General features: G+C 33.4%; 8 protein-coding genes across 10 annotated transcripts; 6 read left to right on the top strand and 2 right to left on the bottom strand.

The window, feature by feature from the left end:
* Positions 1-12640: 12640 nt before the first annotated feature.
* Positions 12641-21769, bottom strand: LOC148197954 (1-acyl-sn-glycerol-3-phosphate acyltransferase 2-like). The gene is made up of 11 exons (XM_088116265.1): positions 21481-21769; positions 20734-20856; positions 19131-19170; positions 18895-18968; positions 18552-18611; positions 16677-16754; positions 16318-16476; positions 15028-15153; positions 13544-13636; positions 13223-13309; positions 12641-13072 (listed from the first exon to the last, which is right to left on the bottom strand). The coding sequence occupies exons 1-11, from the start codon at positions 21559-21561 to the stop codon at positions 12830-12832; spliced, it is 1164 nt and encodes a 387-aa protein (XP_087972391.1). The 5' UTR covers positions 21562-21769; the 3' UTR covers positions 12641-12829.
* Positions 21770-30031: 8262 nt separating this feature from the next.
* On the top strand, positions 30032-31665 carry LOC148197953 (uncharacterized). The gene is made up of 4 exons (XM_088091799.1): positions 30032-30431; positions 30517-30566; positions 30687-30748; positions 31015-31665. Exons 1-4 carry the CDS (start codon positions 30284-30286, stop codon positions 31481-31483), a joined length of 729 nt encoding a protein of 242 aa, XP_087947925.1. The 5' UTR covers positions 30032-30283; the 3' UTR covers positions 31484-31665.
* A 9676-nt stretch (positions 31666-41341) lies between these two features.
* Positions 41342-43381, top strand: LOC148197952 (uncharacterized). The gene is made up of 4 exons (XM_088115446.1): positions 41342-41884; positions 41968-42191; positions 42291-42548; positions 42600-43381. Exons 1-4 carry the CDS (start codon positions 41357-41359, stop codon positions 43171-43173), a joined length of 1584 nt encoding a protein of 527 aa, XP_087971572.1. The 5' UTR covers positions 41342-41356; the 3' UTR covers positions 43174-43381.
* A 116-nt stretch (positions 43382-43497) lies between these two features.
* LOC148197951 (uncharacterized) lies at positions 43498-44534 on the bottom strand. The gene is made up of 2 exons (XM_088114874.1): positions 44025-44534; positions 43498-43948 (listed from the first exon to the last, which is right to left on the bottom strand). Exons 1-2 carry the CDS (start codon positions 44199-44201, stop codon positions 43646-43648), a joined length of 480 nt encoding a protein of 159 aa, XP_087971000.1. The 5' UTR covers positions 44202-44534; the 3' UTR covers positions 43498-43645.
* Positions 44535-46554: 2020 nt separating this feature from the next.
* ADSS (adenylosuccinate synthase) lies at positions 46555-49674 on the top strand. Its single transcript, XM_047316709.2, has 4 exons — positions 46555-46990; positions 47740-48432; positions 48644-48955; positions 49138-49674. The coding sequence occupies exons 1-4, from the start codon at positions 46709-46711 to the stop codon at positions 49306-49308; spliced, it is 1458 nt and encodes a 485-aa protein (XP_047172665.1). The 5' UTR covers positions 46555-46708; the 3' UTR covers positions 49309-49674.
* Positions 49675-51983: 2309 nt separating this feature from the next.
* On the top strand, positions 51984-54654 carry LOC124840680 (oligopeptide transporter 5-like). The gene is made up of 2 exons (XM_047316816.2): positions 51984-52078; positions 52231-54654. The coding sequence occupies exons 1-2, from the start codon at positions 51989-51991 to the stop codon at positions 54475-54477; spliced, it is 2337 nt and encodes a 778-aa protein (XP_047172772.1). The 5' UTR covers positions 51984-51988; the 3' UTR covers positions 54478-54654.
* A 4067-nt stretch (positions 54655-58721) lies between these two features.
* LOC124840776 (DNA-binding protein) lies at positions 58722-71015 on the top strand. 3 transcript variants are annotated; one of them, XR_007029073.2, is made up of 15 exons: positions 58722-58884; positions 58986-59090; positions 59365-59433; positions 59689-59778; positions 59884-59967; positions 60530-60694; positions 61528-61715; positions 67316-67388; positions 67938-67991; positions 68205-68462; positions 69095-69301; positions 69468-69571; positions 69897-70041; positions 70350-70492; positions 70599-70737. XR_007029073.2 is itself a non-coding variant. In XM_047316927.2 (15 exons), the coding sequence occupies exons 1-15, from the start codon at positions 58804-58806 to the stop codon at positions 70773-70775; spliced, it is 1935 nt and encodes a 644-aa protein (XP_047172883.2). In that variant the 5' UTR covers positions 58727-58803; the 3' UTR covers positions 70776-71015. The 3 variants fall into 3 exon arrangements, 2 of the variants coding, with proteins under 2 accessions (XP_047172883.2, XP_087972357.1); XM_047316927.2 differs by having other exon boundaries at positions 58727-58884; positions 70358-70492; positions 70599-71015; XM_088116231.1 differs by having other exon boundaries at positions 58774-58884; positions 59017-59090; positions 70358-70492; positions 70599-71015.
* Positions 61726-67299, top strand: LOC148197950 (uncharacterized). The gene is made up of 2 exons (XM_088116232.1): positions 61726-63460; positions 63814-67299. The coding sequence occupies exon 1, from the start codon at positions 62470-62472 to the stop codon at positions 63421-63423; it is 954 nt and encodes a 317-aa protein (XP_087972358.1). The 5' UTR covers positions 61726-62469; the 3' UTR covers positions 63424-63460; positions 63814-67299.
* Positions 71016-71284: the final 269 nt, after the last annotated feature.

Here is a 71284-nt window from a genome sequence, read left to right as displayed (position 1 = left end):
GGAAGAAGATATATTGATAAAGGAAATGGGTGTTATAAAGGAGATAGGTGTGAATGAAGGAGATGAGTCTAGATGAAGAAGATGGGTGTAAGATGTGTGTAAACGAAGGAGATAAGAATGAATGAAGGAGATGGACGTGGGTAAAGGACATGAGTATGAATGAAGGAGATGTATAATGATATTTATGTAGAAAAGTGTGTTGTTAGGCACAATCTTGATTGGGTTTCTAAGATCAATCCTAAGTAGACCATTAGGCCCAACGTTGAAGACATGCATTGATTGGGGAAATGAATCTAATGGTATTGAAGGTTAGGATAATTTGTAATTGTTTGTTATTAAATATAACTGCGAGATTAATAGAGGTAATAAAGTGGGAGAATATCTTAAAAAGGGCTTGAATGAAAAAAGAACATGTGAGAAGCTAAGGGGTCAGAAGGTCTGCTTTATAATGGTGATCGAGAATAGGAAGAACAATTTTAATGTTCTAGCTGTTGCATCTAAGGATTTTCACTTAGAACATTTTGACTCCCATCATAGGACATGTAAATCTATCATGCGTCATATAATACGAGGGAGAAACACTAAGTGAGGAAGAGGATAGGAAAATGATAGAAGAAACATCCAACACGCTAACATAATTGAGGGCTATGATCGAGGACTTAAGGAGACATAATGGGGATATTAAGGAAAGGGTGGAGGCTTTACAACAGCAATAAAAGGAGTTGAGGAGTGAGAATGAAGAGTTGAGACACCTACTAGAAGAATCATTGAGAAACCAAGAGTTAAGGATTTATTACTCCATTCATTCAATGCCTTTAAAATTATCAACCTTAACATTGTTGATAATCGCCTAAAGTTAGTTGCACTAAGATATAACGAAGTCTCTACATCAATAGACATATTTTCATGCACTGCTTCAGCAAAGGACTATACTCCAACATCATGAATCATGTCTTCTAATCTATCGTTCATTGTCCAAACAACATATTCATGTGTTTCAAACACATTCGACATGTCTAACAATTCACCATATGCCACATTCGTGAGTATAATTTTTCAAAAATTCATCCCAGAAAAGATTTTCTCTAGTTTCGACAACATTAATTCAATCTTCTCTCATTCAAACAACTCACACAAGAACATTTCATCATTACTATGTTTTCTACACTACCGGCATTGCATTGAGCACACCTTATAAACTCTTCAACCCCTCTCTCGTAATCATCATTTATATGTGATAAATTAATTCAACTTCAATTCATATCTATATTCTATAGATACTTGATCGAAATTAGTTTTTATCCATGCCAACAAATGCTCAATGAAATAGTGTAACAGATAAAAAATAAATAAATAATATTTGTTGGGGGTCAGACACTCCAAACTCAATACTTACATGTTTGAATAATATATATCACATGTAGTACCAACAAAGTTTCTCTAAACATAATATACATCAACAAAATAAAATACAATTTAAATTCATCCAAACACAATTTCACACATTTTATCATAACTCAATATCAACACTAACACGTTTAATTATACATATTCAAAAATTTTAATTTATAAAATATAGAAAAATGTAATATCTATCCTAGAATGGTGAAGACTCGCAGTAAACCCACCAAAAAAATTACCCACTGCGAAGAACATAAGAGGAGACCTACCAGCACTCGCAAAATGCGACCCCAAACCCAGCATAAGACAAGGAAACTCGTGGTAGCCCAAAAGATTAAAGAAAGATGGCGGAAGAAAGGCAAAATGCCTCTAAATGCTAAAAGGTAGAGTTGAAGACGCATGCAGCGACGATAGTGAAGAAAAAGAGAACGACAGTGCCTTAGAGGTTCGAAGAAGGTGACGGTGACTTGGTGGGACAAAAAGGGAAACCACATTTGGTTGTGGCAATGAGGAGCACAACAAATGGAGTGACCAATGTCAATGTGAAGTTCAACCGCGGCCAAGTGCTCCAAAAACAATCTTAAATAATGACAAGTAATGATAAACAGTGGTGGATTTGTATGCTTCGACAACAATGGGAGAAGAATTGTTTGCAGGGAGAAGTTAAAATGTGAAACTATTTTAACACTTATAAGTTTTACAACAAAGATTAAGTCACTTAATCATCATCATTTTGAACATTTTCAATGATGAATGAGAGAAAGATTGTCATCATTTACCCTTATAATGTCTAATGGATGACTAGTTACAAAAAAAGTTACGATATTTACAAGTATGACACTGCATTTTGATGCAAAAAATCATTATTATTCATTATCATGCTATGCTCTTTTTTCACTAATGTAGATATTAAAAATGTATTATGTTAATATCAACCTAATCAACATTAGCTTATAAGAAAATTAGTGTCAATTAATTTAAATAAATATAAATACTAAAAATATTTAATTTTAACATATATAGTAGACTAAGAATAATTTTATTTATTTTTAATAATTACGTCTATTATCAACAAATCGATTCTAATATCACAAATAATTTTATTTATTAAAAGAATTTAAAATAGATACTTTCAATTTAAAATTGATTAAGTTTATTAGCCGACGTTAATCCGATACATTATAAGGATTTTTATTTATTAAAAAGTTAGTGTGAATTCAAAGTTGACTTAATGGAGCTTATTCTTATATTGAGCATAAGCATTAATGACATACACGTACATAATATAAAATAATTTTAAACCTTTTAATCTTTGAAAACAAAATTTAACTATTCACATTGCATTAATCGACTCTAATAATATCGCACTTTGTCATACGCATTGTTCAGAAGCTAATTTGATATTTTATTATAGTATATTAGACAGTGAAAAACATCTAAAATTATTTTTATATTACCTTATCCTCTTCGTGGCTAGTTTCATAATCAATTTCACTGCTTGAAACAGGTTGTTTGATTTAAAAGGATGAAACAAGTGGGACACAATAGCTATAGCTTAATAATTATAGTAATGAGTAATGACAAGATAGTTCTAACCATAGAAAATTGACAAGGTTGTTTACCTAATCTCCACACGATTGAACAAATATAAATGCTTCTATACTTCAATTAACTCGATTTTCCTTCTTCACTGCCACCTTCTTAAATTTATCCCATCCTTTATATTCTGTCAATAATCAATTCATGTATATATCATGATGTTGTATTAAAGTATGTTAGTTTCTTTCTGAAACAGAATGAAATTAACTGAAAAAACCTGCAGAATTCGTGAAAATATAACTATATGTTTAAACTGAAAAATCAACCTTAATTATAGTGCATTAGATCTCATTGAAAAAAAAAGTGTTATTTATAGGTAACAATAAACCTGGATGCAGCAGAAAAAACACAAACAAAAGAAATTACAGATTAGTTATTCTCTTTGTGTGTGTTTTTGTCTCTGATTATGCATTTAAGAATTGAGAGATAGTAATAGTGAGAATTGTTATATTCTGACCCTTAAGCTTTCCTTTTCCCAGTGATGCAATTTGTTAGTGGCAAACAGTTTCTTCATCCCTTTCAATTATGCATGTTAATTGCAGCTATTGGCCCACTCCTAAATGCAGTCGTTGGAGATTTAAAAGCAAGAGTTAGTTAAATTTTGGAACCAAATCATAAAAATAGACACATGAAAGGCTTTTCTTTTCACTTGTCCCTTTTCTTTTGGTATCCAAACACTAGTACAAAATAGACCTTTAACGTCACCTTTTAGACGTCTAACCCTCGAATATCAAACGTAAAAAATGACCGGTGGCATTTTTTGTAAATAAAACAACTATTTAGACGTCGGTTATGGAAGGGTCCGACGTCTAAATACCCATATACGTCGGCTCCCCCGAATAGACGTCAAAACTAAACGAAAAAGTTAAAAAAAAAATAATTTTTTATTCTATTTAGACGTCTGTTATGGAGGAAACCGACTCCTGAAGTACTTTAGACGTCTGTTAATTGGGGAACTGACGTCTAAATCCTAAATCCAGAAATTTAAAAAGTCACTTTTTGACTCCATTTAGACGTCTGATCCCGCTACTCCGACTTCTGAAGCACTTTAGACGTCTGTTAATTGGGGGAACCGACGTCTAAACCCTATATCCAGAAATTTTAAAAGTCAATTTTTGACTTCATTTAGACGTCTGATCCCGCCACTCCGACTTCTGATGCACTTTAGACGTCTGTTAATTGGGGAACCGACGTCTAAATTTTGACATTAAAACGCCGTGAACGCGAGACAGCCGTTACGCGCGCTCATTGTTCATCATCTTCGTCGCGTTTTCTCTCTACGGGTTACGCTTTTCAAGTTCGTTTTCTCACTTTTGCACCGTTTTAAATTAATTTTACTCCGATTACATCACTCTTTGATGCATTGTCTTTCATTTGAACCGATTAAAATGCGTTTTCATTGGGTTTTGGTGCAGTTATTCTCGTGTCTTTAGGCGGCATTCTATGGCCAAAATAACAGACGTCTAAAGTCCTTTTTGCACTAGTGAAAGATATTTTTGGATCCATAATCAAATCACTAATCCCTCAAAACACCAAAATCTATTTTAAGGATTCCATATTCAAAAGGTTGACCATATGCTCAAAACATAGACAAGGATTCCTTGCTGTTAAAAAAAAATTGTATTACAGGACCCTACCTTATCAAAATAGAATTATTATCTTATATTTGATGGAAAAAAATTATCATCAAGAATAACTACGTCAAATATAACATGAAAATTCTAAATTTGGAGAAAAAACATAGTTATTGTCTAATGACACCTAATATTATGCAAAAAATTTACAATATATAAACAACTATTCCTTCTCAAATGCTCGATAGCAAGAATTCAACCACATCTACTCTATTATAAGAATATAAAAAAAGTTAAACACAAACTCAAAATGTCTTAGACTTAGGATAACTAAAATCATGAACTTAGAGTCTATTATATAGTTATTAACGTTCACTCTCTTGATTATCCTAAGTGATGTGAAACTTTCCAAAATGTATTATTATCATCAACTCAAGCATCTCTACTGTGTTTAAAATAAGCACATCTCCATTGTTGTATCAACAATCGTACTCCACCATAAAGGAGTATACTTATTTGAAATTAAATTATCGCAAGAATTTCTTTTCACTACACATTTGCATCAAAGCTACTCAATACCCATGTATAATCACCACACACCTTGCATCAATATTAGTCAATGTCCTTGCACAATTATCACACACCCTACATCAATAGCAATGCTTGCGAATAATTACCACACTCTGCATAAATGTTAACCAATGTTTGTGTATAATACCACACACCTTGCATCCATATTAGTCAATACTTGTGCATAAAATTACCACTAGGAAAGACTCATCCTCACTTAAAACCAACATTAGTCCTCCATGAAACTCGTCAGAAAGGTTGCAACCATCGAAGTAGCATTGGACTTTCCTACACCTCGCTGGAAGTACACTAGTTCCCACAGCTCCATCGTTAGCCTTCACTGAACACCACGTTAATCAGTGCAAGCTCTTCTATGAAAAGCTCCCCAGATCCACACTCGCACCTCGCGAACCTCCACAAATTCATTGTGCTAGCATGATGTTGATAGTGTTCCTTTTATCAAATTTCTCTATCTCACATTTGATCACACTTGCAAATGTTATTGTAACTTCATCATCAAGGATAATTTTCCAACGACAAAGAATTCATCTTTTGATGTGGAACATCAAACTAAACTACAACCACTGAACATACCAAGAATATTATATGAAACTATAAGCTCTTGATACCACTCATGAGAAAAAACACATCATCAAGAAAAACATCAAATAACACTATGTGAAAAATTGTACCAACACATAAACAACTCTCTTCCTTTGACCCCAAATACTTTCACACTCTTTGAACAAAAATTAAATTACATCCTACGATACTCTACTGCAAGACTATAATAAAAATCAAATACTCAAAATGTCTTACACTTAGAGCCAACTAAAATCTTAAACTTGAATTATTATATAGCCACTTACACCTATTCTTTTGCTTATTTTAAGTGACGTGAGATCTTTCAACATATATATTTATCTATTGAGAATACAACTGTGAATATAAGTCCTACGGTTAAACAAAAATAAAAAAATTAACGTCGTATAAAGATAAAAATCTCGTAAACTTCCTATTATTTTTTAATCTTTCCTCAAAATACCTACAATATTAAGATAAATGAGAATATAACATAAGTAAAAGATTAATAAATTGAATACTATACTCTTCCTCGTAAATCTTCGAAAGACCCATCATTATTGTACATATATAATGGGAAGAATGTGATACGAACACTTTTGTGGTCACCGTTAACTATATGCTACATTTGTTTTTGTCCTTGAGAACAGAATATTGCCACACAAATTTAGTTAGATATAATGAAAATATTGCCACACAAATTTAATGAAAATACCACCATTTCGACCACCACCATTGGTATTTAAGTGTTTTCACCGACCAAACGTATAGAATGTGAAATAATATTGATATGGTGGATCTTTATTATATTATATGTGTAATATATATAAGGTCACTTACTATATGAGAAGCAGGTAGATGAGTGAAATGGAATTTGAAGTTTAAAGAAAATGAAAGAAGATGGTTGGTGAGTAATTAAATTTAGAGAATGCACACATCCCATTAATTCCAACAAACACAAGATTAAAGTGGAATGTGTTTGTAAAGAGATGACAGACACCAGAGCACATGTAACAATGTTGTGAAGTTGAAAGGATAAATGCAGAGACAACAAACAAAGCAGTTCCAATATGCGGCCAACATTTCCATTGGTATGCGTACATTGGTCGGCTATGTTACCTATGAACTCATCTGCCTCACAAGATGTTGAAATTAAAAGTGTGATAAATTATTTAATGTGATAAATTTTAAAATATTTTTGCTTTCTATTCGGTATCAGGTAGAATTCAAAAGATTATCTTTAAGAGTCCATAAATGTATGCTAAAATAATATAATACTTAAATACTTTTTAGTTTTTAAATTTGAAAAAAAAAAATTGATTTGTAATTTTATAATTTAAAAAACATGTTTTAATCCTTGCATCCAACCGCTACCCAAACTTCATTAAAATAAACATTTTTGAAATGGAAACACAAATATAAAATTTTTATTTTAAAACTAGACTTAATTAAGTTTAAAAGTATTGTAGATTTATTAAATTTTGTGATGAATCATCAAAGATTTAAAAAAATTAATTGAGACTTTATTATTAGATTTTTTTTCTTTAACTAAGCTATATGATTGTTAACGAGACAATGTTATATATTGTTACTTTGTCCATTTTACTTAATTTTTATCCTATGTAATTTTATGATTACATGATTTTATAATTTATATAATTTTATAATTTATATCAACAACCAAGACCGTTAGAGTTATTTGTGAAAGATAGTGTAACATTTTATAGTTTCACCATATACTAGTGTATGAAATCGTCAAGTCAAGGAAGATGATTCCTATGTTTTTTTTTACCTTATCAAATTCTTAAAATAATCAAATGATCTATGAAGTTGTCCTACCTCCTCCCTTGTCCAACTTATATAATGTTCTTTTATGTATCAATATGTTGAGAAATATGTACTTGACCTTGATCATATTCTGAAATCATACTAAAATTGAAGGAGATTATATCTTTGATGCCAAGATAGCTAGTATTATAAATTTTCAAGTGAAGCAATTGTGTGGTAGAAAAATTAGTTGAGTTAAGGCTTTTAGGATCTCAGGTTTGGTAATTGTATCTAATAGATACGAGAAAATATATGTCAAATATATATCTTCATCTTTTTCCTGGTAAGAGAATTTTCAAGGATGAAAATGTTTGTTGAGGAAAATGTGAAACCTTGAGCCTAAGGCCCATCCTTTTCATTCCCTTCTATTATTCTTTCTTTGTCCTTCTTTTATTTATAGAGGTGTTGCATGCCCTCCTTTTCTATGATCAATCATCTTCCCTTTCATTTCTTATCTCTTTCACAAATTGATCATATCATCTATGTGATTAAATTTTAGTAGGGTTTAACTTGGTGAGTCACTGGATGGACTTATCTATTTGATTCAAACAAGAGTATTTGAAGTTAAGATGAAACCAAACTTATTATACTTGTTTTCTTGATGGACATTAAATAAAACTCAAAAACAAAAACAAAAAATAGAAGTGAATGAAACTCATGAAAATAACATTGAATTGATTCAACAATTGCTTTATAGAAATGAGAAAACAAGAACACGTCAAATCCTTATAATCTCTCCATTAAACAAGTGATATTCAAGGGTAAAAAATTGATTATAAGAAAAAAAGATAGAAATAAAAAAATAGAGAAGATAGAAGATAAAGAAATCACCACCTGAATTTAGAAAACTTAAGATTTTATAAATGATGCTAATATCTTAATGAACTCACAATGGAGAGATAATTCTTGGCCAAAGCTTTCATTCAATGGAAGTTGTCTTATAAATGGATGTAGGGATAGCAATCGGTCGGATCGGACACGGATAATGTCTAATCGCAATCCGACCTGACAAAAAGAAAATTTACATGTTACCTAACTCGCTACCCGCATGAATACTTGCTTAAAAAATATCCATGGATATTTTATACTATAACATCTATTCCTTATCATCCATTTATATTTGTGATCAAATTCCTTTTTTTTGATTTTTTTTTTTGAGAATTTTGGTTCTCTCAACTACTTTTACTTTGAATAGTGTTTTTTTTTTTTTCATAAACTTGTAGGTCACTAGATTTTGGAGTTCTCAGGTTTTGTTTTGACTCCAAGTAAATTTTGAATTAAGAGAATTATTATGAATCATTGTTAGAATAATACATTGGTTATGATTATGGGTTATCCTAGATAATTGTTATTAATAAGGTAACAAAAGAGCACCTATCTCAAGAATGTAACATTTTATGTCTCATGCGAGAAATACATTACTTATTAATTAAAACAATTAATAAGTAAATAAATTAGTAATAAAATATAAATTAGTAACTGGACTAATTAATTATGATTATTGTTATTTGATAAATAATAGAAATTATATCTATATAAATCACTAGTAGATAAACATTGTTCATTTCCTAACAAGTTTGTATGATCTATCCTACATTCATTAAGTAAGAGAGATGGTAAAGTTAAAGAAGATGAAACATTAATTTGATCATTATTCATCAAATTATAAGTCTCTTGAAAATGAAGAATAATAATCTCTTATAGAAAAAGAAAGTTAGAATCATTTCTTTAATTGAAACTTTAGAGTATGAAGAGTAATCTCATAAAAAAATTATACAGTTTTAATATTTCTTTAGTGTGAAAATTATTATGTTATAGTTTTTTATATTATGTTATATATTGTCAGAGAGCACACAATTATACATTTATTTATTTTTTCTTAATCCTTAATTTATGTATATATGTATGTATTTATTATAAAATAAAAAGATGAAACGGAAAACAGATAGAAAACTATTTCATTCATTTTATTTTTTTAGGTAAACTTTAGAAGATAAAAAAAAAGAATAATTTATTGTATAAATTATGACATAATTAAGTAAGATATGTGAAAAAGAAAAAAAAAGTTTGACTGAGGCAAAGTGTGGTAAAATAATTGCTCATTAATAACGTGGCAGCTGTAGTAATAGCAACAGTTGAGCATTTATAAGCCATGGCATAGTCTATCTTTTTGTACGTACGCCTAATATACTTATTCTTACCAAACAAGAGTATTTAATCACCTACAATTAATTCATTCATATAGAACAAGAGTATAATTGTACAATCTTCACAGAAAACTCTGTAGCAACACAGTATTATCTTCACCTTTTCCATTCTTAACAGTAACTTCTTCTCACTTACTTCAAATCATTTCCAAATGTGAAAACATGCAGCAGTTTTTTTAAGAAATATACATCATCATGTGATACTGGGTGAAGCACTATAACCATAACTTTGTCATTGCAGAAAGAATAATAACTATGCAGATTATCTGAATACTATTTTCAATATATATTTAACAAAAGGATAGAGGTAAAATTTGTGCAGCTAAAAGGGGACACAATAAAACAATATTAGCACAAAAAGAGTATGTGTTGACCAGATCAAGATCCCATGCTTATTTCATCCTTTATGTTTCCAAGACTGCTCGAGTGACTTTGCATTGTAAAATGAGAATCACTAATTAACTAAACATCATTCTCTGTATCCATGCCCATGTCTTCTGAAAACTTTCTAATATCTATACCCTGCACTTGTCAATCCCTATACTCACCACCAAGGAATAAATTTAACAAACCCTGCTTTTTTATTTTTTATCATTAGTCTAAAAAACAGACACACTTTCTTCTTTTAAAATACTTTATGCAGTCTGCTATTCAATGCACCAAATTTTAAACTAAAAAAATCGAAACCACTCTATGTCATTAGGTTCTCAACTTTTCCACTGATCTAAAATGCTAGTATCTGGACAGACTACTACCATTAGTTATTCCAAGAGCAATGTGAATTGAATTCACTCAAGCAAAGCAGATTTTCTTCTAAGACTAACCTTCATTTACAGTGTGAAGAATTAAAATCCATGAGTTATTATTACTCTTGGAAGGACTTTGCTATACCTTCGGCTCAATTAAGTGCTATTTTCAATGAATTACATGTGAAGAAGATATATTCAGTAGATCAAAAAATAATTAGAGAATTATTAATACCCCATTAAAATTTATTGATTGTTTGTTAATATACAGATAGAAAGTTCTAGCTTGTAAAATAACATGGATGTTGGATTTTTTACAAACCAGAAAAGTACGGAAAGTGTAGTAAAATAGAATATTGTGGCTCTTTAATGATTTCATTTGGATAAAATGCTGTATTTAAACTTTAAAACAAAGGCTTTTTCTTGCAATGATAATCACTTGATCACTTATAGTTGTTGTATAACATATTCATCTGACTTGTAACTGGTATTAATGATTAGTCTGACATAAACTATAGGATATATCAAATGAAAGAATAAATAAAGTTAAGAAGAGAACTACTCAATACTAATGGACAGTCTGGAGAGTCTAATCTTGGAAGAGAGACGGCAGTTAAATATTGGAAGCATGATGATTGAGAGTCACTGTTCGTACAAAGTCGTGACATCATTTTCTCTTTCTAAGTTTAATTGAATTCACTGTGCATGATGGTGAAAGATAAATCTATCCATCAGACATGCATATCATACAACTAAAGAAACTGAATACACAGGCCTGTTTCAATACTGAACATCAAGCTCTTGGTTTTTCACCGCACAACATTAATACTTTCTGTCCATTCATGGATGAACGGGTCAGCAACAATGAATAGATGTATGGTCAAGTTGATAATAAAGTAATAGATTATCTTTATAATAATAATGAAGCTTTATATTCAAACCATAGTTATGTTTCAACGGATTTTATTTCAGTATATTTGTACAACATTTTCACTGCCATCCAAAATGAATAAAATGAAACATGATTTCCATATTCTGTTTTGTAGGTGAATATGATATAATAAAAAAGAAAAAGTGGCTTATGGGGGGAGATAACAGCGATTTTCAGTCATCAATGAGCCTCCGGAAAGTCCAAAAATGGTGTCACTTTCATCAGTTGCTTTGAGCTTTTGACAGAGACCACAAACTATTAACCATTCTGAGATCATAATTGAGATATTGTCACTTTGTGTTGTGTCCTTTAAATATGTTGGCAGCTACAACATGCACATAAAGCTGAACTTAAATGTATTCACTTTCCTGTGCTGATTTGGAGATTGATGAGAATGAGTTGGATAAGGAATAAGTTGATGGTCAGTGGGCCTATATATGGTCCAATCTTTATGAGTCCTAAGCACACTTTCTGAATCATCTCTTTACGCCGCAAAACAATAAGCAAGAGAACACACTCAGCAACTGCAAATTCTTGTTTAGTAGTGGAATCACAAGGATGCTTCTTGGATTCCGATTTACAACTACCATACTCTATTATTAGTAGATAACCCCACTATATTGCCTTTAGTTATCTCAGTATTCATTTCATTACCTCGTTACTTTAAAACATAGTAACGATAACATGATAATAACATATCACATCCTATCTCAATTAATCCACAAGGTTTCCCATTTTATAAAACAATCGGACTATAGTGTACAGTCCAGATTAACTGTCATTTCTCATTTTACTCATACATGTGAGTGGCCTATGATAACGATATCCTCTAAACATTCTAAAGCTTGCATTTAATACTATATATTTTCTCTATTTTGAAGATGCTGCATATTTTTTCAATTAACAAATTGTTATTATTATTATTATTATTATTATTATCCATTCCTTAATCTTAAGGTGCAATTTACTGAACTCGTACAACAGAAATGGTGATACCACATTTCCACCTATGGCCTTAACTCTTAACTCTGAAGTTAAGGACCCAAGTTATGTCATTAACTCTACATACTACACGGATCAGCCGGTAATAAACCTCCAGAACGGTAATGTTGTTGCAAGTTCATAAATAGAAAAAGACTAAATAAGAGGTTGTAGAGTTTTACTAGGCCAAAAGGTTATCCTGATAAATTAAAAAACAATGGATAGTTAAGCATACACTACATGTATAGAATAGAAACATAGCGTACTCACATTTTGAAATCAAAATAATGAGTATTACGTGAGTAACTCATCATACAATCCTACTTTAAGCTCGTCAAAACATGATCGTATATGAAGTCCCTGTCCCTGTCTCTGTATGGAAAACTTGGGTCGGGGTAACAAGAGAATAATCTATTGTTGCTTGTCATTCCTAGCCTCTAGTTGTTCCCCCTTGTTTTTTGACTGAACAGGGGCGATCTTAGTTGGGTTTGAACGCTCTGACTGCGAGAATTGAATCAAAATTTGCATAAGTGCAGTAACCACTGCCAAACCAAAAGCTGAGAATGCAACACCCTTCCATGAAGATAGTAGCGAAGACCGTTGTAAGAACTTTAGAAACCCCGCAACAATTAGACAGGCCCAAGATATCACTACCTGCTCCCAAATTGTAATTCATGGTTCTTTAGGAAAACATCTCTATAGGATTGACCAAAAATAACGGAAAACATCCACTGGCAAACGGGATACAAAAGAAAAGAATATCTTATAAATAAGAATATTAGACGTCTTGAGAAAGTATCTTACCAGAAGAGACTTTATTGGTCGACCAGCATCCTGCAGCTCTTTGTCACTAAACGTATCCTCGGCCATATGTTTGTCTAATAGAGCATCCTAGTTTTCCAATGGGTAAAAAGGAAAATAAAAATCAGTGATTTTTTAACAGGGCTCAATAATATATAGAGAAAATCAACAGTGCAAGTAGTACATTGTGTACAATTTTTCAAAATTAACCATTAATCATAGTTCTACAAAGTACAAAACAATTATAGCACGCTACCAATATGTGGACCCAGAGTGGAAAAAAAAAATAATAGAAAAAAGTAAAAAGGTTCTTCCAACAAGCACCTTGGCCACAAATATATCTCGACACCATTGAGCAACGGCCTCATCTGTTTCTGGCATTTCCTTCATTAAATGCCGCTTGATGTGAACATGCACCTGCGGAATGAATATTACAGATCCTGTTCATGAAATCAACCAAATTAAAGCAAAAGGTAAACGTAATAGAAGCGTCCAATCTCTTCAACATCAACAAAATAGCAACCTCAAATATTCCAAAAGCCAACCTTCAAAATCCCTAAAAATACCGTGGCTTAACATAGAGATAAATAAACAACAATCCTGTTCCAAATTCTTCTGATAGAATTGCAGCAGAACAGAATAGAAAAACAAATATTATAGCATAAACCACTCTAATTGGGTAGCAGTTTGATAGAAAACCAGTAATTTAGAATGATACAATTCTCCTTGTATCATTAACTTTCAGGAATTCAAAAGACCTCGTTCTCTTCCTTCCAATTTCCGTCTCAAATCTTAAGTCACTTTAATAAACTCCCAATCTTCCTTTTTTACCAAATACTAGCTACTGTCGAATTGGGACCCAATCCCCTTCTAACCTCCCCCTCTAATTCTAACTTAATTTAGACCCTTTTAAAACAGAGGTCTACTAACATCCTCCTACTTTCCCTGAACCCCAGACTCGTTATCTTGATGTGCTTTTCATGCCTCCATTTTCCCAAGTAGTTACAGAAATATCAAGGTATTAAGACCACTATCCAACTGTCAAAATCAACCAAATAAACTTGTACTAAATATTAACTATTAAGCACATTAAAGGCACGCAGTCAGCAAGGAAATCATTCATTTTATCTTATCTGAAATTCCAATTTTTGATCCCACAAGTTAATATCAGCAATTACATCCACATCAGATATCAGTGCAGCAAGTAAACTTACCGAGAGCATAGGGACTACTGAGTTTAGAGAAAGGGAAAGTCAATAAAATCATAAATGTGCTATTTATTGACGGGGGAATAACAATTGTGTCTGATATGTGGACATTGTAGGACAGGCTTTTTTGTGGCACTGGGAAAGTCATGGGACAAAGTCGATTTTTTGGCAGTTGAGGAAGGCCCAACCCAATATCAAATTTTCTATATGCCTTAATACCATCTTGAATTTGGGTTAGCCCTAAACACTAAAAATAACTCATGAGGTGAGGTCATGAGGATTGCTCAACCTCTCATAAACTCTACTTTTTGCCATATGTCAATGTGGGATGACAGCAGACTAGGATCGGGATAAGTTTGTTTAATCATTACGTTCTTTTGTTATTTGAGGAGTTGCTATAAGCTTGGGGAAAGTTTTTCACTTATTTTCCTCTCTCCTATCCGTCTATATATTTTATAATATGTTTCAGCTGAATTAATGAGGAAAAAATATCATTATTCTCCCTGCTTTCTATTATGATACTCAATGAAAGTAACATAATATAGGCAGAGAAAGACTTAAGATGGAGATATTTATAAATCTTCATTTTGATTGCCTTACCACTGAAGGTTGCCCTTTGAAGAGTCTTAGCATTGTAGGAGCGGGGGAATTCTTTGGGACAGCTACTGTTACATCATAAATAGCAGGAACAAATGAGCGCATATGACTTACTGCAGAAACAAAACCCTGAAAGAAACACAACAACCGTAAATATTAAACAATAAATGTTACGGTGCAAAAATAGAATTACTTTCCTAATTCTTGTTGAGTTCATAAATGGGAGAGCTAACAAATGTCATAATGTGGGCCTTTTAAAATCAGAATTTAATATCGGCACATCTTCGGGTGACAATATATTATCCTTGTATATAGAGAGATTCCTATTCTGTATGGACCTAAATTCTAAAATGTCTCAGCCCCAGTTGTAACGGTTTTTGTTGTGGTAGTTATGGTATGATTTTATGTTGTACATTATTATCTAATCACCGTAAATAGGGTAATTGTAAACCCTTGTATTTATGAGCGTATGACTTAAATAATATCCACCGCTCGGTAATTGGCCTACAGATTCCATAATGCCTATTGGCTTCATTCTTTTTCCCTCTTAACATTTTCTTTTGATAGATTATAACATAGCTGAATTGCATGTCTCTTGTAAGTGTGAAGGAAACACACCCTAGACGTAATTCCTTGGTCACTTTTCTTGTTTTCTTTGATTTCTATACCATTCTAACCTGTTTTCCAGAAAAGAAAATCCAAACAGTTTCTTTCCTGGGTTTTCCCTGATGCACCTCTAAATCGAAGTCCATATTCCCAAAGGTACTGTTCAAAGCACCTACCTAAGGGGCCACCCAAAAATATCTAACCTTGACCCAATGGAATCATAACCCTATCATGTACAGAATCATAGAGGGCCCTTCGTCCAATTTTGTTAAGGCATAATCTACATGAGATGAAAAAGACACAGCAACCAACTAATAATTAAATTTAAAAAACTAAATAGAACTCATATTTACTATTCTTACTGGTGAAAAATCTATAGAAGTTAAATATCCTATCTTTTGCTACATCTTTAGGTCAATTTCCGTATAGTCTTCAAAACAAATTAACAATGCCCACATGAACCTAGCAAGTGATTTCTCCGATTCGAATGAACCTTTTTACGACCCATACCAGCTAGAGTGATATCCACATGATAACGAGCAGTGGAAGTGTAATATAACTTCATCAGCAATACTGCTAAGATTTGTAAGTCTGTAATTGCCGCTAACACAGATTAACACAGTGTAGCTTCCAATCCATGAAAGGAAAGGCAACAGAAGGAAGAAGGCAAAAATTATAAAAATTCACCTTAGTTCTTGGAATTAAAACATTTCTAGGAACAGGCAATCCAGTGGAAGTTGCGTATTCCTGAGCAGCTAATAGTTTGGCCTGTGTAAAGCGTGTTCCTTCTACAAAGAGAGCCAACCAAAAGGGAAGAGGATAATCACTCAGTCGTTGGATGCCTAACTGCAGATATGATAACAAAATATTCAAATGAGATTCCCAAATGAAATCAAACAGCTAAAGCAGAGAGAGAAAATCTATAGCCATTGAATGTATTGATGCATAAGTAAGAAATAAGAACACATCAGTTTGACAACACAAGCATGTATCCCTTATCTTGTAAGCATAAAAATATAAACTAATTAAATTTTAGCATATCATACCTTTAATGTGCTTTCATCTTTGGCCCAACTTCTCTCCAGAAAAAGATACTCAGAAAACCACATTGACCAGCCAATGACCTGCATAAATACAACTTAGCATCTAAGAGTAGTACTAATGAACTAAGCCCACTGGAGATAATTATGGACATCAAGTTGATACAAAGTAATGCAAACCAAAAGGTAATTCACACAATATAACAGCAAAGTGATGAATAATATGTATTATTGATGAAACAGAAGTAAAATGCAGTAGGGAAACTTTCACTTCCACAGAGTTCAGCTCCTCAAGCAGAGAAAGGTATTTTTCCAATATAACCTCTTTCCCTCAAATAACCGAGTTCTCTCACATCATCCTTCCCTTGTTTTCCTCATCATTCCAAACAAATTTCCTATTCCTGCTCACATACACTTTCCACATTTTCCGCCTATTCAGCTGGGCCTCCCCATTTTTGAGGGCCTATCACAAAACCCAACAAGTTTAAAATATCATTGGAACCTAGGGACTAGAAAGACAATATCTTCTCTTCAGTCATGACAAGAACAGGGCAGCAAGGTGCTCTTCATCAAAGAATTGCAGACATGCCAAACAAAATGAGGATACAAAGCATATTCCATACCGATATTCTAAGGTGCTTCACCAATATGTATCAATGAAGTATCCAAACCTACAAAGCACCAATACTTTTATTTGTTTCACGTATCAACCATACTTCCGGATACTTCACCAATACATGTTAGTAAAATGTCCAAGCTTTTAATGCATTTATATCCAATACAGCTATAAGAAAAGTACATATAAACATTGTTTCTTCATAGAACAAAGAGGGAAATGGTTCTCTGCGAATTATTTTTAAAAAGTAATGACATTGACAATGTTATACCTATACTCATAACAAAAAGTGGTTTATGATGACAATGATATAAAAATTTTAATTTCGGCAAAATGTCTAAAATTGTGATTTCAATCTGAATGTGCACAATTGTAGATATAGATTCATTACATTTTATGAATTTGACACATTTTTAAATATGTATCTTGCAAGTATCCTATTATTTTAGAATAACCTTATTGTCATATTGGATATGCATGGTATCTAATACGTGAATAGTATTCAAGCAAGCTAAACCCTAAACATGGAAGAAGGGTTGTCTTGTCAGCAACCCCCTTTTTGTGGTGATGTTGGCAGGTCAACACCGTCGAAGGATGGCATGTAACTCACATTCACCATAGGTTTGGACAGCACATGTGGCATTGGATGGCCATGATTCATTGGAGATGAGCCGGTAATTAGGAGGTACTCCTCCTGGTGTATTCACCAACCCAATGAGCAGCAAGAACAAAAAGTGGCCCCAATGACTGAGCAGAGGCAGCAAAAACAGAGTCCTCAAGATCAAGAGCTCTAGTACCAACTAGAAAGAAAAGAACTGAACATATTTCGTGTGTTCGAAACACAAGCTCTAATCCCATTTTATAGGCTAATGCTATAATAGGAAATAGGAAAACTTACCATGAAAAGGGAAATAGAAGGAAGTAGGAAAAAAATCAATATATTCTAATAACAACATATATACAAGATTTTATTCTATTTACAAGAATAATATAAGCCAAAATTATTCCCAAGAGGGAGACTAAAAAAATATGAGATTTTGTGCTTCCAAGAAGGTAATTGTTTCCTAGTTTTTAACAAGGTTTAATGTATACTAGAAAGGTTACAATTGGTTTTACGAAAACACGAGAGAAAGCGGCCATGTAAAAGAGAATTGGATGTTACTGTTTCCAAAAATTAAGATCCCCTAAATGCAGAGTTCACATTAGGTGATTTCTTCATAATGACTAAATAAATTTTTTTGAAAGTAAAAGTGACAGGTATATACCGGCAGAAACTTTGAAGATTTCTTCATCACAGCTAGAGTGCTGCCAAGACAACCTGAACGCTGTTGAATGATATTGAATAACCAATCAGCAGTTGAAGCAAAAAGCAAATAAATATGTCACGAAAATTTTAAGATAGCAAATCAAAGATTAGCATATTTTATTACATAATAACACATGCACTAGTAACCCTAAAATGCGTCCCTTTGTCTTAGTATCGCACAATATCATACAATCCAAGATTATTAATTAAATAAATTACTTGTATTAATACACTAGTGTGAATTAGTTTTAATTTGCTTTCATTGAAGATGTGAAAGATATCAAACCATAGACGGCTTTCACCTGAGCTGAAACCCATCCAACAAGCCAATCAATATCACTTCTGTGATTGCTTATCACAAGCGCATGCTCTTTACCTGATTGTACAAAACAGAATCAAATTATCCCATGTAAGCAAATGTTAACCCGAGAAGATCCCCCTTTTTCCTTTCTAGAAGATAAGAATACATGCACCACACTTGAAGAAAAAATGAGAGTAAGAGTGTCAAGCTAAATGCATAGGCTGACAAAAGACTTACCCATTAAACGAAAGGTTTCATGATCTGTGAATATTTGGACCTAGAGCCAGAAAGTTTCAAATGTGAGAATAAATTACATGAAATGCAACCGAGTAAACTATTAAATTACAGTCCATGAATTATTATTTTCAAATAACCAATTTTATTTATTTGATAACATCAGACTTTCGGAAATATTAAAACAGCACAACTGATGGAGAGAGAGATTCATGTGGTACAGTAGCAATCAACCAACCACCTAACTCATTAGCATTCTTTTGAAAGGAACTGATTTCAAAAGTAGCTCTTAGAAGAATAATCAAAAGGGGTTAATCTTTCCAACTGATCTGGTGATACAAAAAATATAGAAAGGCAATATCCCCTTCCACAAAAAATTATTTAAAATCAAGAAATCTGTAAGCAAGCAAAGGCTTTATTTCACAAGAAAAAGTTCTGGCTATGAATAACAAACACAGAGACTTTTATTTTGAATAAAAAGTTTAATTAAAAATAGAGAAGAATGAAAATTACAAGTTAAATTAAATCATATCTTCTAATTAGCAATATTCTCCCACTCTCTGAATCTTAAACTCCTTCATAGTCTTTTCCATCCAGCTGGACTGGTAGAAAAGGGGGAAAGTTTAATCAACTAAAAAAGGGAGGGATCCTTCTAATATTCACCAATCATATGGATTATAGAGCTATGCAGTATCATGTAACCGTTGGATCTTCCCTCAGCTTTTATATCCAAAAAATCTAAATATCTAAATACACTTGCAGTGCATACAACCACTAATGATTAAATGAAATAAAAATCTCATTCCAAGCCCAAGAAAAACCTGAGAAAAAAAAAAGGCAACTATCTCCAAAATTTCTAGCTCTGCCTATTGCAGGTCAAAGAATTAATGGAAAGTGGTTGTTCCCTTTGCTCTATTAATTTGCTAGTATAAAATAAACAACTGCTAGACTAGCTTGATTGAGTTGGTAGTCTATTCAAGTCAGACATTTTTTTTTGTTTAAGCTAAAAAATGTAACTATGAGATAAGCTTTACTTAGAACCTTTTTCTTCAGAAGATAGTATTTTTAGGTTTATGAAAACACACTAAAACAGCTATTTTTGAGGTCTTCATTATTTTGTTCGTGAATATAAAACTTTGATTGAAATGTAGAAGAAAAGCATCAACAAAATAGCCCTAATTTTGAAATTTGGTTAGCTTTTAGTACTTCCGTTTCTTCTAAAATACCACATAGAGCAAGCAAAACAAATTACAGTGGTGGATGACTAACTAAATTTGAAGACAAAAATAGTCCCAAAAGTGGTTGAAGTGAAAGGGAGGGACAGATAGGTGTGGGTTTTAGTACCCACCAATAAAAACTAATATATTTGCAACTAATGTTTGGCCATTAAAAAATAGTGCCCAAAAATACCTGTTTGCGTAAATCTTCTCCCAGAAGTTAAAAATTAACCAGAAAAATTAAAATCATTTTTTAAAGTTACGATGTTTTAACTTATGGGGAAGCTTAATTTATTTTATCTTCTTTTTTTTTCCTCTAAGTGTTTATTGATAAATTTATCCAAACAGGACCAAAGAAAAATATAGAAAACATAGATCTAGATTAACACCTTAACTCCTGCCCACCAGTCAATAAGCCATACAAGCTCCAGCCACAACAATTCCGCTACAACCCGGTTGATCCGTCGGTACAAATTCTTTGACACCGGCCTTAATACAACATAGCATATCGCCTGAGACAAATTAATCAAGAGATCAAACAGATTCATCGAAGCAGTTCAACATATTTCTTAGTACTTCTCTTTTTCTTTTTCATTTCCTTTACAATTTCATTTGTGGCAAGAAACCAAAAAATATACAAAATTTATTTCGAACTGTTGATTTTCAATAATGATGAACAGAGTAACAAGAATAGTGTTAGCATCACCCTCTAAGACACACTCCCCCGATCAAACTTTACCAAAAATGATAACCTTGTTAAATGAGAATGAGAAGTGGAATGTAAGGACTCAAGAAGAGGAGAATTCAACCCATAAGACTAGTTCATTAGATGGAATAGCCTCCAAACTCCTAACTATGAAGTAGCTAATTTTCTCAGTGTGGGACTCCAAAAATAGAACCCACTACAGTTTATGACTTCAACCTATAAGGAACTTTTCCAAAAGAGTGCGAAATACTTCTTCCACTCCATCAGTAGAAAAGTCGTGTATGAGATAAGAAAGAGTCCGGAGATATTGGTGAAACCTCCCATTTGCATGATAATGTGCAGAAATGAACAACTTTCGACACATTCGAGAAAGAAAGAGGAGAGATGAGAAGAGAAGAGATATATGACGTGAAAAGGGAAAAAGAGAAACCTGAATGAGATTAACAAGGAAGCCGGAAGCGAAGAAGAGGAGACCCAATGGCACGACGACAGCTGCTGCAGCAATAGCCATGCACAGCAGAACTCAAGAGAGAGTGATGAAAATGATTTGTGAATGTGTTGGATTTGGCGATTCAGATTTGATTTGGGAAGTGAGAAGAGAGAAAGAGTGGTGAATGGAATGGAACGTGGTGGTTCCTTTTTTCCCTCTTTGGATTTGCGAGAGAAGAGTGAGGTAAGTTTCCGTTCCCACTTGCCACCACCTATTTAATTAACTCCTTCACCTCTGTACTGCATCTTCCTCGTCACCATTGTTTTCCTTTCTTATTCTTTTTCCTCATAAAAACCTTCCTTCTCTTTTTACAATAAAAAAAATATTTTTTTTACACTTTCAAATTATATAATTATAATTATAATATTTAATTAAAAAGTTATATTGAACGTGCATGATTATTAAAAAAAATTTAAATAAGTTTTGAGTTTATAAGCTTTAATTCGTTTACATTTATTCTTATCTTAAATCTTAATACAATTTAAATAGATTTAATAGGTTAAGATAAATTTAAAGTCTATTTCTGAAAAGATATCTAAGTCATAAATTGAAATCAATTTTAATAAAATTTATTGTTTATTAAGCTTCTTTATAAAATATATATATATATATATATATATATATATATATATGTTGAAAATTTTACACTAACATTAAAACAAATTTATAATATATAAAGAAAACATCACTTTACAGATTTTGTGAAATTTAATTAAAGTTAAAAAGAATTTCTTAACATCATTTAATATATATAAAAGTTTAACAATGTTTAGTTATATTCATTCAAAGATTATAATAAAAATTAATAAATTTTGAAAAAGGACAAATTTTAATTTGACTCCAAATTTATGAATTACGAGTGATAAAAAATAATTATCAGTATATAAAGAAATAAAAGATAAAAATAATATGATGCAATGTCAATTTTGTAATTATACGTAACTACCCATTGTCACTTATAGGTTGTAGTAATGTTATTGGATGACCGAATTCAAAGTATTTAATTTGGTTGGCCAACTAATTTGTTTTTAAAATAATTTTGGTAAGTGAGTGAAGCATTTGAAGTAAATGCCAACTTCCAACCACCCTTCTATTTATGCAAAGATGAAGGATGGAACTTCCATAGACTTTGTATCATCTTTCTTTCACATGAAGTTACCTCTACAAACAACAAAACTGATGTTATTTGCTAGTCCAAACTTCTTACTTCTATCACAAATTTTTTTAAGATTCTTAGTCATTTTTCTTTAACAAATATTTTATAATTGTAATAATTTTTTTTTGTTTACCTGTTATTAAAACAGGTACTTTTAAAACAGAAAATAATTTCCTATTTTTTCTTTCTGAATTTTATTTAAATATCCAGTATCTTAAAAAAAAGTATTGTCGACAAATTTCGAAGATTTTATATATATTTTAAAGTTTTCACCATGAATATCATACCCACATTACAATGCCCTAAGGACCAAAAAGAAAATAATAAATAATAAATAATTTTGAATAAATGATATCCTTCCATCAGAGTAAGAGGGATGTGGTTAATTGGAAAATAAATTAACTTATGTAAAACAATTATTTTAGTAAAATAACGCTTGAAAAATGTCACTATAGTATTTTTTTATTATTATATCTAACTCTGACATTATTAAGTTCAAAAGTATAGGAAAAATTTGTTAAAAATGTTCAGTATTATGTTGAAGAAAGCCATGTTGTACCTTCTTTCATGATGGCATGACCTTTTACCATTGTATTAAAGTAGTTGCAATCCTACACGACTTCTTTGTTAATTTTGATTATGCTAAATATGTTGCATGATTTGGTCATGGCAGTTCCAAAGTTCTACCATAGTGAAAAGACTGTTTCATAAAGATTGACACTAAAATTGTGGTATAATGACATTTCACATTAGGTCAAAGAAAATAAAGTTAAACAAATTGGTTTTAAATAAAAATAAAAAGTAAAATTATAAATATTAAATTTACTTTTGAAATTTCATTACTCATCTCTATAATTACACCAATAACATCCATTATTTTTTTAATTATCTAGACATCTTATACATTTTCCCTTACCTGTTATTTCATCATAATTATTTATGCTACCATTTGTTTTCTTTGATTAGGTTAATAATTCTCATTTTTTAAACATTTGTTTCTAATGTTCATTAATTTGTGTATTATGTTATTTGAAAAAGAGACTTTGAGACCAAGTATAAAAAGTGAAAAGCACTATGTTATGGGAGAATTATCTATCAATTAAATAAAAAATAAAAAAAGTTAGAATTTTCTTTTAGTAAATTGACTATATGTTACTAAAGATAGATACACTCCTTTGAGACAAGCCTAGCAAATGCAAAATATTAGATATATTATTTTTATATTATCTTTATTTTTTATCTTTAGTTAGTTTATTATTATTTATATTTTGGGCTTGACACATATTTTTTTCTATTATAAATAGAAAACTTTATGTGTATATTCAACACAAGGAAGATTAATTACATACATAGTTTTTACTATATTCAATATCTAGAGCCTAAGGTTCTTTTGAGGAAAAAAAAATTGTTGTCTCTGCTACTACACCCACCGTTGTCAACAATGGCGCCATCTACTGCTGTCAACAATGTCATCGTCTAACGTCGTCATCTACTGCAGCCACTACTAGAGTTCTAGTTTCGACCGACGATCACATGATTTTGATCATCTTGGCCAAACAATCACCATGCCATCAATGACTCCTTTATCAGAGCTCCTACGCATTCTTAACTCCTTTTGAAGTGGTGGGTTTGCTCCATTTTTCGTCATGCATGGTAGCATGTCTAGTAGCAATTCAGAGCGTCGAGGTTCTCATTTTCCTCTTTCAGGTTCATCGTGCATTGTCGCATGTTCCGTCTCCTCTCAAGCAGTTATTCAAAACATTGAGATTGCTCTTTTCCCTTTTCAGGTGCCTTGATTGGAGAATCTTGGATTTTTATGATTTCTCTCTCTTGTTCATCCATGGCTTCTTCCATTGTCATCTCTTCTGACTTCCCTTTTGTCGCCATTGCGTTTGACCCGTCCGTCCATATATGTTTTTTTTCCCATATAAAAGATGGTTTTTGTAAGTTTATTTTTAGTTGTGGTGGCTCTCTAACAATGACCTATTTATCCACTAGATTTCAACAATGCATTCCTCAACAGTGATTTGCAATAAGAGATTTACATAGAGCAACCTCCCATATTTGTTGCTCAATGGAAGTCTTTTGGGTTGGTATTTTGTCTTTTATGTTATCTTGCAAATCATTAGCAATTTGGTGACACTCGAATGCAGAAGTAGATATTTTCACTAAGTCTTTAAGAATTATATTAGTAACAAGTTTGGTACATACGATTTGTATGCACCAACTTGAAGGGGAGTTTTAGATATATTATTTATATATATCTTTATTTTTAATCTTTAGTTTGTTTGTTATTATTTTTTATTTGTATTTTGGGCTTAGCCCATATTTCTTCTATTATAAATAGAGAACCCTATGTGTATATTCAACACAAGGGAGAAACCTATGAGAAAATATTTTATGAAGAAAAAGTAAAGTTACAAAAATTATTTATCTTAATGTCTTGTGTCTTGCATCAATTAATCAATTGCACTCAAGGACCCAACAAGTTAATCATTGTTCCAAAAACATTGTGAAATGTGTGCTTTTTGGATATCATTGTTTGAATTAGACTTGAGATGAGATCATATATTTCCATTTAAAAACATTTATCATTATGTTCGCATGATTCTATTTTAGTTGAATTTTAGTTGCATTATCATTCATACCATAGTTTAGGATATTTTCATATACTATTGCATTATTTGAATGATTTCATCGTGTGTTATCTCTATTTTGGATCATACACTTGAATGTTGTGTCTTTCTTGTAAGGTGTTGAAATCACAGTTTGGAGAGGTTAGTGTTAAGAAAGAAGCATATCGTATTGTATTAGTATCAACACGTATAATCAAGAGCAGCATCTAGAACGTTCAAACGTATGTTGTCATCACTTTGACATAGGGTTCTTTGCTTTGAATTATGATCATTTCTCCCTCTCGATTATGTATACGTCTTCAACTTCACAGAATCTAGATTCAATAATAACTGGATTTGAATCACAAGTTGTCTAACCACCACATGATTGACGAAATTCATTATTGTCGTTCAATTTTTCATAAGTTGAACATTCACTGAAAATTTTTATTTTTATTGCACCACAAAAATGGAGAAAACCACAAAAATGAAGAAAAGTAAAGGTTGAAGCAAAGAAAAAGACGAAATACAAATTAATTAAATCTGTAATACTTGTTACAATTTATCGTGACTTAAATTTTTTTTAAAAAAGTTACACTATTTTTATAATTTCGAAGTAAAATTGCACCAAATTTTTTAAATTCTCGGCGAAATCGGAAAGAACTAAGTAATGTATAAAAAATATCAATTTAACTCGTTTAATTGTGACAAATAGACGCATCAATTCACAAAACCATAATCACTTATCATATTTATCTTCACTTTTATTTAATTGCTCATATTAATATTTACTCATTCATGATTAACGATTTCTTAAAAAAAAAAACTAGGTCATGATTAAAAAGACAAATCCACTAAAAATTATCCATCACATTATTCAATAAAAATCAATCATAGACAAAGTCACTATATACTTGTATCAGCAACATGGTTATAAAAAATACTAAACATATTTTTCTAGATTATACAAATCTAAAAAGATTTTTAGATAAAAAATAACTTTATTCTCTTTTTTAGAGATTAAACATCTAATTGATAAAAATGTTATTAAGAGAATATGTTATTCAACTCATTTTCAGATTAATTTTTTCAATTTTTAATTTGTTATTTTTTTTATTGCATTAAAAATATTTTAAAAAATTGGCATCACACTTTAAACATATTTTTAATATACTTTTTATTGTTGACTGAAATTTATGGTCCACTTTTTTAATTTAAGGTTTAATATGATTACTGGTTCCAATTTTGGTTGGTTATGTTTAAATCCTTAACGGTCATTGTTCCAATTATGCAAACTCCAAATGATATGACATTTAACTACTGCCACATCACCAAAAGTAGAGTCTTCGTGGCAGTCCCTTTACCACCCCAAAATTAGGGTTCTGCATTTGCGGAAAACCTTCATTGTGCCTGCGCCGCGAGAAGAGGGAAAACGCTGCTCACGGTTTTGCTTCAATGGAGGATGATTTCGCGAATTGTGCGGGTCATGGTAGCATGAAGAAGACGAACCTAATTATGTAAGAAAGCACTCATGGTGGCCGATGGAAGCAAGCAGCGGCGCGATTATAGGTTTCTTTGATTTGGGATTTTTCTAGATTTTGTTGTGGTTCTATACAGGTTGGAGAAAATTATGGCCTTGGAGCTTTGCACGGCGGCGGCAAGGATTGTTGCGCTGACGATGAAGCTCTCGATTTGGATGATTCATGGCTGATGCACGAGAATGAAGATTCGAATGGAGTTCGAGATTAGGGTGGCTTGCGGCATTATTGACGGTGAAAACTTAGCAGTTTGAGTGGTGCGATTCAGCTTTCTCTATTTCTAGGTGCTTGTGTTTGATTTACAAGTACGAGATGCGGGCAGCGGCGGCTTGAGAAAATCCTGTAATAGCGGAGGCACGGAGGTGATCTGGTTAGCCCGACAGCTTGAGGAGAGTTTTGTGAGATTTGGGGGAGATCACGACTTTGATGGTGGTGGCCATGGAGGTTGTGCGTGACGACTGCCATGGTTCTCTGCAGGCGTGGCTTCACGGCGGCATGGTGACTTTAGACTATCTCTACAGAGGCGATGGCGTTAGGGTTCGATTGAAGAAGATGGTGACCTGGCAGTAGTTAAATGTCATCTCATTTGGGGTTTGCACAGTTGGAGCAATAGTCGTTAACGATTTAAACGGTGTTTGTAAAAAAGACTAAATTAAACACAAATTATGCATTTTAGGACTACATTGAACAATAACCCCCCAAAATTGGGACCAATAATGGTATTAAATGGGTTTTATCCATGATTTTATATTTTTCAAACAAAAAATATTGAGTGTTAGAATTACAATATATGTGTTGTTTGCACTTCTCAAATAATCATTATTAACTAAATTATTTTTTCTGAAATATTCCCAAAATTATTATCTTACAATTTACTTATTTTTACATATGTTATACTATTCACTTATTATTATATACATTACGAACTCTGTTTACCTTTTACTAGAGTTGTCAAAACGGATAATCCGACCTGACCCGACCCATCACAGGTTGGTCACTTAGTGAGCCAACCCAACTCGGCTCATTTATTAGCGAGCTGAAAAAATTTGAACCCAACCCGACCCACCACGGGTTGGTGGGTTAAACGGGTTGGCTCATTGGCTCACTTAATTAACTTTTTTCACCTTTTTCTTCTCAGATTCTTATAACATATTACTTTAATCGATCAAATTAAAACAGTAATAATTTGACCAATTGATATAAAAGAAAATGAAACAAAAGAAATATATTGTTATATATTCTAAGCTATCGAGGATAAATTTTTGTCAGTTTAGTTTAATGAGACATACACAATCGTTTGACCAAGAAACTACATATAGCTGTTAACAAAAATATATAACACAAGATATAACTGTCATCCAACCCAACCCGACTCAAACCCATGGTGAGCCAATTAGCTCACGAGTTTCAACCCATTTTGACGGCACTATCTTTTACGATTTCTTGTCCCTTCAATGACAAAACTATTATAACTTTAAATAAATTAAATAAGTGATAAAAGTTTTTATTTTATGTTAAATCAATTTTTAAATATTTAATATTATATCATGTATCTTAAATACATTCTCAAATTCGAACTTTTAAATTTTCCTAAATTTAGAACCGCGCATCCCAATTTAAAAGCAAAACAATAGTAGCGAAGTTAATACGGGAAACAGGTTGAACCAACTAAAGTAGAAATTATACCCTCAATTTCGGAAAAGAGAAATACATTAAATATATATATATATATATATATATATATATATATATATATATATATATATATATATATATATATATATATATATATATATATATATATATATATATATATATATATATATATATATATATATATATATATATATATATATATATATATATATATATATATGGGGTTTGCTAACGCGCGTACGCCTGTTTTTCAGTTGGTACATTTTAGCAATGTGTACCGGATTTTAGTAGACAAAAATACCCTTATATATCATGGATTCTAAGTTTTAAGGTTAAGGGTATTTTAATAATTTTCATTCTCAAAACTTAAAAAAAAAAAAAGGAAACCCCCCAAACCCTTACTCACCTCTCTCATTCCTCTTCTCTTTCATCTCTCTCACTCAACCTTTTCTCTGTCATCCCTACTCTAGCCCCAATTGAAAAAATCAGAAACACTTGTCTTTAAACAATTTGTCTTTCTAAAGAGTTGAGTACATATTCACCTTGAGGCAAAGGTTCATTCAAGATCTCTTCAATTTCACCATCTTCACTAATTTCTCTAATTTCATCATCTTGAATCATCATCTCTAAAAAAACTCTCCAGGCCAATTACCAATTCTTTCGGATGTCATTATGCTTGTGAAAATTAGATAAAATTAGATAAGACAAAAATTATAAAATAAAAACTTATTATAAAATCATTTTTTGTAAGAAATTGTTTAACAACAAGTATTTCTGATTTTTTTCCAGGTCAATTGCCAATTCCTTTATGCTTCTGAAAATTGGATAAAATTAGATAAGACAAAAATTATAAGATCAAAACTCATTATAAAATCATTTTTTTGTAAGATTGTTTAAGGGCAAGTGTTTCTGATTTTTTCAATTAGGGCTACAGTAGGGATGACAGAGAAAAGATTGGAGTGAGAAAGATGAAAGAAAAAGGGTTGAGAGGAATGACAGAGGTGAGTAAGGGTTTGGGGGGTTTCTTCTTTTTTTTTTTTTAAGTTTTGAGAAGGAAAATTATTAAAATACCCTTAACCTTAAAACTTAGAATCCATGATATATAAGGGTATTTTTGTCTACTAAAATCCAGTATACATTGCTAAAATGTACCAACTGAAAAACAGGCGTACGCGCGTTAGCAAACCCATATATATATATATATATATTATATCACAAAGGAGAAAGGTATACAATAAACTCCTTTGTTTGTATTTTTTTTAAACAATTTTTAATACAATGAAAAGTAAATCTTAAAAACTTCTTAAGTAAGTGATTTATTTGAAAAAAATTATTTTAGTTAAAAAAAATGTATCCACTATTTGTTTCTAATTTGTTCACTTCGTTTATTTATTTTCTTAATTTCAGTTTTTTCTCCTAATTCTTACAGTTTGATAATGAAAAAGAACATAATAACAGAGAGTCAAGAAGAAAGAGGGAGAAAGTGTCCAACGGTCGAATTTATTTAAAACATCCTATTCCTACACGAACGTAAATGTCATGTTCTAACGTCCAAACGTTACACATTCCTTAATCCTGATTAACCATATACAAAGGCCACACCTTCTTCTGCTTATTCCACTATAATCTCCTTCTCCTTCTTCTTCTGAGCTTTCTCCTGCAACAAAATACTGGGATCTTCACATTTCCAACAATTTTCATCCTCTTCTTCCTTTCCATTTTCCAATTCCAATTCATTTCTCTAACTACTATTTCTGGCTTTAACTTTTCAGATTCAGATGGAACCGGACAACATTGACTGGGACAACATCGACTCTACGTTCGCTCTAGACGACACATACGAGAACTTTGACGCGCCTATGTGGGTCGATCTCTCTGCTTTTGATGACTCTCTCGTTGATGATGAAGCCTGGTTCTGCACTCGCGGTGAGGCTCTTTACGAGCGTATATGTGGAATTTCATTTCTCGCTTTTTTTCCCCTCTTGCTCAGTTGTTTCTTTTCCACTCGCAGATTGCAAGCATCCGAAAACCGCTGAAGATTTTCTTAAACGCAGTTCCAAGGTCGCATCCTCAATTCTTGTTTCTTGTATTCTATTGGATTGTTCAATAACTTAATTTGTGGATAAGTTTTTCGTGATGATGAATTAATTTTTCTTTTCCCTTTTGTTTTTGGTCGAGCAGGTTAAGCGTTTAAGATTTGCATCCTTTTCTGAAATGCTCCCCTTTAGAGACAGACACCGAAGGTACCGAATCCTATGAAAAGGGATTTAAGAAATGTCTTTAAGTAACTTGAAATTTGGCTAAAATTGATTTTAGTATCTATATTTTAGATAGCATGATTTTAATCTTATATTCTGAATTTTACGGGCTTTTATCTCCTATCAAATCAAGATTAAGTATAAGGTCCGGATCAAATTCATCACATTTCAGAAGGAGACTAAAGATCAAGTTTTTTTATGATTGCAAATGCGTATGATTAACCTGACTCATTTTTATGGTTCTGTGGTAGGGGAAATTCTTCAATTGTGGAAATCGCTAAAGCCAAGAATAGTGAAAGATCTAGAAGGCCAAGCTGTTCTGAAAACTTTTATGAAGACAGTGAGAATAGGAATCCAAACTTTACGGCTCCACTTCCCAGTGGAAGTAGGACCAACAAGTTAAAGAAGCCATTGATGAAGACAAAGGATGGAAATCCAAGTCCAAAAGAGCTGAATACTGGTCCAGTGGAGTGTCCTGCGAAAAGTCAGCGAAAAAATCAGCTCAAGAGTACTTTCTCTGCACAAAATTTGTTGGGTGGTAGAGAGATTCTTAGTCAGATCAATGGGTTCTGCTCTGAATTGAAGAGGCTGGCAAGAGGGAGAAGAGAGAAAGGTGGAAGTTCAAGTGGGGTGTCAGAAGAAGAGGTGAAGAAGGAAAGGGTGGTAAAGGAAAGGGTACCTCTGTTTGTGGTCAAGAACTCTTCAAGATCAAGTAACTAAGCTTGATCTGTTATGTTATATAGGAATTTTTCAGTAGTGAAATGGTGCTATAATCATCCGTTTCCATTGGATTATAATTGTAACATAGGATTTGAACTTCTATGATGATTCCGTTACATAGGATTTTGACAACGAAAATGGTGCTAAATTATGCATTTCAAATTTTCAATTGGATTTTGAGAGTTAAGTGTAATAAAGTTCATGCCTAGAACAGTATTTCTTCTTGTTGGGGCTGAAGAACGACGTAGTCTTACAAATTTTAAATTTGTATTGAAGTATCACTTATTTACCACTATTCATCAAATCATAAACCTAAACCTGTTTTTTAACATTGAATGGAATAGGAATCTTTAAAATCAAATCGATAAATAAAAACCTAACAGAAAACTAATTCATAAAGGAAAAAACACAGAATGAAGTCGAAGATTTTTGGATTAGTTTGCAATTATTTTTATCTAGAATAGAACGAATCACGTTACTCAATTAAATTGAGATCAACTATTTAAATACTATTATATTATTTATTATTTTTGTTATTTAAATAATATATTAAACATTAATATATATATATATATATATATATATATATATATATATATATATTCACGTGATTAGCCCGTACCTTTTCTGGTGTTTTCAAAATATTTGTATTGTAAATTCAATTTATCACTTTTTTTTTCATATAAATAATCATTTATATTTTCCCACCCTTTTGATATTTAAGTTAAAATAAAATAAAAGATAAATATAATTTATAATAATTGCTTAAAAATTGTTGGTGTTAATATCAATTATGCTTACTAAGCTCACAACCATTATCATATGTCTCAACATTTAAGTTAAAATAAAATAAAAGATAATTATAAAATTTACAATAATAGCTTAAAAATCATTGATATTGTGTCAATTATGTTTACTAAGCTCATATTTACAATATTTATCATATGTTTTAACTATGTTTTACTAAGCTCGTGTTTGCAACAATTACCATATGTCTCAATTTTCCTTTTAACCTCGCATAACTTATCTTTCAATTTTGTCTAATGAATCCCTTTCTCCATGCATTTTATGAGTTTTTGTTCATTTTTTTATTTCCATTACTATGTTGGGTTTATTTTGTTTCCTTCCTGTGATCTAATGTGTAATCATTTCTTTCTTAATTTTGTCTTTGATCTTTTCATTGTTTGATGTGTTTATCTCATTCTTTTTTATGTATTTATCCCGGTAACCCCTTCAATGTCTCGATTTCAATGCCCTCAACAAAATAAATAATAAAATCATTCATTATGATATAACATTAAACTAACTTATAAAAAAATCATTCCTCTGATTTCATGTGTAATCATCTCTTTCTTAATCTTATCTTCGATCTTTTCATCGTTTGATGTTTACCTCATTCTTTTTGATGTATTTATCTTAGTAACTTCTTCGATCACTCGATTTCAATGCTCTCAACAAGTAGAATAAATAATAAAACAATTCATTATGATATAACATTAGACTAACTTATAAAAAAGAAGAAATCCAAACTAAATTGTAAGAAAACTATTATTCATACCATGCCATTTTCTGTAAACATGTTTAATGTTTGTCCTATGTGTCTTCATTCATTGTATAACATATGACATTACTTTACACTTCAACACTTATCTTTTTGAATGTCACCATGGTTGTCTAAGGTCAAAATTATCACAAAGAACAAGATATTAAATAATGTTGTCCACTACCACTAAGACTGCTACGATATTGAGATGCACGACTCCAACAAGAAATATTGATTATTGACTATGTTCATTATTGTTGCGTCTACAAGTGTTTTGGTGTCTCTACATAACTGAGATTCACAACCTTAACAAGAAATATTGCATCTAGCTTGACATCTTTGATATTCATTAGGATATTTGATTATGTTAGAATCAACTAAGAATACAAACATGTTTACATTATATAAGTAGATGTAAACTTCACTTTACAAGTTGATTTACTAAGATTGGGTTAAACTTAAAATCTACTTTTTAAGACATTAACACCATATAATGAATTTACATATAGAAGTAAGTGTAAATCATCTTATAAGTCGATACATAAAAATTAATTAAACTTAAAATTTACCTCCTATAAATTACATTTAAATACCACATAACAAAATACTACACAAACACTTTAATAAAACATATTTTAAGGAAGAGTACTAAAACTTTACCTAGTAAAAATTGGTTTAATTAACCATATATAAGACAACATATCATTTTTATATTTGGTTTTGAATATATGTGTTTAACTAAAAATATAAGTATGACAAGATAATACTGTATTATTGTTACGTATATAAGATTACGACCTTTTAATTGACTTACACTACTACCGTTATAAAAAGAAAAGGCCGTTATCACACAAGATTTGACTTATACTATTTTATCCACAGCCAACGATACTAAATTAATAAATAAGCATTCTCTGGGAGGATACGCCATTGGTTTTATTAATTTATTTCATTCCTACTTTATAAATGTTTAAATTAATGTTTCAAACTGTATTTTTAAATAGCTTTTATTTATATTCTAAGAACCGTTATATATTTGTTTGACGTTTCGATCCATTGATCTCCTGTACAAGAAGAAATGAATACCTATATATATATATCACTTAAAAGTGATCTATTATTCAAATTTAGATCATACTTATCTTTAATAAAGGGAAAATTAATACTATTTTATAACATCAGTTGTTTTTTACTTTTTTTAAGTTACATTAATCTACTCCAAACTCTTATATTTGTTTCCGGCTATGAAAAGACAAAAGAAGTGAGTTTACCAAGAAAGTCCGAGAAATAAGAAAAAAACATGAAAAACAAATAATAGTTTTCTGAAAACTTCCGTATAAAGTAGCAAAAGATAAAGAAATTACAAAATTAAAGCAAAATTGAATATATAATTTGTTACAATGAGTTTCCAAAACTAAGTGTTTCGGTAGATATTTTTCGAGACATATGATTTACCGAAATAACTTTGTCGTTTGCTATTCGAATGTTCGCTCTCCTGCAATATAAACCGAACGCTCGTCCTTCTATTGGTCACTCGCGCTCCTTTGTTTTCTTACTGCCGACCGTTCTGTACCTGTAAAAGGCACTCTGACGCTCAAGTTAGGCGTGTTGTTGAAGAACTTTAGCTCTTAATGAAATACTTAGTGAAGAGTTAACACTGTTTGAGTATTTGAGAATGATAAAGTGTGAGTAAAGCATAAGTGGAACGTACCTGGCCTTTGGCTCTGTCAGTGTACTTATAAGTGCTTCATAGACGAAATAATAACAAACTTACCTGAAGATTCGGTTGGTTGCTCATAAACTGCTTTATGAATATCTTTAATCAGATATCCTTGATTATTTTATCCTCTGCTGGATTATTAGTCTAATAACTTAAATGCTGGCCCAATTGTGGCCCAACATCATTTAACTTGGTTTGTTGACGAGCGCTGCTATAGTAGAGTTGACGAGCACGACTACAATAGAAAGGCCGATCGATCCTAAGTGGATGGACCAAACGGTGCAAAATGTTAATCGTTCGGTCTCCACTAGGTACGATACATATTCCCCCAAGTCCGAGTTAAACGTTCAACTTTAGCTAAGGTTAAGTATAGGACTTATGAGTTTGAGAGAGGCTGTTTTTAGTCGTTGCTCGCTGCTGGCGAAACGGTGGACTTTATAACTTCTCTTTTGATATTCAATAGGCCGAGAGGCCATTTTATAAGGCCGGATTAGATTCCACAAAGAACATTTGTAACCGTTCGACTTTGACATAGGAGCTCTTCCTAGAGAACGGGCTTTATCGTTCAGATTTACACTAGGAGTTCCTAGAGAACTTCCTAGCGATAGGGCTTTACCTCTTTGCTTTGATTTTGACCTAGGAGTTCTTCCTAGGGAACGGGCTTTACCGCTCGGTTGAGGACGAGAGTGAGCGTTCACTTAGAACGTTCCCGACTCGGTTTAGGACGAGAGTGAGTGTTCACTTAGAACGTTCTCTACCGCTCGGTTTAGGACGAGAGGGAGCGTTCACTTAGAACGTTCCCCACCACTCGGTTTGGACAATGTGTTTTTCATATAGTGTCCCTGGGTTTTGTTTACGAGAGTGACAGTTCGTTGAGAACTTCTATCACCGCTCGGTTTGGACCATGTGTTTTTCAGATAATGTCCCTGGGTTTTGTTTACAAGAGTGACAGTTCGTTGAGAACTTCTATCACCGCTCGATTTGGACCAGGTGTTTTTCAAATAAAGTCCCTGAGTTTTGTTTACGAGAGTGACAGTTCGTTGAGAACTTCTATCATCGCTCGGTTTGGACCAGGAGTTTTTCAGATAATGTCCCTGAGTTTTGTTTACGAGAGTGACAGTTCGTTGAGAACTTCTATCACCGCCCGGTTCGGACCAAGTGTTTTTCAGATAACGTCCCTGGGTATTTTTCATGCGAGTGATGGCTTACTTCTGAGAGAGATTTACCTCTTCGGTCTTCTTGCACTCCTCTTGACCGAGTGACCGAGTACCTGTAAGGCCAAATGACCGAATGCTGGAATGATTGAGGCCATGGAAGGCCGAACAGTTGAGGCCGAATGGCCGAGCTGTTGTATGATTGAACACTTGATGCCAAATTTAGCTAATTGGTGAGTGCGTCACCTTAATAAGTCTTTGAACAATATTATAATATTGAATTAAGATATTTAAATTAAACCATATAAATTAAATAATAAAATGAATCTATATCAAAATAATTATCTGTAAAGCCGTAAAAGCTTGTTGACATTAATGGTGAGATTGTATCCTTATCCGGTTTCTTGTGATTATAAGGGATGCCCCCCGACCCCACGGTGGACGCCAAAATGTTTCAGTAGATATTTTTGTGGGACCGAGACACGTGACTTACCGCTCCTGAATAACTTTGTCGATTTCTCTCTGAATGCTTGCTCTCCGAATGCTCGCTCTCCTGCAATATAGACCGAACGCTCGTCCTTCTATTGGTCGCTCACGCTCCTTTGATTTCCTGCTGCCAACCGTTCGGTATTGGCATGAACCGATTGGTCTCCTTCTTGACGCAAGGGGGGGGTGGGGGGATGTATCTGCAAAAGGCACTCTGACGCTCAAGTTAGGCGTGTTGTTGAAGAGCTTTAGCTTTTAATGAAATGCTCAGTGAAGGGTTAGCACTGTTTGAGTATTTAAGAATGATATAGTGTGAGTAAAGCGTAAGTGGGACGTACCTGGCCTTTGGCCATGTCAATGTATTTTTAAGTGCTTCATAGACGAAATAATAACAAACTTACCTGAAGATTCGGTTGGTTGCTCATAAACAGCTTTATGAATATCTTTAATCAGATATCCTTGATTATTTTATCCTCTACTGGATTATTAGTCCAATAACTTAAATGCTGGCCTAACTGTGGTCCAACATCATTTAACCTGGTTTGTTGACGAGCGCTGCTACAATAGAGTTGACGAGTGCGGCTACAGTAGATAGATCGATCGGTACTAAGTGGATGGACCGAACGGTGCTGAATGTTAACCGTTCGGTCTCCACTAGGTATGATACACTAAGTATCTTAGATATATTTTATAATACGTTCAAGAGTGTGTACATAATCTCTTAGTTTGAAAGTTAAAAATAAGGTAAAAATGTAAAGTATTGATGGATGAGTAAATTTTATCATAATCCCTTAACTATAGGTTGCATATATCTTTTTATTTAAGCTTAGTTGAAGTAACTTACTCATGTCTAACTGAATTTTCATTGTTCAAACTTGTTTATTGTTTCGATGGTGGTATAGAGCATTTTCTGGATCATTGTTAGGAAAAAACCAGTAATTATCTATATTATATTTTTGGATTAATTGTTTATTTTGTGTCTAGCTTCGTAGTGTGTCAAATAGATTCACACTTTAAAAAAAGTTTCAATTTCGTCTACATGTGATATAATGTACATTAATCAAGTCCATCCAGTTAATTTTCCAGAAAAAAAGTTAATTGTTTTATGATGTGACAAAAAAAGTATGCTAACGTATCAAAAACAATTTTTTAAAGTTTGCATATGTTTAAATGTAATGTGGTTACAAAAGAGGGAGCTTATACGTGGATATCCTAATTATAATTAGAAACAAATTAGGGTTGAGATTTTCCTTTTAATTATAATTAGAAATAAATTAAGAGTTATAATTTGTTTTGTTAATTACTTCTAAAATTCAATTTCTGATTAGTTCTAAATCTCTTTGTCATTACAATTGAATATGACAAACCCTAATTTGATCCTCAAACGTTAATTTTCTTTCTCTTAATCGAAAACCCAACTTGAGGGGGGAAGGGTTTCTATGTTCGTGGCTTGGTGGCAGCGAGACTTTGGACTTGCGATTCATGACGTGGAGAACTCACGATTCCCAGTTGCATGAAGAAGACGACGGTGATACGGTGTCACGATTCGTGTGGGGTTCTTCATCGTACATGAACGATGGCTAAGAGGGTTTCGTTTCCCCCTTTTGATCTGGTTGTTTTCGTAGGAAAGGTAGGCATGCTCAGGAACCGCAGGCGCGACCTCTTTGCGACGCAAAGGTCAAGGCAGTGACATCTCCGCGACACAAGGGTTTCTCTCTCTGATGACTTCGCGGTAAGGGTTTCAATGGGGTTTTTGGGACTTGTTCTCACGTTTTTTATATCAAATTTGGGCTTTTTAGGACATCTATTTTTGGGTTCCTGATTTCTTCTCTAAAAGTTGGTGGCGCAAGGAGCAGTAACAAGGAAGGCTCTCACTCTTCTCTGTTTTTGGTTTGGCTTTTGGGAGAATAATTTCTTCCTTCATCTTTTTGGTTTTTATTGGGATTTCTTTTATTTTTGGTTTATGGCTCACAATGAACGTAGGCGTGGCCACAAAGAAGACGTGGTGGTGGATGTAAATTTGGGGTTCTTGGTTTTGTGAATTTGGGTGGTTCTTTGTTGCATTGTGATAGGTTGAGGTTGAAGAGGGTCTACGGTGGTGGTGACCGATGGTGGTGGTGGCCGATGGCAGCGGCGGACCTTTGGACTAGTTAGGCCTACAATGGAACTCACTTTGTTGTTTAAAATATCCAAACAATGCCAAATGCATTTCAAAATCCCCAAATGCGCTTCTATTTTCGAAACCCCCAATTGTGATTCTTTTTTGTTCCTTATGTAGATAACGAGTTCTCTTCGATCACTAACTCAACAATCCTCTATTAGAAATTCCTAAATTCCTTTTCTTTACTTGAAACCCTAATTTTATTAACATTATCTATTTAAATACCGTGAATAGAATTGAACTTGATTGATGCACATTATACATCGTCTGGACGAAATTGAAACTTTTTTAAGAGTGTGGACCAAGTTGACACACTATAGCAAAACTAGGGACAAAGTAAACAATTAAACCTATGTTTTAGTTGACTTGTTAATATGTTATTACTTATTTATATTATGTATCATCTAAATTTATTTTTTACTTTTACCATTTTAACATTTTAAAATTAAAATAAACATTTTATCAATATTATATTTTAAGTGATTATTTGTTTATATTTAACCATTTTTTTAAACTTAATATTTTTTTAAGGTTTAAACCCTTCGTTGGTCCTCAAGTTTGTATGAAAATCTCAGTTGGGTCCTCAAGTTTTTTTCTGTCTCAATTGGGTCATATTTTTTGTAAAAGTGAGCACATTTTGCCATAACCGTTAAGTGTTGTGAAACGGCGTTAAAATGGTGTGAGCTGGAGCACAGAGAATGTGGTGACGTGTTTAGGGTTTCTTACGTGGACTGTTTTGTTTAAAATAATAGTGGTGATGTGGCAACCCTTTATTCATATTAGGTATATCAGAATTAGGGATTTGAAAATTGGAATTGGGGATTTAATTTGGTTGTTGCGAGATGAAGCGGAGGACGAACAAGAACTCCAATCTTGAACAAGACGAAGAGGGCAGCTAATAGTTGACGCGACTAAGGTAAGATACCTCGTTTCGTCTTTGGTTTTGTGTTTCAGTGCATGTGATTTGTGGTCTTCGACAATTGGGTTTTTGTCTTGGTCTGTATGTATTTTTATAATGCTTTGTGGTCCCCATTTTGCATGTTCAATTGTTACATTGTTTATCAGTTGTAGTGGTCCCAAATTTTGTTTCTTGAATTGTTTTTCAGTTGTAGTGGTCCCCGTGTCTATGAGTGTTTCGTTAGTGGGGATGTTACTTTGTTCCCTGTCCCCCTGTCTTTGTCGGTGTGAGTGTTTAGTTAGTGAGTGAGTGTTTAGTTAGTGAGTGAGTGTTTCCGTAGTTGTAGCAGTGTAATATTCGAAACACTTGTTAACCCCCATAATGTACAGGTTATAAAAGGAAGTTGTTGATATGGATGAGGAACGTATTAAGGTGGTGGTCCACCATTCTGGAAATTTTGTGAGTGATGATAATGGGAACTTAAGCTTTGAAGGAGAGAGAGCAGAATGGTCTTGTGATCCAGACTTGTTTAGCTATTTTGGCATAGTAGCGTCAGTCAAAGATTTAGGTCATATGGACATCAAAGAGTTATGGTACGGTTTAGGAGGTCAGTCTGTGCACCCAGATAGGTTAGAATTATTAACTGATGATAGGGGTGCCATGCACATGTTGAACATTGCTAGGTTAAATGATGAAGTTCATCTGTATGTGGTTCATAATATGATGGAACCAGAAATAATAGAAATGATTGATTGGGTTGGTGGTCAAGTTAATGATGAAGGTGATGTTGCAAGACAAGTGGAGGAGGTTGAGGTTGTTCGTGATGTTCAACTTGGAACAGAAATGGTGGAGGGTGAGGGGGATACCCATGAGGGTGAGGTCCATACTGAAGTTGAAACAGAAATGGTGGAGGGTGAGGGGGATACCCATGTGGGTGATGTTGAGGTCCATACTGAAGTTGGAAGAGAAATGGTGGAGGGTGAGGGGGATGCCCAGGAGGGTGATGGTCTGGATCATACTGCAGTAGGAAGAAAAATGGTTGAGGGTGAGGATGATGCCCATGAGGGTGAAGGTGATGGGTATGAGGGTGATGGTGAGGATCATAGTGATGTTGGTAAAAAAATGGTTGAGGGTGATGGTGAGGATCATAGTGATGCCCATGAGGGTGAAGGTGATGGGTATGAGGGTGAAGGTGAGGATCATAGTGATGCCTATGAGGGTGATGGTGAGGATGTTGAGATCCATCATGAGGAGGAAGCTGAGGTACATGATGTAGATGATTTTGAGCTAGAGGATTATGAAGAGGATGATGATGTAGAAGACAGTGAGGGTGATGCACATCAGGCAGAGTCTGAGGACGAAGATGTAGATAGAAGTGAAGGAAGTCTAATTGATGTCAGCGTGCATTGTGACATTGGGACTTCTAAAGGAAATGTGGGAGAACAAGCTTCCAGTGCCTTACTTGAGTCTGAACGGTCAACAGATAATGAATTTATTCATGATATGTGTGGGTTGTCTGACAATGAGTGGTTATCAGAGGAGTTGTTGAGTGGATCAGATAGTGAGGACAATCATGTGAGGACTAAGATAAGGTTTCCCACTTTTAGTATGCCTAAAACTTTGGTGGATTATAAATGGGAAGTAGGAACCTATTTTCCTGAGAAAAATGAATTCACAGATGCCATAAGGACTTATGCACTAAGTAATGGGAGAAGTTTAAAATTTATTAAGAATGACAAGAAAAGGATTTCTGTCAAGTGCTTGGGTGGAAGAGGAAATTGTAAATGGTATGCGTATTGTTCCTTTAGGACTGATATCAGTGCATGGCAACTGAGAAAAGTGTTTGATAACCACAACTGTAGTAGAGATTTCAATGTTAAGTTGATCACTTCAAAGTGGTTGAGTGAAAGGATGGAGAAAACTGTGAGAGAAAATCCTACAATGAAGGTCATGGACATTAGGGACAAAGTTACTAGGAAATGGAATGTAGGAATTTCAAGAAATATGGCGTTTAGGGCAAGAGCAATGGCAAGAGATAAGGTTGAAGGATCATTCAAAGATCAATATAGAAGACTTCGCGATTATGGTCATGAGCTGCTGAAAACAAATTCAGGAACAACAGTAAAAATCAAAGTTGATAACAGTAATGGTGAGGTCATATTCCAAAGATTTTATGCATGCTTGAAGGCATGCAAGGATAGCTTCATTTGTTGTAGACCTATTATTGGCTTGGATGGATGCTTTCTGAAAACCAAGTATGGAGGGGAGTTACTAACAGCAGTGGGAAGAGATGGAAACGACCAAATGATGCCCATAGCATATGCTATTGTTGAGGTAGAAAACAAAGACTCCTGGACTTGGTTCTTGGAGCTCCTTATTGAGGACCTTGGTGGGGCAGCTGTATGTGCAGGATGCACATTTATTTCAGACCAACAAAAGGTCAGTGAATGTTCAATATGTTTTACATATAACTGAATATCTTCATTAAACAAATGTTAATTACAATATGTTGAATATGTCAGGGTCTTTTGCCAGCAATCCAGGATCTTCTACCTGGTGTAGAACAAAGATTTTGTGTTAGGCATTTATATTCAAACTTCAGAAAAAAATTTCCTGGAAAAAACCTTAAACGTCTGATGTGGCGGGCAGCAACAGCAACACACCCACAACAATGGGAGACTGAAATGAGGAATATTAGAGACATAAATCTTGACGCATTTAAATATCTGATTGCCATCCCACCTAGGTATGCATTAAGTCTTCTAGTTATTAACTCTTAACCATATTTCAATATTTGCTTCCTTGCCATGACACATAGTTGACTACTTATATTCACTTATCCCAGGTTTTGGTCAAGATCTAGATTCACCTCTAGATCACAATGTGACACTCTTGTCAACAACATGAGTGAGGCCTTTAATAGTGTGCTAGTCGATAGTAGGTCTAAGCCTATTATTACCATGTTAGAAGACATAAGGGTTTACATAATGAAGAGATGGGCTGCCAACAGGACAAAGATCACATCATATCAAGGTTCAATATGCCCCAAGATTTTTAGCAGATTTCAAAAGGAGTCCTGGTTAACTAGACATTGGTTACCAAGGTAACTTTTATGATGTGTGTTTCCATTCATGTTAACTTTCTTTCCATACAGGTGGTCAAGAGAAAAATTATTTGAAGTGAAACATCTTTCAGAATTTGGTCAGCAATTTGTTGTGAATATTGACACCATGGACTGCACATGTAGAAAATGGGCAATTACTGGCATTCCGTGTACTCATGCCATCACTGCAATGAAGTTTTTGAATATAAATGCAGAAGACTACATTGGCAACTGGTTTAGGAAGTCTACTTATGAAGAGACTTACAACACAATAATTAACCCTATCAATGGACAACATGTCTGGGATGTTACACCCTATGCAGATATATTACCACCAAAGAAGAGGACAATGCCAGGAAGGCCCAAGAAGAAACGAAGGCTAGAGGAGTGGGAGTTGAAGAAGAATAACAGTGAATTAAGAAAGGGTGGCCAGAGGAAAACATGTGGCATCTGCAAACAACTTGGACACAACAGAAAAGGCTGTCCACAAAGACCTCCAACAGTAGAGGTTCCTACAGCCCAATCTTCTCAAGTCACCCAACCTCCAGCAACACATGTTCCTATTGGTGACCAATCTTCTCAAGTCACCCAACCTCCAGCAACTATGCCTTTATCTGATGAATGATGTACTGATCAATGATCTAATGTACTGATCCTAAATTTATATTTTGTAGCAAATGTTTGCTCTATCATTTTGAACACAGTCTGTGCAAATGTATTGTTATGATGTATTTTGGATATGTAAGACAATGTTGTTATCATTTTGAACAGCTTCTGTTATCATCTAAGACAATTGAACAGCTTCTGTTATCATCTAATACAATGTTTGTGGTTATCAGAAAGTGATTACTGCCCAATTTTGTTATCACTCATCAACTTTATTTCTCATTACTTTATTGCTCATTGCTTTATCATTATTCCACTTAAAGTAACAATACAATTAAATGAAATTAAATGACACACATTATCACTGTAATAACTCACCAACATTAATAAAACACACATTACATATAAGCCAAGTTTCAAGTCTGATAACATTAATAAAAAACACATTACATATAACCCAAGTTTGAAATCTGATCACAGATGACACAGCATCAACCAACTTTCACCAACATTGCTAATACAATTACATTCAAAACAAATATGACAAAGATCATCCCCACCAACAATTTAAACCACTTATCTAACTTAACTAAACTTTTCTCTATACAACCCAGTCTGATCTTTGGACAATATGTTTCTTCCATTTGCAACACACTGTCTTCCATGCTCATCACACCCACTTCTTCAGTTCTTTCACTATCAGTCCTTTCTTCTACATTCAGCCATTTTCCTTCATTTCCTTCGTCAATGCACCACTTGAAGAAGTTGCAACCAACCAATTCTCCACTCCCACCCTGTTCAACACCAACACACACACCTTCGTCAAAACCCAAATAAATAGACATAGATTTATTGTGATATCAAACTGACCTTGAAGTTAGGGCAACCCCAGAATTTTTTCCCCTTGTTCTTAGGGGTTCTCGCAGTACGAAACACTGCACTGTGACCACAGAGGCATCTTGGGTTTCCATCGAAGCTCCTAACACTGCCACTACTGCGTTGCATGGCCGAACCCAAACATTGGCAAGAGGAAGATGAACGAGACATCCTTACCACCTCCTCAACAGTGCTTGCCCAAGACGTAAGACACCAGCTCTGGTTCACCAAGACGAAACACGATCCTCTCCAACAGGAGAATATACTTTGGATGAGATGGGATGCCCTTAAATGTTAGGGCTTCGTAGCCTACGTGGATAAAAACAACAAACAGTCAATTTTAATGCACAATGCCACGTCCGTAAATTGAAAAATCCAGCTCACACCATTTTAACGCCGTTTCACAACACTTAACGGTTATGGCAAAATGTGCTCACTTTTACAAAAAATATGACCCAATTGAGACAGAAAAAAACTTGAGGACCCAACTGAGATTTTCATACAAACTTGAGGACCAACGAAGGGTTTAAACCTTTTTTTAATTAAAAAATTATGTACAAAATAAATAAAAAGTACTTACAACAAAATTATAAAAATTATTTATACTTAATTTTATAATAAATAATAATAATAATTTTATTATTTTTATCATCATAAAAAAAAGTGAAAATGCATTGTTTTCATTGGTTGTTGTAAGAAAGTTACCATTTACTCTTTAAAAAAACGAAATTAAATTTAGAATATTTAAAATAGTTAAAAAAAATCTTAACATAATAAAAATGATATATAATTATATTAACTTGTTAAAATGTGATTTTACAGTTCCATGAGAGGAATCTCTTAAGCTCTCTAGAAATATATTTTACAGTTCCAATGTCAACATGGTATCAGAATAGGTTGTTTGAGTTCTTTCAACCTTGGTTGTCCACTGGCAGCTATAAAAGTTTTGTCTTTCAACATTTGTCTTAGATCTAAATGAGCAATTGAGCTATCCATCATTTATCTGAAATATCTTTTAGCTATTTTTCCATTGTCTGCCATAACAATTCATCGTCAGCTACCGTTTGTCGTTGGCCACTGCCATGTAGGCTCTCATCAGTCAATGATGACAATTTAGTCCTTGCAGTTTTGTTATTGTTTGCCACTGCATGCCCCATCCATTACTGATGGCAATCCAGTCCCTATAGTCTTGTTGTTGTCTGAACTGTTGACCATCATCCACTTTTTGATGAAAATCTCCTTTGTTAAAGTCATCCTAGTTAAAGTTTCATGGTGCTAGTTGATGTTTTGTGGTTGTCCACTACTGTCCAATTCATAAGCCGTTGTTAGTTGTTCATAGACCTGTGTTTGCATTTTTGTTATCCGTTGACCATTGTCATATGTTTGCCGCACACTCTTGAAGAGGGATCATATATCTCACGAGGAGTCTCTTTGGCTACACTGGTTTGTGAGTTCAATTTGGTTTATAGACATTCTTTCTTGATGGTATGAAGCATACATGCATCTTGTTCGAAGCCAAAGTTACTATTCTATTGTCTCATTCGAGACAAGTTGATTTTGTTGGATCAAATGACCAACTTACATATGTATTGACCATGTTCCTAAAGAGATCTCAAATTGAGTTTACCTATTCCAAGCTTGGTTCATATAATATGTATGCTCCAACTTGAGGGGAGTGTTAAAATAATTATATCTATTTATAATCATTAAGTCTAGGCAAGGTGTAGTATGTTATATCATTTATTAGTTGTACCCAGTTCTACATTTAGGGTCTAGTTCAGTCATGTTCCATGTATTCTTTTATTTTCATTATATATAGATTAAGGATCCCTTAAGTCATCTAGAAATATATTTTACAGTTTTAATTCAATAATAATAACTCTTTTTTATAATATAATATTAAATTTATAATATTTAAAACATTAGAATAAAATTCAATAAAATTATAATATGACAATAAATTAATATATCATAAGATATTAACAATAAATGTCTCTGAAATATTTGATAATATCTTGTGGATATAACTAAATATGATAATAAGTTATTATTATATTATAAGATATTATTTGTAAATATCTTAAATATATTTTATAACAGGTAGGGCACACAAATCCCCAGTTTGAAAGCTACAAATAAGGTACAGGAGGATCGTGTGTTGATGGATGAACAAGTTTTATTATTATCTGTTAATTGTAGTTTGCATACATGTTTTAATCCAATATTAGTGGAGGTAGCTTACTGATGAATATATTTGATTATTTAGTTTTAATGAATAATAGTCCAGTTATTATATATAATATTATTTATAAATATTTTGAAAATATTTTATAATAGATATTTAATAATACTAAAAAAAACCTATTTAAAAGAAAATAAACATATTTGATTATTTAGTTTTAATGAATAATAATCCAATTATTAAAACTACGTTGGTAATTTATTTTAAAGGTATAAGATGCGGTTGGTGCATTAAAACCATTTTTAAATAAGTAGACTATATCTCACTACTGTACCCTGTGGAATCCAATAATGGCTTGAAGTATCAGCCATCAAAACGCAACATTGTCAACATAACACCCTTTTTGTGCCCTTTTTGTGTTTTTTTTATTCTCTCTCTCACTCTCTCACACATTGTTCTATTCTTCAGTGAGTAGTATCTTTGGTGTGTGTCTACAATGAACAGCATCTCATCGATCACGTTTGATTCTCACGCGATATGCAACCCTCACCGCCCCTTTTCATCTCGCCGCTTTCATCTCGCTCGAAACCTTGTCGTATGCTCCGCTAAGCCCGTCGCACCTCCTCCCACCAAGCTCGCCGCTGCCGACACATCCGCCGCCCGCATCGGCTCGCTGAGCCAGGTCTCTGGCGTGCTGGGTTGCCAGTGGGGTGATGAGGGCAAGGGTAAACTCGTCGACGTCTTGGCCCAACACTTCGAAATCGTTGCTCGCTGTCAGGTACCGGGCAAGTTCTTTTCTTTTTACCCTTTCGCAGCTTTTCCCCTTGTCGCGAATCTGAGGGATGTCTTGGAATTTCAATGGAATTAGTGGGTTGTGGTGGAAGTGTTGTCTTAGGGTTCATTTGTCTGTTTACCAGTGCCTTTGTTTAAGGTTTTTGATTCTTTGATTCATATTTTTTTTGTAATAATTTATTATAAGAAGTACACTGAATTGAATCTTGAATTAGGTGTGCCGTCAATTTGTCCCTGAATCTACAGTGATGTCATTTTTGTTTCTCAAATTATTAAATAATGTTTATTTTAGTTCTTCGTTGTTACCAAAGGACAGTGGGTTTTGACTTTTGAGTCCCTGAAATTACAAAAAGTAAGAATTCGGGAGGGAAATCTTTAGTAATATGCTGTCTGATACACTCTTTTGAATTTCGTTTCTACTGGTGGTTGGAATTTATTTTAAGTCATAAATTTTTCAGTCTGGTTTCTTCTTTAATGAGTACTGTACATGTTTTGTAGCTTCAATCAAATTTTAACCTAGAGAATCTGTTTTTTATTTTATTTTTCTTTTTTTCTTAAATTGATTGATGTCTGGTAATTTCAGGGACTATAACGGCATTTCTGCAGTTCCAGATTGCGATAGGGTTAATTTTAGGGATTATTTTGGTGTATTGAGATCGGCTTCGCTTGGTGTTGGTTTGTCTTTTTAGTTGTTGCTTTGCACTGATAATTTGTGGTTATTAATGTATTTCTCAGGGTGGAGCTAATGCTGGGCATACTATCTACAATGCAGAAGGGAAAAAGTTTGCGCTTCATCTTGTTCCTTCTGGTATTCTGAACGAGGATACTCTGTGTGTTATTGGGAATGGGGTTGTAGTGCACCTGCCGGGGTTGTTTAAAGAGATTGATGGTCTTGAATCAAGTGGGGTCTCTTGCCAGGGAAGGATATTGATATCTGATCGTGCTCACCTGTTATTTGATTTCCACCAAGTAGTGGATGGATTGAGGGAAACCGAGCTTGCTAAATCTTTCATCGGCACCACCAAGAGAGGCATTGGACCCTGCTACTCCAGCAAGGTTAACCGCAATGGCATCAGAGTAGGTGATTTGAGGCGGATGGATACTTTCCCCCAGAAGCTTGATGTTATATTGTCAGATGCAGCATTAAGGTTTAAAGATTTCAACTATGGTCCAGACGTGCTAAGGGAAGAAGTTGAAAAATACAAGAGATATGCTGAGAGGTTGGAACCATTTATTGCTGATACTGTGCATGTCATGAATGAGGCCATAACACAGAAGAGGAAGATTTTGGTTGAAGGAGGACAAGCAACCATGTTGGACATTGATTTTGGAACTTATCCATTTGTTACATCGTCTAGCCCATCAGCAGGCGGGATATGCACTGGTCTTGGTATTGCTCCAAGGGTGATTGGTGATTTAATAGGAGTGGTACGTGGATATTTATCTGTTTTTATTGTTCATTAGAGTATTTATCTGTTTATCGAAATTGTTTTTGCTTTTGCTTCTAATAACTAATTGTTCCTTACTGCCAAACATTAAACACTTGGCTCAGGAACTTCAAGTTGTTTCTGTTTTTTTGTGTTAAAGAATATAATGTCAACAAATTAAGCTCATACTTAATTTTATTTTGGCTGTGTAGGTGAAGGCATACACTACAAGAGTTGGTTCCGGACCTTTTCCTACTGAAATTCTGGGTTCAGGGGGTGATCTCCTCAGATTTGCTGGGCAGGAGTTTGGCACAACTACTGGCCGTCCTCGGCGGTGTGGCTGGCTGGATATAGTAGCCTTGAAATACTCATGTCAGATAAATGGTTTTTCATCGTTGAATCTTACCAAGCTGGATGTTTTATCAGATCTTGATGAAATTCAGTTGGGTATTTCTTACAAACTTGATGATGGCACCTTAATCAAATCATTTCCCTCTGACCTCCGTCTTCTTGAGCAATTGAAGGTAACTTTTTTCCATCTTTCCCATCCACTCCATTGTTGGTCCTTCTGGATCACCAACTAAATGCTTTGATTTGATACATTCTAACATAAACCAGAACGTGAAAGAACATGTTTTTCAAGGAAGGTAAAGCTCCTTAATTGCTAGGGAGCTTGTTTATGTTTATATGTTTTTTTATGTTGTAGGTGGAATACGAAGTACTTCCAGGATGGAAGTCTGATATTTCTTCCGTAAGAAACTACTCTGACCTTCCAAAAGCTGCACGGCAATACGTGGAAAGGGTAGAAGAACTTGTGGGGGTCCCTATTCACTACATTGGTGTTGGACCTGGACGTGATGCCCTCATATACAAATGATTTTTCATGTTGAATTTGCATGCCTCTGTAGGAAAAGTTGAGGCTTTTTGCGGTAGGGATGCCAATTCCAGCTAACATTTGATGAGTTTTGGGATGAAAACATATTCGTGGTGACGAGTGAGGATCACCTACATGATGTAATATGGTGCTAGCCGTTTTGAATGGCATTTTGGATTTCATATAGAAATTTGATTCAGGATACTTCACCGTCTAATTTTGCAATACTTGTCGCAATGATGAGTCTGAGTTAGATGTCCGGTGATAACATGTGTCCCCGTTACTCATGTGGTAGAAAATAAATGTTATACTATCAACAATGTTGCATCATGGTTTTGTTGCTCCTTGCAATCTTTATTTATTCTCTCTTATCATTTCCCATCAATTTCACATGGCTTTTTGGCTTTAGTTCTTAAGAAATACATTTTTCTACAAAGGGTCTGTTTTAGTTTACTTTAGTATGATAGTATTTTGGAAAAGATAATTGTAAATATAAAAGGAATCTATTACCTATAGAGTACAAAGAACATAATAATCTATTTGAATTTTAGTTTGGAAAATTAAGCCGAGTTAAATTTAGTTGCAGTTGAAATTTTGCCATTTGTAGATTTAAGTTAATTAGAGTTTGACGTTAATTTTGCTTCCAGCTAGATCTAAATGGAAGTGTAGAACATATCGATGCATTATTTAATAAAAATTAAAAGTTATTGAGTACTTACATTGAAATCCAAATCTACCTTTGATATTAAAAAAAGTGGTTTGAGTAGGACAAATAAAAATATAAAAAGGAAGGATATCATGTGATAAAGAAAAAAAGAGTATTGTAGGCTATTTGAATTAAAGTATAATGACATTGATGTCCTTTAAGATAAATAATTTATCATAAAATACCTATCTATCTGTGTTGGAATTTTTGTTTTTTTTTTTTAAAAAAAAGGTGCTAAGCGCTAGTCTACACTTTCCAAATTTCAAGTGGGCGTGGAATGTCCAAATTTTTTCCATGGACAAAAGAATTATCTAATAATTATTTATCAAATTATTGCTAATTAAAGTTTTTTGAATAAATTTTAAATAAGTTAATTTTAAATGTTGTTAAATTAAAATTTAATAAAAATTATTTATATTATTATTATTATTATTATTATTAATGATTTACGTAAAAAGTTACTATAAGAAAAACATTGCAATGATAATTAACGTTAAGTATTCATTTAAATATTAAAGCTAAATTTGTTTTGTTGAAAATGTTTTTATAAGTTATTAATGATAATATAATTTTGTCATTGGAAATTAATAATAATTGAAGTAACATTGGTAATTTATGATTAATAATTTGAAATGATTAAAACGGATATATAAATTATATAAGGAAGATTGAGTAACTTTTTCACTGTTACACTCAGGTGGATTATTGTGGTAAGCGGGTGTCATCCTCTCCCAAATATTTAAATTTTTTTAAAATTATATATAGTATGTACTGAGAATTGACGTGAATTAAATTATATTTTTTTTATTTTTTTATAGAGCGTAATACTTAATATTAATAAATAATAAATTATAAAATTAAATTGATAAAATAAAAAATATTATTATGATATTTTTTATTTTCTTTTTTATTACTTTTTGAGTTTTTTTTTAATAATACTTGATTCTCATTCTCATGGGCTTTTTTTTATGTTTATGAAAATAAAGACATAAATTTATTATTTTTGTTCTTAATCTTCATATCTTTCATTTTCGGAAGATAATTAATTTTTTTTGTCTTATTTGATAGTAAAATATATTTTAATAATTAACATTTATTTTCATCTCATAAGTTTTCTAAATATTTATTTATTATGAAATAAGAAAAAATTTATATATTATATGTTTTTTTATATTTCATTTTTAATTGTATCTTGATTATCATAGATTTATTTAATAATTATATTCACTCAATTTTTGATTACATTGTGATAAATTAATTTAGTCTTAAACTTTATTTTAAAAATTAAGTATATTGATGACTAATAAAATAATATATTTATTTTGTAAGAGTGAGAGAAAATGGAAGTTATGTGTGCGATGATGAAAATAACACATATTCAATTAAAAATATAAGATTAATCTAATGATAAAAGTGAGAAGGAAGATGAGAAAAGTTATGAAAGTTTTACTCACTAATGATTCAATTCATTTTTAGTTTTAAAAGAATAGTAAATGATGACAAAATCCAATGAGTCAGTTATATATTTATGATTAAACAAATTATCAATAATATTTATAATTTAGTCAGTTATATAAATGTAAAAGTAATAAAACATTTAAAAATATAATCAATTATATTATTATAATTTATTATTATTCTTTTTCTTCACACGTAATAAAAAGATTTTCTCTTAATTTATATTTGGTTTTGCACATTTTCATTTTCTCCTTTTTTATCCGGGTAAACTGTATATATATAGACACAAACAGAGCAACAGAGATATATTTTGGATGTGTTAATATGTCACCATCAGATAAAGAGATGCATTGGTTCATAATTGTATCATTAGTATTACAATATTTGGTTAATGGTACATGTTCAAGCAGCAATTACGTGTCAAATGAATATTTTAATGAATTTCACGACAAGTTGTATTACTAAAGTTTCGATTTTTTCTCTCTGTTTTGTAACTGCAATTCATGTACAACAACATCAATGGAGAGTGGAGTCAGTAGTAAGAAAACATCACCTCCATCTTCGCAGCAATTCATTTCTGTTACCACCCCTCTGCTTCATTTGGAAAAGGTATCCAATTTAATCATCTTATTCTAATTGAATAGTTTTTTCTTACTTGTCCTTTATGTATCGTGGAACCCGCCCCAGACATTGCATGTAAATAACAGATTTAGAAGCAGTTTTATGCCATCTAATTGCAATTTGTTTCTTTTTTGGGTAAGGAAACTGGGGAATCAAGCACAGGAGTGTTTCACGAGAGGGAGATAGAGGATGCTGAGAAATATGAATTGGAAGTTGATGACTCTCCCATTGAGCAAGTGAGGCTAACAGTTCCAATCACTGATGACCCTACTCAGCCAGCACTAACATTTAGGACATGGATTCTGGGGTTGGCATCATGTGTGCTTCTTGCCTTTGTGAACCAATTTTTTTGCTACAGAACCAACCCTTTACAAATCTCTTCAGTCTCAGCACAGATTGCTACACTCCCTCTTGGCAAACTGATGGCTGCAACTCTTCCGACTAAACCAATTCGTGTGCCATTCACGAAATGGTCATTTTCAATGAATCCGGGGCCATTCACTTTGAAGGAGCATGTGCTTATCACCATCTTTGCTACATCTGGATCTAATGGTGTTGATGCAATCAGCATCATCACAATCGTTAAGGCTTTCTATCACAGGAGCATCCATCCAGTAGCAGCTTATTTGTTAGTAATGTCAACCCAAATGCTTGGATATGGATGGGCTGGGATTTTTAGAAGATTCCTAGTGGACTCCCCTTTTATGTGGTGGCCTGAAAACCTTGTGCAGGTGTCTCTATTCAAGGCATTTCATGAAAAAGAAAAAAGGTCTAAAGGAGGATACACCAGGATGCAATTCTTTCTCCTAGTCTTTGTAGCGAGCTTTGCCTATTACACTCTTCCAGGGTACCTTTTCCAAGCAATATCAACCATCTCGGTTGTTTGCCTGATTTGGAATGATTCCATCACAGCCCAACAAATTGGTTCAGGCATGAATGGAATTGGCATAGGCTCATTTGGCCTCGATTGGAACAATGTTGCAGCCTTCTTAGGTAGTCCTTTAGCTGTACCTGGCTTTGCCATCGTCAACATGTTGATAGGATTTATGCTGGATATGTATGTTCTGGTTCCCCTTGCCTATTGGAGCAATTTATATGATGCCAAAAAGTTTCCCCTCATTAGTTCTCACACGTTTGACTCAACTGGTGCAACGTATAATGTTACTCGGGTTCTAAATCCCAGAACTTTTGACATTGATTTGGATAGTTATAACAATTACAGCAAGATCTATCTTAGTATAACATTTGCCTTTGAGTATGGATTAAGCTTTGCAACTTTGACTGCCACTATTTCCCACGTAGTCCTCTTTCATGGAGAAATGATTCTTCAGACGTGGAGGAAGACAACAAGAGCACCAAAAGAACAACTTGGAGATGTCCATACAAGAATTATGAAGAGAAACTATGAACAAGTCCCTGAATGGTGGTTTGCCACCATATTGATCCTTATGGTTGTTGTGGCCTTGGTTGCTTGTGAGAGCTTTGGAAAGCAACTCCAACTGCCATGGTGGGGAATTTTACTTTCTCTAACAATTGCATTAGTGTTCACCTTGCCAATTGGGGTTATTGTAGCTACAACAAACATAAAAACAGGACTCAACGTGATTTCAGAGTTAATAATTGGATTCATTTACCCAGGAAAACCCCTTGCTAATGTAGTCTTTAAGATTTATGGACATGACAGCATGGTACAGGCAGTTTCGTTTCTTAATGACTTCAAATTAGGCCACTACATGAAAATTCCTCCTAAATCTATGTTCATCGTTCAGGTTGTAGGCACAGTTGTTGCTTCAACTGTCTACTTTGCCACATCTTGGTGGCTTCTGACGTCTATTGAAAACATTTGTGATGAAGCATTGTTGCCAAAGGGTAGTCCATGGACATGCCCTGGTGACGATGTGTTCTATAATGCTTCAATCATATGGGGAGTTGTAGGACCACAGAGAATGTTTGCCAAGGACGGTGTTTACCCTGGGATGAATTGGTTTTTCCTCATTGGTCTACTTGCTCCTATTCCAGTGTGGTTGCTTTCTCGTAAATTCCCCAACCACAAGTGGATTGAACTCATCAACTTTCCCATTATCGCTGCAGGTGCATCCAACATTCCACCAGCCAGATCAGTGAATTATATTACATGGGGCATTGTTGGAATCTTCTTCAATTTCTATGTTTATAGAAAGTTTAAGGCATGGTGGGTCCGGCATACTTACATCCTTTCAGCTGCTTTAGATGCTGGAGTTGCTTTCATGAGTGTGATCCTTTATTTCACCCTTCAATCTAATGGTATTTTTGGTCCAGTCTGGTGGGGTCTTGATGCAGACCACTGCCCTTTGGCCAAATGCCCCACAGCTCCAGGTGTATATGCCGAGGGATGCCCTCTTCTTTGATTTCCTTATTCGTGTGCAATCACCCATATTCTGTAGTGAATATGATATTTTTTTAGGTGAATTCAAGGTATGATATTGGACCTTAAATGTACCTGAAGTGTATATATTCACATTCTATCTCTGCTGATTGTAAAGTATAATAGAATATTGAACAAGAAATTCAACTTGAGAGTAGAACAAGCAAAAAAGATCTTTTAAACGAACTAAGAATCTGTTTTACTTTGATTTCTTTGTGTTAAAACTATCAGTGTATGTTATTTCATTCTCGCATGCCTCAGGAGGCAAGTGGAAACTAGAACTATTGATTTTAGTGTTATATGATGAAGAAGACGAATTTGTTGTGATTAGGAAGGATGACTACTTATTATGTTGTTATCCATCATCAATGCTTGTAGTTTCTACAGAAATTCGATTAAGGATATTATTATTATTATTAGACAATGTATTGCAGTTTGTTTGATGATTTTTCAATATTATAAGAAAATATGGATAAATGTGCTGGCTGTTTTATTACTATCTTTGACACTGAGAAATTTCGTATAAAGGCAACCACATCTCAGAAACAAAATCACCCAGTCTAAAGACTTAGTCGGATGTTCTCCACCTTGGGATCCACCTTGGTTCAGATGATCTCGGTGGAAGTGTGTCAAGATGTTCATACTTTTTTAAAAAGTTTTTTCAATTGGATTCTAATTTTTGAAAGTGTTTTAATTAGTTTTTTTTAAATTATTAATGTGTTTTTTCTTTAATTTTTTTTAAAAATTTTTTATTGTCATGTGTCAAGTATTTGGTACAACATGTAACACTGTTAATGGTGTTAGATTTTTTTAAAAAAAAAAAACTTAATTGATGCATTTTTTTAAAAGTTTAGAAATTAAAACATTTTTTAAAATCACGATTAACTTCACGCACTCCTACCAAAGTAAGACTATCTAAATAATTAAGTTATTTTTAAAATGAGTTTTTATGAGAAGTTACTTTGGTTTTTGGGAAAAACTTTAACTAGAATTAATCAAAAGACTTACTTTGATTAATTGACTTTTTACTTCATCAAAGAAATAAAAAAATAAATACAATTAGACATAGTAATATTTAATTGAGAAGTTACCGACAAAGTTCTTATTTTTAATTGAGAAATTACTTTGGTTGATAATAAGTATGCAATAAATTAATTAAGTTACATTGATTGATTTGAAAATTTACAACAACAATCAATTTAACAATAGTCTTTAGATAACAAAGGATGAATCTATTTTGAAAAACAAAGGAATTGACTTGCTATTTACTTTTTACATATCAAAATCTCATCTTTTCTTCATAACAATATTAGACACTTTCATCTTAGCATATTAAGCATTTGCATGTTAATTGTTTTAAGTGCATTTTTATATATTTTTAGGCATCCTTTGCATATTTTAAAATCATTAAGTGACTAATTACATTAGGTTAGATTTTTATATTTATCTTTTATTATTTGTATTTTGTTATTCTAACCATTTGTGTAGATTTTTATAAGAATCAAATTGATAAAAAAATATATTCTATATTCATTGAGAAATGACATAATGTTAAATTTACCATATCTAAATTGTTAAAGTAATACTGAAGTTGCTATAATTAAAATAATGTTAATTTGATAGTATTAACGACAACTTATCACTCACTCAGTCATTATTCTAGTATGTAAGTTTTTTCACAATTATTACCTATTAGGCGCCATTGTTAGCCTTCGATATTATTAAATTTTGATATCAAATTCAAATTGTAGAGTAAAGTTACACCTTTTTTTTAGTTACATTTATTTATTGTAATTATGGTACAAAATTAAATGATTTCATAAATAATTATCCTAAAACTAATTAAATGATTACATGCCTGAATATTTTGAAAGTAATTAAATTAATAAAGATGAAATAAATATAGCTAGTGGGGTTGTGATGCCTTCCATAGTATAACACGTGTTCTTTTAGTGTAGCATGTTCCCTTCTTTGTTACTTTGACTAACTATAGCTCAATTTGAGATCTTTTTTATGTAAGAGTTCCTTTAGTCATGTGACCTCAAGCAATCATTTTTTGAAATGTGGTCACAATTTGTTTACATATACCATATAATGCCACAAAAAAGTTGTTAGAAATAAATTCAATACAATTAATTTGTTAAAAAATTAAAACTAACCACACAATGATGTTTGTGTCCTAATAATTGTTTCTCTTGCATATTTAGACTTTAACATTAACGATGGAGTATCATGTTGAGATCACCTTTCTCTAACACTTGGACAAGATAAGTATATGATACAAATTGATACCGCCCAATGTGTTGCAGTAATGTGTAACATGAGGTCTATAATCAAGTGGTCATCAAAGTGGATTGTCACTCCCTTTTCCAACCCAAATAGGGGTTAATGGATCATTTGTATGTACTTGTGTTGGTGCAACACACATTCTGACAAATGAAAATGTTTGTAAGTTCCTAAGTGGATGTACATAGAAGCATGAAGTTCACTCAAGTGGTTTTTTAGCGTGATGCTCCTCATACGACCTTCAATTGATTGCATTCAAACTGTCAAGCCAGAATTCCATAGCTCTAAGAATATATATTGCTTGATCTACCACGTATCTATAGCACATGGATGATACTTGGCATAAGTGGGATTAAAATCCCTCAAACTAATCTTCGGAGAATTTTTGTATTTCCACGCTTGTTGACCAATGAATCAAAACAACATTATTTGCACCATGATGTGATACAAATGTTAGGTTATTAAAGAGTTTTTGTTTAAGTAGGTTAGTATTCAATCTCTTCTCCTACGACGGGCCAACCCATCCTACCTTGTTTTTGGTGGACTAATTGTGGGACAGGTTGACCCATTTTGTCACCTCTATTCACCTAACCTAAGGTTATTAAAGAATTCTAAGTATGACATATCCAATAACATCATACTCATGTCTACAAATATCTTGCATTGCAAAACCAATTGAGTCTCTTATGTTCACTACAACATTATTTGACCTCTAGTGATACATCATCATAATCCATTACGAGCAACTCCACCATGACCATTGTTGTCATTGTCACATTGAGAGTGATTCATGCGCAAAATTGTCTCATTATAAGGATGTGAAAAAGTGCAAAACACCCATTTTTTTCCTTCTCTAACCCTTTTTTTTTCTGAAATAATTTTGGTAAGATCTCTTTCTATAGATCCAAGATTATAAATTCAAGATCTTTGTTTTTGTTTACTATAAAGCCAGAGATGAAACATAAATCTGATCGTAACTTTTGGATTCGTTTCCAAAATCCATATGTAAAATGATGCTGATAAAAATGGACCACATTATCTCAATATAAAATTTTTTCAAGATAAATAAATACTTTAAACGTGATCACATCCTAACAAAATATTAAAGTCATAAGGAATGAAATTAAATTACTAAGTTTTCTCTTTTTACTACAAATTATATATTATTAAACACAATTTCGAATTTAAAATATGTATTAAAAAATCTTATTATTTAAAGAGACTTACTATTTAAAATAACCTATGAAACTCTTATTATAATTTTTTTCTATAATTTTTTTTGTTTTATATATATATATATATATATATATATATATATATATATATAAGCTAAAATTTGTATAAGTTAAAATTAATTTATTTGTAAACTAAAATTAACAATTGGAAAGAGTTCATTAAATCAGAATTTTTTTTAGAAAATTAATTTTTATATAAACTAAAATTATTTTATTTGAAATAACTTATTTTATTTTATTTTCTTATTTTTCTCTTTTGAAATTATTTATGAAAAAAATGATTCAATCCTGTTTTAATAAGGTAATAAGTTTCTTAAACAAATTTTAAGATCTATTTTACTGGTTTATAATTTATTATTTGATAGTTTTATAAATGTAGCAAATTTTTTATAAAAGGTACCCAGAAAAAAAATATAGCAGGATCATTGTTAGTTGCAAGCAGATGTAATTGATTGTCCTGAATGAGTTGCCTCCAAACCTTATATCTTTATTATTATTGTGGGTATGGAATTTGGAGTGATAATAGGGAAAAAACTCTTCTGATTTAATTTATAAGAGTAAAAGGAAAATTAATAAAAGGAAAATCCAAATTAAAAGAAGGGAATTAGGGAAAATAACTTCACGTTAAAACAATCTATATATGGTATTTTCAATTTTTTCTTCTTCCAAATATTCCACCCAATTAAGATATTAGCAAATGTTAATATGAAAATTGGATGTGTAACGTATTGTGAATGCTAACCACATTACAGTAACTTTTGGGTGCAGCGGCGAGAGTGAGAGTGAACATGGCAACTGCGGGGAGTAAGAAGCCTTTATCATTGCAGCAATTCATCTCTGTTACCGCTCCTCTTCTTGATTTGGAAAAGGTTCCCTCTATTCTGTTCTATTATCATTGCAATAGCTTAATGTTTTCGGATTACAACCATCAAACCGATCATAACTTCAAATTATTTTATCTTTGGCTTAGGAAGCTGAGATTTCAAGCTCAATTGCTACAGGTGCGTCCAGGAATTTGGACACCGCTCAAAAGAGGGGTTCCACAATCCTTAACTTGAAGTGCATCGATGTCCAGGTTACCTCTTCTTCCACTTTTTCTCTATAAGTCCTCATTTTATTTTGAACTAAGTGTAGTTTCTTGGATTTCGCAAACATATTTGAGGAAGTGTAATTTGTTATGTTTATCTTGTTTCATTTCTGTTGAGATTTCTAGAGTATCAAGGAAATGGAACTATCTAAGTTTACAATTGATTTTTCTTGTTTTCATGTGTGTTTAAGTAGTAAGTGGAGTTGATTTCTATTCATAAAATATTTATGTTTTTGTGTTCCCTTGTTTATTCCGAAAATAGACAGGGCTTATGGGGAAGTCTCTGATCGAGTTCCAGTCTACAAAAGGAGATGTTCTTCCTGCACATAAGGTAAATGTTTCCTTTCTATTATCTGTTCACTATCAAATTGTTTATGCTGGTTTGTTCAAATTTAAATTTGTGCTTTTTATTACTTTCTTGTGTGAATGAGCCTACTTTTGTTGTGTTTTATGCATTTCTATCCCTCTTCCTTGTTTTATTCCCAGTAAAAGTTACTTGCCCGAAACATCTTGTATCACATATGATTTTTTTTTTCAATTAACATTGTATTACCTTCATGAGTTAATGTGGTTTTCTTTTTCGCAGTTTGGTACTCATGATGTTGTTGTTTTAAAACTTAACAAGGCTGATTTAGGTTCTCCTGCTCTTGGACAAGGTGTTGTTTACAGATTAAAGGTATCCAATTGATTCAATTAGTGAAAAGAAAAAAATGTACACGATGTTGCTTAAGATGGTCCCACATTTGGATATATTACTCTGTTTTGATACAATTACTAACAGGACTCGTCAATAACTGTTGCTTTTGATGATATACCGGAAGACGGTTTGAACAGTCCCCTAAGGCTGGAAAAAGTAGCAAATGAGGTATGCAGTTCGATTGTAAATAATTATAGATTTGCATAAAATACAGATATGGTGAGGACCCTAATATGCAGCTGTTGCTCTCCCTTTGCTCAGTTAGCTGTTTTCTTTTTACACAATGTTAACATGTTTCTAGGCATCTTTATCTTTATTTGGGTAAAATTTGTTTTGTATCCCTATAAATTTTTTGAAATATATTAAATACTTTTCCCAAATTTTTTTATTTTTCTCTCTTTAAAATTTAAACATTTTTTAGGTCCTTGTTAGTAAAGATAAATGGAAACCGATATGATGAAGATTTTAACGGGTGAATTTTACAATTAAAAGTGATTTTGGTTAGAAGTATAACTACACTTTGTCAAGACCATTTCATCTGTCCTTATTACTAAGTAAGAACCTAAAAGATATGTTTAACTTTTAGAGGAACCAACAAATGATGCATAGTTCTTTTGGAGGACACATTTAGTTTTACATAATTTTATAGTGATGCAAAACATATTTTACTGTTTTTTTTTTTTTTGGTTCCTAGGTTTTTATGTGCTGTAAATATCTATTGCTCATGTAGGTGACATATCGCAGGATGAAAGATGCATTGATACAGTTGAGCAAAGGAGTGCACAGGGGTCCTGCCTCTGATCTGATTCCTGTCTTGTTTGGGGAGAGGCAACCTGCAGTGTCCAAGAAGGATATATCCTTTACTCCCTATAATAGAAATCTTGATCAGTCTCAGGTGTGCAACTTAGTTTCTTGCCCGACCACTTTACTTTTCATTTCTTATAATCTTTACGAAATAGTTTTATACCTTCGGTAGGTGATTTTCATTCAATGTATCATTTCATCTAAGGTTGCTTTTTCCTTTATAATTAACATGGATATTTCTATAACTTTTTGGGTACAAAAAACATATTTCAGTGTTTGTTACACTATTTTATTCTTATTGCTGTCAATAGGTCCTTTACTTTAGGGGATACAAGAATTGTGATCGAGGCTCCAGCAAATTTTTTTTTGAATTTAGAAAATAAAGAACTATACTTTTTAATAACATTCAGAAAGTGTTGAATGCTTACACTACAGAGATTTACCTCATTAATCACTTGAGGGCTCAACAATTTTAGATATTTTTTCTTAAAGCATTCTAAAGTCATGATCTCTAAAAATATTATTTTTTGCATTTTAGCACCCTTCTGAAGTTTTTAATTTCCTTATTATTTTTAACTACTTAACTGGATTGCTTTAAATCCTACAATAAAGATCTCATGAGTTATAAGAATGCAACCGTAGAGTTCTATTTGTGTCTAATCATAGCTAAAAGAGCATCACAATATTTAGCTGAAGTTAGATGAATATTATTAATTACCACCATATAAATAAGCTGGAATATTTAGATTTCTAGGACATGCTCTATTATAATTTAAGTGGCAGAGCTTTGTTGTGGTTCCTTATTATTGATTTTAGTATATCAATATACCTCACCTAGTGGGGTGAAGCTTTTCTTGTTATTTAGGATATCAACTAATAAATGCAGAATATATCTGTTATGTATTTATGTCTTTATCTTGAAAGAAAGAAGCAGTTTTGAAAGCTCTGTCGTCAAAGAATGTGTTCTTGTTGCATGGACCACCTGGAACGGGAAAAACTACAACAGTTGTAGAAATTATATTACAAGAAATAAAACGTGGATCTAAGATTCTTGCTTGTGCAGCCTCAAATATTGCTGTTGACAACATTGTAGAGCGGCTCGTTCCACATAGGTATGCTTATCTTATTATCTGTTTGGCCCTGAAATATTTAACTGCCTTAAGTGGTTTTACTTGGATTGGTGTGATGTGTCTAATATAGTAACCTTAACATCTGACAATATAGATAAACAATGTCTTCTATTGTGGAACATTTCTCCACAAAACCAGTAATTTTAGAAGAAAAAGAAATATCCTCTTCAAAATTCCCCCCTTTGAGAAAGTAATAATGTCTTGTAAAGTTTATAAATTTGGATACATTTTGTTGTGCTTCTGTTCTTATTTATTTTTTGTCCTTTTTCCCGATTCTGTGGTGACATGTGTTCTTTCTGCATGGTTTGGTTTTGTTAGAAACCGTGATTGACGTGATAGAGATTGGCATGGTGTATTTTAGGAAGTTTTATATTTGACGTGCTGTATTTATGTGCTGCCTTTATTAGGTTCATTTATGTTTGATTGATCCCGTAATCACAGGGATCTATCCCTTAGAATTAGCAGTCCATATTTCCTAAAATATGCTGCAGACTCATGTATTTATATAGGGGTTAATAACCTCTTAAAATAATAAGAAAGAATTCTATTCCTTCTAAATTTGAGATGGTATCAGAGCTCTCGATCCTTGGGAGTCTCTGACCGTGCCATTAACTGCAGCCTTCATTGGTGCACAACCTTTAACCTAAATTGCAGCCTTTTTATGCTGCGCCACCTTTAGGCCTTGTTACAAGCCTTCATTGCAGTACAACCCTCTCTACCTTGATCGCACCTGGGTATGGATGAAGTCATGAATCTGGAGACGGGGGACAGACCCCAGACTGCCGGAGAACTGCAGAATGTTCATTCTGCTTATTGGTTAAATGGAAAGAACTACCTTAAATGGTCTCAAATCATTAAGACCATCTTGAAAGGGAAAGGGAAGATCAGTCACCTAACGAGTGATGCAATTGATGAGACTGATCCCAAATTCAAATCATGGGATGAAGAAGACTCCATGATCATGGTGTGGCTGTGGAATTCAATGGCTCTAGAAATCAGTGATACCTGCATGTTTCTGAAATCAACAAAGGAAATTTGGGAGGCAGTTGAACAAACTTACTCTAAGGCCAAGGATGCTGCCCAAATTTATGATGTAAAAGTGAAAACCGTGGCTGCCAAACAGGGAAACAAATCCATTACAGAATATGCCAATCAACTCAAGCCTCTATGGATGGAATTGGATCACTATCGAGTTATAAAAGGAAAGTGTTCAGAGGACTCAGCAATTCTAAAAGAGTATATTGAACAAGATATGGTCTATGATTTTTTGGTAGGCCTAAATCCTAAGTATGACCAGGTCCGAATTCAAATTCTGGGAAAAGAGAAAGTCCCAGGGCTTAATGAAGTGGTAGCCATTATCCGGAGTGAAGAAAGCAGAAGAGGGCTGATGCTGGAGACCTCAACCACCGAAAGCTCTGCAATGATAGCTGAAGGAGGAACAATCATGGTTGCCAACCAGAGAAAAAACTGGGTTCCCAGTATGGAGAAAAAACATGAGGAGATTTGGTGTACCCATTGTAACAAGCCGCGCCACACAAGGGAAAAGTGCTGGAAATTACATGGAAAGCCCCCAAGCCGAGAATGGGGACCGAAAGGAGGTCCACAGAAAAAAGGAGGGCAAGGGCAAGCATACATTGCTAATGCACAAGGTGAAGAAGCTGTCCAGTTGAATCATGAAGAGATAGAATGAGTAAGATCCATCCTTAGTAAACTGGAGAAGCCCACAGGTACGTGCTCCTTATCATATTCTGGTAAGTTTCCACTTTTGTTTGGGCTCAATGTTTCAGATACACCATTTACACATTACTGGATATTAGACTCTGGAGCCACTGACCATATGACCCCCCTACCCAAATACTTCTCCACATATTCCCCATGTCCTAGCAACAAGAAAATTTCCACAGCAGATGAAACTCTCATAACTGCAGCCGGACAAGGAGACGTCCAAATAAGCCCATCCATGACTTTAAAAAATGTCCTTCATGTCCCTAAACTATCTACCAACCTGATTTTTATACAAAAACTCACCAAAGATCTTTCATGTAATGTTGTTTTTTATAGCAACACTTGTATATTGCAGGACAAGAACTCAGAGAGGACGATTGGACATGCTAGAGAATGGAATGGCCTATATTACATGGAGGACCCTGATCTGCCCAACAAGAGTCTCATCTCTGAATCCACCATGACCAACAAAGACAAAGCTCAACTTTATCATTACTGGCTAGGACATCCGTCATTTCGAGTTATAAAATTGCTTTTCCCTTCCTTGTTTAAAAATTTAAATGTGGAAAGTCTCCATTGTGAGGTGTGTGAGTTTGCGAAACACAAACGTGTACCTTTTCCCATTAGCAATAAGATGAGTTCTTTCCCATTTTCCCTTATTCACACTGATGTATGGGGTCCTGCATATATTCCTAATATTTCAGGTGCAAAATGGTTTTTAACATTCATTGATGATTGTACTCGGGTGACTTGGCTTTTTTTATTGAAACAAAAATCTGAAGTTAGCTCTGTGTTTGTCCAGTTTGTCTCAATGATTAAAAATCAATTTGGGGTCAGTATCAAAAGAATTAGGTCCAACAATGCCAAGGACTACTTTAACCTTGTCCTAAACTCTTTTTGCAATAATCCATGAGTCCTCATGTGTGAACACACCCCAACAGAATGGGATTGCAGAAAGAAAAAATGGTCACCTTTTAGACCAAACTAGAGCTCTACTTTTTCAAAATCATGTTCCTAAGAGATTTTGGGGGGAAGCCCTTCTTACTGCCACCTATCTGATTAATAGGTTACCTACTAAAGTTTTAAACTCAAAAAGTCCCATGGAAGTTTTATCCTCATTCTACCCACACTTAGACCCTACAAATAAACTCCAACCTAGAATATTTGGGTGTGTATCCTTTGTACATGTTCATAGTAATGAAAGGGGAAAATTGGATCCTAGGGCTGTCAAATGTGTTTTCTTAGGGTACTCTACCACACAAAAGGGGTACAAATGTTTTCAACCCATTTCCAAAAAATTATGTGTCAAGAGATGTCACCTTCAACGAACAAGAGAGCTACTTCCAACAGCCTCATCTTCAGGGGGAGAATGTAAGAGAGGAAGATGAGACTCTCATGTTCCTAAACATGACGTTTGGACCTGAAATTGGGACAAATGGCTTTGTTGTTCATGAAATTGAGGGAAGAATTGAACCTGCACCTGAACCAGCGAGACCTGCACCTGATAGCGGCGGAAAATTTGGGAAAAATCTGGTATATTCAAGGAGAGAAAAGGCCATTCTAGAACCTGGCAATGTCCAAGAATCCAACCCACCATCATTGCATGAGGTAACACCACCTTCAAATTCTATAAATTCCAATGATTCTAATGAATTTGTTTATGAAAATCTAGAAGCACAGGTGGACCAAACTCTTGACCTACCCATTGCCCTTAGAAAGGGAACTAGAACATGCACCCAACAACCACTTTACCCACTATAAAATTTCTTATCCTTTGAAAAATTCTCACCTACCCATAAAACCTTTCTCACTAACCTCAACTCCACACACACACACCTTCCTCTGTATCTGAAGCATTGTCTGACAAGAAATGGAAACATGCCATGGATGTGGAAATGGAGGCGTTAAACAAAAATAGGACCTGGGAACTTGTCACCCTACCTCCTGGAAAAAAACCAGTAGGGAGTGGGTATATGCAATAAAGTATAGGGCGGATGGGACCATCGAACGTTACAAGGCAAGGTTGGTGGCCAAAGGCTTCACTCAAACCTATGGAGTTGATTACTTGGAGACATTTGCCCTGATTGCTAAGATGAACACGGTCAGAGTAATATTGTCACTAGCAGCTATGAGAAATAGAGAAGATTGGGAGAGAATATCCCTTGTGTGTTTTGCATACACATAGGGTAGTTTATTTATATTGTAAGATATGGGCCAATGCCCTTAATACAGAATAGACTAAGCCCAAATAACAGAAACACACATCTTAACATCTAACAGCAGCAAATAATGATTGGGATCTGCAGCAGTTTGATGTGAAGAATGCTTTTTTACATGGAGACCTTGAAGAAGAAATATACATGGAGTTGCCCCCTGGTTACAATGGACAGGTTGCTGCTGGAACTGTTTGCAAATTAAGAAAGGCTCTATATGGGCTGAAACAATCCCCAAGAGCATGGTTTGGAAGATTTACCAAAGTTATGACAGGTCTGGGCTACAAACAAAGCCAAGGGGATCACACATTATTTATCAAACATTCAGTTTCAGGGGGAGTAACAATTCTTTTAGTATATGTAGATGACATTATAGTAAGTGGAAACGACAGAAAGGAACAACAAGTGTTAAGCGAATGTCTTGCCACTGAATTTGAGATCAAGACACTAGGAAGGCTTAAATAGTTTTTAGGAATTGAAGTGGCTCATTCCAAGAAAGGAATCTTCATATCTCAACAAAAGTATATTAGTGACTTGCTTAAAGAAACAGGGAAGACAGGCTGCAGACCAGCAAGCACCCCAGTTGATCCAAATATAAAATTGGGAAGTATGGAGGAGGATATTGCTGTGGACAAGGAAAGGTATCAAAGACTTGTGGGCATGCTTATTTACTTATCTCACACTAGACCAAACATTGCGTTTGCTGTGAGTCTAGTCAGCCAGTTTATGACCAACCAAAGGAAGCACATTTACAAGCTGTCCTTAGAATTGTCCAGTACTTGAAAGGAACCTCCGGAAGAGGGATTTTGTTTAAACGAAACAAGAGTGTAAGTCTTGAAGCCTATACGGATGCGGACTATGCGGGGTCAGTGGTAGATAGGAGATCAACCACGGGATATTGCACCTTCCTTGGTGGAGACTTAGTGACTTGGAAGAGTAAAAAACAGAGTGTAGTGGCTAGATCAAGTGCTGAAGCAGAATTTCGAGCAATGACTCACGGAATGTGTGAACTTCTATGGCTGAAGATTATATTAGAAGACTTGAGGATAAAGTGGGATGAACCTATGAGGTTATATTGTGACAATAAATCTACAATTAACATAGCCCACAACCCGGTGCAGCATGATAGAACTAAACATATTGGAGTTGATAGACACTTTATCAAGGAAAAACTAGACAGTGGCATGATTTGCACACCATATGTATCCACCCAGAACCAACTTGCAGACATACTGACAAAGGGGCTGAACTGCATTAACTTTGAAGGAATCATATCCAAGCTGAGAATGGAAAACACCTACTCACCAGCTTGAGGGGGAGTGTCAGAAACCGTGATTGACGTGATAGAGATTGGCATGGTGTATTTTAGGAAGTTTTATATTTGATGTGCTGTATTTATGTGCTGCCTTTATTAGGTTCATTTATGTTTGATTGATCTCGTAATCACAGGGATCTATCCCTTAGAATTAGCAGTCCATATTTCCTAAAATATGCTGCAGACTCATGTATTTATATAGGGGTTAATAACCTCTTAAAATAATAAGAAAGAATTCTATTCCTTCTAAATTTGAGAGGTTTCTTCAAATGTGTAAAATGATGTGTTGGTACTTAATACACATTCATGATCTGTGATTTTTCTGCTAGAGTTAAGCTGGTGAGAGTGGGTCATCCTGCACGCTTATTGCCTCAAGTACTGGACAGTGCGCTGGATGCTCAGGTACGTTTTGACAACTTATTTAAACGCTAACATTTGATATCTGCATTAGTTATTTTATCCATATTTTCATTACTATTCCCCAATAGGATCAGTAAAATGTCCAAACTTATGTCAGTGTTGTATGCATATTCTCTAAAAGATAGGCAAAGCAGTAATCTGAAAAGAGGTCTGCATTCTCTCTAGAGATCCATTGTAGGAACCCCCGCTAAGAATCATGGACCAATTACCAAGTAAACTACTCTGTCCAACACAACAAGAGAAGGAGGAAAACTGGTTAAATTCTGTCATTTTATTCTATTCATAACTGCCAAATTCGCTTCAACCAAATCACAATGCCAAAGAACATTACATTCCTCACTACACATCCCTTTAAAAACTTTTACCCAATGATTCTGGACAGATAAATCGCTCTGATATTCTGTTATTCGCCCTCCTCTTGTGGTTTCTATTAATGATAGATTAAGTTAAGCAGTATTCTTTGGCATTCTCAAATACAATGTTTTATGTCATTGTTTTTACCCATTCCATATTGAATTTCTCTGATATTAGGTACTACGAGGAGATAATAGTGGTCTTGCAAATGACATTCGGAAAGAAATGAAGGTGAGTTTTAGAACAAAAGTTACAGATCTGCATCTTAATTTTCATTGTGATTTTATTACCATTTATAAACATTGTTAATTCATCCAGCTGATGATTCCGGGACTGATACTTCAGATGATATCATTGATTTCAGCATTAACTTCTGTTAGCTTAATTAGATATAAATATGATTAAGCAATATTACCTTTTATATGATATAACCTATTTTTTCAGGCATTGAATGGAAAACTTCTGAAAACCAAAGACAGAAATACAAGAAAGGATATACAGAGGGAACTTAGGACTCTATCCAAAGAAGAACGTAAAAGGCAGCAGCTTGCTGTAACAGATGTACTTAAAAGTGCAGATGTAATATTAACTACTTTGATTGGGGCTTTCTCCAAGAAACTAGACAGCACTTCATTTGATTTGGTGATTATTGATGAAGCTGCTCAAGCACTTGAGATAGCATGCTGGATACCTCTGCTGAAGGTAGTGTTTAAAGAATACTCACTACATTCAATTTTATTCACTGCTAACCCATTTAGATTTCTGACTTCTTTTTATCTTCTGATTACATACACAAGCCATGTTTTATTGGTTTTTGAACACTTCATATTATCACCATTATGGTTGGTGGGAGGGGGGAAAATAGAGAAGTGATATTCCATGACAAATATAGTTAAAATAAAGCATGGTTGGTTAATTTTTATACAATAAAATCTCCCGAAACCAGAATTTGAAAACTAAATATTTTAATTTTTTGTTGCACAAGTGCTTCTAATGATCCTGAGAACTGATTTTGAGGATAATGATTAGAAAAATGATGTTTTCTAACATAGTCCTTCATTTCTCGTACAATATCCTAGTGTTCTGGACTCCATACGGCAGGATATATAAAAGATCCGACTCAAATATTAAATTGAACTGAATTTAAAGTTTTAAAGGGTAGTTGGATACCAAAATGTACTGTCTTTTACAAAAGAGAAGTTGCTCTGGACTGGCCAAACTAAATGCTTGATACTACACCTGGGTTTGATTCTGTATTAAAACATGTAGCTTTCTGATCATTACATGATGTTTTTTTTATTCTAATGAATTAAATGAAGAGTTCATTGTTTTAGGGTTCAAGATGTATACTTGCAGGGGACCATCTTCAACTTCCTCCAACCATTCAAAGTGTTGAAGCTGAGAAGAAAGGCTTAGGAAGAACTCTCTTTGAACGACTTGCAGAAACGTATGGAGATGAAATCACATCAATGCTTACTGTGCAGTACCGTATGCATGAACTTATCATGGATTGGTCTTCTAAAGAGCTTTACAACAGTAAGGTGCTCCTACATTTTAAAGCCTGTTTTCCTATTGCATCAGTTTAAAGCTATCTTTTATATGCCACTACATAGCATAATTTATCAATCATGAACAAATAATATTATGTTAGGCGAAGGGGGGTAAACAATTTATTTGATCATCCTGCATGTCATTACGTGTTAACAGATCAAGGCTCATGCAAGTGTTAGTGCACATATGTTATATGATCTTGACGGTGTGAAGCGGACATCTTCAACTGAACCAACCCTTCTTCTTGTAGACACAGCTGGGTATGTGGATTATGTCCTTGTTGAAATTCTATCTTCTCACTGCTTGATTAGGGACATGTGGAATGAAGTCATGGCTTTCTCTTAAGAAAATTTATATACCATCATTTTGTTTATAGTGGTTGTGTTTTGATAATCTGCATTCAGTAATTAGTATACTGGTTTCTTCTATCTAATCAAGAAATTAACATTCAACCAACCTGTTAGCAGAGGCCTAAGAGGATGAAGTAATTATATTTTGTATGAAGCAAATGTAGATTGTTTAATATCCATAGGAGTTAGTTTTCAAACAGAATGTCATCGAAATGCTTACATTGATGAGATTCAGATGTGACATGGAAGAAAAGAAAGATGAAGAAGATAGCACCTTTAATGAAGGTGAAGCTGAAGTTACTGTGGCTCATGCGAAGAGACTAGTGCAAAGTGGGGTGCTTCCTTCTGATATAGGAATTATTACCCCATATGCTGCCCAGGTATGAACTTGTTCTATGTGGAATTTGAGTCTTCTAAATCGAAGAATGCACTTTACAATAATAACCGTTTATTAGAAATGAATGGTTCAGATTGTAATTTATTTAATATTTTTTCATATATATGATTTCTCAACCATTGATTTTCTAATGAACAATTATGAGTGAGTGTACTTTATTCTCTAAAGTTCACCTTCTCACTTTAAAGGAGTCAAATCCTTCAATGTAAACCTTTGCTGTAAATGTTCTGCAACAGGCTTCATATTTTAGTACTTTTACGAGGATGGAATTTCGTAACTCTCTATAACTAGTTTGACAGGTTGTTTTGCTCAAGATGTTGAAAAACAAGGAGGACCGGTTGAAGGATGTTGAAATCTCAACAGTTGATGGTTTCCAAGGAAGGGAGAAGGAAGCCATTATCATATCAATGGTTCGATCAAATTCAAAAAAAGAGGTATTTCTAACAAGTCTGCTAGTTTCATTTTCTTCATATAGGTTCTGTGTGGGAGATTTTGGTAGATGAAATGAAGAATAAGAGAGACTTGAAATATATCTTTCAGGTTGGCTTTCTAAGTGATCGGCGGCGAATGAATGTAGCCGTGACACGGTCTAGAAGGCAATGCTGTCTTGTCTGTGACACAGAGACAGTCAGTGGTGATGGATTTCTAAAGCGATTGATTGAGTATTTTGAGGAGCACGGTGAATATCTGAGTGCATCTGAGTACCAGAATGAGTAGACCAGACTCTCAAGATTAAGACATCTATCGTTGCACTCGTGCTTATTTTGGTGGATTCGTGAACGTTAGTAAAATATTTCCAATGTATTTGGAAAGGAAAGCCGTTGATAGTTTATGTTGAGGAACCATTCATCTAGGAGAAATAGGAGAAAAAAAACTCTTGGAATGGAGTAATGTTATTACTCTTTTTTTTTAAGAAACTGCATTATTTCTTTTAAAATCATGCTGGTATAGGTTTGAGCCTCGTCTATCCTTATAACCCTTTCATATTTTTAATTTAAAGAAACTTTACTAAAATTTTATTGTCCGGAGAATAGATCGCATGGTTTTTAGCCTCACAAAGAAGATTGGAAGGAGAGACCACGAAAGATATTAGAAGACATTATAAAATGGGATAACAATCTAATTTGGTCTTTTACTAAACCTAATAATAAGAAGAATAATAACTATATCATTATTATTAATATTGTTATTTTTAGTCTTATTATTTTTATTTGTTACTATAATTC

Source organism: Vigna umbellata, chromosome 5 (genome assembly GCF_029865625.1).
Source record: "Vigna umbellata cultivar VRB3 chromosome 5, Vumbellata_1.0, whole genome shotgun sequence".
Lineage (NCBI taxonomy): Eukaryota > Viridiplantae > Streptophyta > Magnoliopsida > Fabales > Fabaceae > Vigna > Vigna umbellata.
This window is presented reverse-complemented; position numbering and strand designations above follow the sequence as displayed.

Coding starts and splice junctions, on each gene's coding strand:
- LOC148197950 (XM_088116232.1), top strand. CDS start 62,470: ATGGATGAAGTCATGAATCTGGAGACGGGGGACAGACCCCAGACTGCC.
- LOC148197954 (XM_088116265.1), bottom strand. CDS start 21,561: ATGGCTATTGCTGCAGCAGCTGTCGTCGTGCCATTGGGTCTCCTCTTC. Junction 16,755..18,551: donor AATCTTCAAAGTTTCTGCCG/GTATATACCTGT, acceptor GTATTTATGCAG/GTCATTGGCTGGTCAATGTG. Junction 13,310..13,543: donor GAGATATATTTGTGGCCAAG/GTGCTTGTTGGA, acceptor TTGGAAAACTAG/GATGCTCTATTAGACAAACA.
- ADSS (XM_047316709.2), top strand. CDS start 46,709: ATGAACAGCATCTCATCGATCACGTTTGATTCTCACGCGATATGCAAC. Junction 46,991..47,739: donor AAATCGTTGCTCGCTGTCAG/GTACCGGGCAAG, acceptor TGTATTTCTCAG/GGTGGAGCTAATGCTGGGCA. Junction 48,956..49,137: donor GTCTTCTTGAGCAATTGAAG/GTAACTTTTTTC, acceptor TTTATGTTGTAG/GTGGAATACGAAGTACTTCC.
- LOC148197951 (XM_088114874.1), bottom strand. CDS start 44,201: ATGTCTCGTTCATCTTCCTCTTGCCAATGTTTGGGTTCGGCCATGCAA. Junction 43,949..44,024: donor GGGGTTGCCCTAACTTCAAG/GTCAGTTTGATA, acceptor GGTGTTGAACAG/GGTGGGAGTGGAGAATTGGT.
- LOC124840680 (XM_047316816.2), top strand. CDS start 51,989: ATGGAGAGTGGAGTCAGTAGTAAGAAAACATCACCTCCATCTTCGCAG. Junction 52,079..52,230: donor CTCTGCTTCATTTGGAAAAG/GTATCCAATTTA, acceptor TTTTTGGGTAAG/GAAACTGGGGAATCAAGCAC.
- LOC124840776 (XM_047316927.2), top strand. CDS start 58,804: ATGGCAACTGCGGGGAGTAAGAAGCCTTTATCATTGCAGCAATTCATC. Junction 69,302..69,467: donor AAGAGCTTTACAACAGTAAG/GTGCTCCTACAT, acceptor ACGTGTTAACAG/ATCAAGGCTCATGCAAGTGT. Junction 69,572..69,896: donor CTTCTTGTAGACACAGCTGG/GTATGTGGATTA, acceptor GATGAGATTCAG/ATGTGACATGGAAGAAAAGA.
- LOC148197952 (XM_088115446.1), top strand. CDS start 41,357: ATGGAGAAAACTGTGAGAGAAAATCCTACAATGAAGGTCATGGACATT. Junction 41,885..41,967: donor TTATTTCAGACCAACAAAAG/GTCAGTGAATGT, acceptor TGAATATGTCAG/GGTCTTTTGCCAGCAATCCA. Junction 42,192..42,290: donor CTGATTGCCATCCCACCTAG/GTATGCATTAAG, acceptor CACTTATCCCAG/GTTTTGGTCAAGATCTAGAT.
- LOC148197953 (XM_088091799.1), top strand. CDS start 30,284: ATGGAACCGGACAACATTGACTGGGACAACATCGACTCTACGTTCGCT. Junction 30,432..30,516: donor AGCCTGGTTCTGCACTCGCG/GTGAGGCTCTTT, acceptor TTCCACTCGCAG/ATTGCAAGCATCCGAAAACC. Junction 30,749..31,014: donor TTTAGAGACAGACACCGAAG/GTACCGAATCCT, acceptor GTTCTGTGGTAG/GGGAAATTCTTCAATTGTGG.